The sequence below is a fragment of the Lissotriton helveticus genome, chromosome 8 (assembly GCF_964261635.1).
Source record: "Lissotriton helveticus chromosome 8, aLisHel1.1, whole genome shotgun sequence".
NCBI lineage: Eukaryota > Metazoa > Chordata > Amphibia > Caudata > Salamandridae > Lissotriton > Lissotriton helveticus.
Window position 1 is genome coordinate 1,017,565,633 of NC_136069.1, and position 72,089 is coordinate 1,017,637,721.

Genomic DNA, 72,089 nt, shown 5'->3' on the forward strand with positions numbered 1-72,089 from the left:
CCTAAAGATCTTGCTCCTCCTAAAAGGAAAGTAACTTTCGAGGAAGCCCTAAATGAGCCTTCAGGATCGACCTCACGGAAGCATCGGCCTCATGACAAGGACAATTCCCCTCCACTACTGCTGACTCCTCCTTCTCCCCTTTCTCCTTATCTGCCTCCTGCACCATAACCCACCTTTCCCTTACCATCTATGGACCCTGTGACACATTAACTGCAGGGATCCCTCCATCAGAGGTGGGAAAAGTCCAAGGTCTCTCTACAACACCTCTTATGAAACACAACCACATGAGGACCCCTGGGATGATTGCAACATAGCACCCCCCCCCCTCCCCCCCACACACACACCTCCAGATTTTATCTGGCTGCTTCAGTGTGCAGCCAACTTCCACAAGGTGGAAATGTTCAAACAATCTGGGGAGGAAGACTTCCTCATGGAGACCCTCTCCTCCACGCATAGGTCAATGCAATACTTTCTAATGTTGAAGGGCATGCTATGACCTGTGCATGCCATCTTTAAAGAGCCAGTTAAGGTGCCTGTTGTCACCCCCAGGGTGGATAAAAAATTATAAAAACTCCCCCTCTGAACCCCCCACACATCAGGGGTCAGCTTCCACCAGGCTCGCTGGTAGCTCACACGGCTCACAAGTGTAGTAATTCACAGGGTACAGGTGATGCTCCCCCAACAGACCAGGAGAACAAGGGGATTGAGGTAGCTGGAAAGTGGGTCTCCCCCAGTCTGCCACAGATTGATGGATCGCTAATTCAGTGAGACTGCTGTCTTGCTATGACTGCATCCACTGGTACGAAATTGAAGATCTGGATTAGCATCTTCCTGAGCAATACAGAAAACATGGCCAGGAGTTGGTGGCAGAAGAAAGAAATATTTGTAACACCAATATCAGGTATGCCCTAGATGCAGTAGACATGGCTACGTATGCAGTCAATGCTAGTGCCCTTCTCCGCAGACACGTGTGGCTGTGCGAGTCCGGCTTCAAAGCAGAGGTTCAACAACTTATCCACAACTTGACTTCGATAGAAAACACCTTTCTGAGGGAGGCAAGTTGGTGAAATGTTGATCTAAAACTACTGCCCCTGTGGCCTTTAAGTTCCACACCATGCAGCAACAAAATCACAACTTTAAACCTGGGTTACTGTAGGGGAGGGTATCGAGGCAACAATAGGAGAGGCAGAGGAAAAGCAGCAGCCCCTAAAGAGACTGCACTTGCAAAACAGTAACTCCTCACCCTTCACCCATACCATCCAGCAGCTGTTTGGGGTAGATTTCTGCACTGCTGGGCATAGATTACAATGGATCAGTGGGATCTAGATATTATAGCTGAGGGATAGTACCTATAACTCACACAAATGCCACCAAACTTTCCCCCTGCACACACAGGCTTTCCCTGGAACATCCGCACTTCCTGCAAGAAGAGGTGCATGCATTCCTCAGCAAAGGGGCTATAGAAGCTGTACTCTCTGTACTTCCTCATCCCCAAAAAGGATGGGCTCGTACGGCCCATTCTCTACCTCAGGCCACTCAACAAGTACATAATATCAGAAATGTTCCCATGGTGACACTTCAAGACATCATACCATTGCTACAGGAAGGGACTTCATGACCACTCTTGACCTAAAGGATGCCTATTTCCACATGCCTAGCCACCTTGCACATCGAAAGGTCCTCTGGCTTGCGGTAAGTAGTCAGCAATATTAGTTCAAAGTGCTGTCCTTCAGAGTAACCACAGCTCTTAGTATGTTTACAAAGCATTTTGAAATGGTAGCCATCACCTCAGAAAGAGCAGCATCCACGTCCTTCCTTAGCTGGTCGACTGGCTGATCAAGAGTGCCACACATCAACAATGCCTGGAACACACTCAAGCCCCATCTCCTGCACAGGCTAGGTTTCACCATCAATCCAAACAGATTGTATCGCCAATAGCCTATCCTAGGAGTCATACTAGATTCCCAAGTAGGGAAAGCATTCCCCAGTCCAGCAATAGTGCATGTGTTCCAGACAATGACACCTCTTTTTCAGCCAGGTCTCCAGGTAACAATCAGGGCTATCATGCTTCTTTTAGGCATGATTGCTCCTGCATAGCAATAGTTCCACATGCCATGTTACATATGCCTCCATTTCAGTTTGCCTGGTGGCACAATGGTTAGAGGCAGGCAGTCAGTGGGAGGATCTAGTGTTAGTTTAGGGCACTACTCCTCATTCTCTGCAGTGGTGGAATGCCAGCATCTGCTGCAAAGACTGCCTTTTTTGGACCCAATTCGCCGAAGGGTTCATCACCATGTACACCTCCCTGACTGGGTTGGGAGCACACTTGCAAGACATAACGATACTAAGTGTGTGAACACCTGAACAAAGGGCTTTTAGCAGTGAGCGATTCAGTGCAAAATCCATCTTTTCATACAACACATACCAGGGGTTGACAACAACTTTTCAGACCTGCTCAGCAGGATGCATCAACAAGTCCAAGAGTGGGAATTTCACCACTAAGTCCTCCTACTGTACTTCTGGCTTTGGGGCTTCCCCTCATGGACTGTCTGCACCCACTGAATATGCAAAATGGCCAAACTTTATCTCAAGGTTCCCACACCTTTTGCCTAAGGGCAATGAACTATGGAAGAAGTGGTTAGGGATAATTGCCTACGTTTTCCCACCTCTCCCACTTCTTCCATTGGGGTTTGGAGGCGCCAGCAAACATCACTGAGACTCATTCTAGTAGCTTCATCCTGGGCCAGGAATCCCTGGATCACCACCCTCCTCAGCCTCTCAATGGTGCCTAAAAAGAAGCTACCCAATAGACCTGATGATCTCACTCAAAATCGTGGCTCTCTCACACATCCCAATCCTGAACAGCTCAATCTTGTTATTTGGCTCCTGAAGTCCTAGAATTTGGATACCTAAACCTCCCCACAGAGTGAATGACCATTCTGAAGAGGCATGCATGCCTACTAGCCAAATGGAAATGATTTGTACACCACTGTTTTCCTAAAAACATTGACCCTCTGAATCCAAAGGTCCAAGACTGTGTCTGCTACCTCTTGCACTTGCAACAGTCACACCTAGCGTATACTTTGATTAGACTTAATTTAGCTGAGGTCTCAGCTTACCTGCAAAACAGGCAACACATGTCTCTTTTCAGAGTACTCGTAATTAGAGCCTGCATTGAAGGGGTAAAACAGGTCATACCATCACGGGTTCCATCCGCTCCTGTATGGAACCTAAATATTGTTCTCCCTAGGCTAATGGACTCTCCTTTCAAACTTTTATGCTCTTGTCCTCTCCAGTTCTTTTCCTGGAAAGTAGGCATGCTATTAGCTATTACTTCCCTTTGCCCGGTAAGCGAAATACAAGTACTTAGACTGGAACAGCCTTTCTTTCAAGTACACCATTATAGGGTGATTCTCAGAACAAACCCTGAATTCCAACCTAAGGTAGTGTCTAATTTTCACATCAACCAGACCATTGAGCTTTCAGTGTTCTTTCCATATCCAGAATTGGTAGCCGAACGAGCTCTCCATACATAGATGTCAAAAGAGTACTTACGTGTTACATTGACAGAACAAAGCACTTACATAAAACACAACTTTTTTGTCTCTTTCTCCATGCTGCATAAGGGGCGTTCACTATCCAAAACAGGTGTTGCATGCCGGATAGTCAGATGTATACAGACTTGTTATGCAAGGACCATATGCCCTTTGCCTGTTCCTCCCAAACCCCACTCATCCCACAAGAAAGGAGCGTCTATGGCCGGGTAATATAAGCGGCTACTTGGTCTATTCCCCACACTTTCACAAAACATAATTTTGAGGATGTTGTAGCACACCGACAAGCCAAAGTTTGTCAGGTTGTTATACAACGACTTTTCCAAGTCTCTGCAATACATTCAGGCCATTGTGTGGATGTTGTAGCACACAGAGAAGCCAAAGTTGGTCAGGATGTTTTATGAACACCATTCCAAGTCTTTGCAACATATTCAATCTAGCCACCGCTTTTTGGGAGGACTGATTTACAGTCTACACACAGCATGGTAATCTACAGCTACACATATCACAAACAGAACAATTTACTTACCATGTAAGCATCTCTTTGTGGGTGGTATGTAGTGCCGTAGATTCACAAGCGCCCATCCTCCTCTCTGGTTGCCTTTCAGTGTTGCTGATGTTTCTCTTTAACTTTCATCGATAAGCTTTCCTTCGCATGGTCATCTTTCTGTATCGTTGTGCTCGATCTACATCCCCTCTGTGAAAAGCCAGGTCAGTGTATAGTGCTCATCTATGTAAGTGTAGCACCCTGCACTAATCCAGGCAGCCTTCATGATGAGTTTAGGGGTTTAGATAATCATACAAACATCTCTAAGTGGTAGATGTGGAGAGCATCCTTCAGGCTTAATCTAGAAGGAGTGCAAAGCAGCTCGGTACACCAGTAGCTAATCTATTAGTGGAGGCTAAATCAAAAAGAACCACACAGTGTACTTTTAAAAATAGATATTTATTACAATCACTCACTAACACAATACAATATCTCCTACTCGGATATATCATCACAATGCACACAAAACTTTGGACCTAGAATAACAAGTAGCTCCAATACACATTGGTCCCCGGGGGAAGACCAGACCAAATATCAAAATAGAGGGTTTTGAACCACGCACGCTCTACATAAAAAGGAGAGGGACAGAGTGGAGATAACACGATGCAGGCATGCGTATAATCAAGCATTAAAAACAAGAAAAAGGGAAGTAAAAAGGAATGTTTGGGCCGACTTACACAAGGCAAGTATAGATAGGGATAGTATCGCCTTTTGGCGTGTGGTCAACTCTCCCTTTCTGAGACCTGAGACGACCCCAAAAATAGAAATTACTATTGACAAAGGACAATGGGTAGATCACTTCTCTAAAATGTATGCTAAGAAAAAGGAGGTTAGCAACTGAGTTACCTGTCCCGTATCTACTAGCCCCATAAATGAGGCCTTCCCATTTAACATAGACTTCACTCTAGATGAAGTTCAATTTGCTTTGAAAGCTAGTAAGGGCGGAAAGGCACCGGGACTAGATGGGGTACCCATAGACATATTTACACAAAATCTAGAGCTAAGGGGTCCCCTAATAAAACAAGTCCTTGCAGCAGCATGTAAAGCAGGACTCATAGGAACCTGGGCTGAGTCACTATGGTGCCAATCTTCAAGAAAGGTGATAGATAGAATCCAACATGCTATCGGCCAATTTCTTTATTAGACTCGGTTGGAAAAGTGTTAGGCCGCATCATTTTAAACCGTCTCCAGCAATGGGCTGAAGATAACAATGTATTATCGGACCTGCAATATGGATTTAGGGAAGGCCTAGGAAAAATGGAACAGGGCCTCAATTTAACAATCTTGATGGAAAAATATACCAAAGCGAAAAAGGGAAAATTGTACCTAGCATTTGTAGATCTCTCCATCGTGTTCGACTGTGTATGCCACAAAAAACTGTGGAAGACCCTCGAAGCGATGGGAGTCGAACTACCCTTAATCCAAATCGTAAAAGAATTATATTCTGATGCCAGAGCCAGGGCACGGTATGGACCAAACGGGGAATATACAGCTCCATTTGCAGTACAGAGGGGGGTTAGACAGGGCTGTGTCCTAGCACCCTTCTTGTTTACCCTGTATACGAAAGGCCTTGAACAGGTAATGCTTGAGGGGTGTCAGGACCTACCGCAAGTACAAAATCGACCTATACCCGCTCTACTCTACGCAGATGATGCAGTGATAATGGCCCAAACACCATTAGAGTTACAATGGGCCCTTAATAAATATAATGAGCACATGGAAAGCCTTGATTTAAAGATTAATGTTGCTAAAACCTACATAATGAGATGTGGAAAGGCTAGTAGGAAACAAAGGACTATTTCTATTGAGAATAAGAAACTCGAAAGTACACAAACATACCCATACTTAGGTATCCTCATGGATAATAAGGGTACCTGGCAACAGGCCACAAGGGCAAAAAAACTGTTATTTATGAGTACCACAACAGCCCTTGTAAACTTTGCACAGAAGTTAGGTAAGAGGCCACCAATGGAATTGATAAAGATCTATCAAGCTAAGTGTGTCAGTGCAGTAATATACGGGGCTGGGATCTGGGGATACTGCAATGTATCGGACATAGAGAGAGTGGAAAATGCTTTTATCCGCTATCTATAGGCGGTCCCCTGTTCGACGTCAACCTTTGTTTGCCACACCGAGCTGGGGCTACAATATTTTATAGGTAAAATAAGGGTCCAGCCAGTTCTATTGTGGCATCGAATTGAGACCTCAACAAAAGCGACTTTTAATCAAAAGGTCCTAAGCGATTCCCTTAAATTGGAGCAAGTCCTATCTATTACGTGGCTGAAGTTTATTAAAGACTTCATGTCGGACCTAGGACATCCAGAATTTTTCAACAATCCATCAAAAATGAGTAGTATCCCAGGAAAGATTTTGAAAAACAATGTATGTCACACCTGGAAGAAATTAGATATGCTAGTGAGGCCCCTAAGCCAACAGTTCGATTAAATCAGATGCTCCATTCTTCTACTGAAATGCAACTGTATCTGACTTACTATGGAACTGGGTATTATAGATTTGTACTTATAAGCTTTAGACTAGATTCTTTTGATCGACTAGTATCGTTTCCAACAACAAATGATTGGTCTAAAAGTTTAGCACTTTGCCCCTGCGACGGATCCTTTTCCCAATTGACAATTCATGTTATTTTATTTTGTAAATATTATCGGGATCAAAGAAAAAGGTGGATCCTTCCTATCTTAAAAATTTAGGTCCGCAATGTTGCCCTGCCTACCTTGCATTGCAACTATTGGATAATGAACGTTACACAAGAAACATTGCACTATTTTTAAAAGCGGTAATTAAATCTAGGAAACAACTTTGAATTTTAATACACTGTGTTATCTCTTTAACATGTTTTTAAGAATTGAGTCTCATATTGAGAAATGTTTTTTATCTTATAAATGTAATCGAGGAATTAATAATACTATGTCGTGTTCGGCACCTTTTTCTAATAATGAATTCAAATAGAGTGTTTTATAACGTCCAATGTATACTGTGTATTATGCTTTTATGGTTTTGTAATTCAAAATGAAAATCAAATAAACGAATTTTGAATTTAAATTTAAACCACAACCGAAGTCGAGACTGTACCAGGAAATGCAGAAAAGTCAGGGACCCAGGGATCCACCCCAGTTGGGAGTCTATATACTGCATGATGGTCGTTTGCAAAGAGGATACACGACTACGTACTTAATACTACTCAATGGGTATGTCGCAGTTACAGTCTTTCCACCAGAGGATGAAAGAGTCAGTTGGATCCCACCTGTGAGTCTGAGTCAAGGAGTACCTGAAAGCAGAGGGGACGGAGTCTATGCCACTTAGGGGTGACCAGGAGGCATGGTAGCAGAAGGCCCCTTGAGTTCAAGGGTGCAAGTAAAAAGTTGATGAGGAGCTTCCAGCACTGTTGGACCGAGTCGGTAGCTCTGCTCGAGCTACCGTGACATTGAAGATGACAGAGTCCATCTGTTCCAGCCAATCATGTCGGTGCAGATCAGTTATAGTGGGGACAGAATTGCTGATAGAACTGTTTGATGCATCCGACTCTTTTGGTACGAGTCGATCGGGACAATCTAGGCGGTTGCCTTGCGATGAAGCGATGTAACAATGCTGTGCACAGGGGTTTGGTTGTAGAGACCCCAACAAGGGATACTGGGCTCAACTTGATGAGAGGACAGCTAAGGCCTTGAGGGAGAACAGGACCACCACCTGTGTTGCTGAGCCTTGTGGAATCCGTGGGAGCCCAGGATCAGCAAACTGGTCAGTTGTGTTGTGGTGCCTGCGGATGCAGGGGAGTGACTCCTTCACTCCAAGGGAGATTCCTTCCATTGTCTTTGATGTCTACAAGCCTTGGGAGGACTTGTACGAAGCACGGGCACAGACGTTGCAACAAGCTTGCAGGACGAGGAGGCCAGGAGCAGCAAGGATGTTCCCAGGTGCTGTCTCAGTGCCTAGAGCGAAGTTCAGCAGGATCCAGAGTACCCAGATAGTCAAAGAAGAAGTGGAGTTGGATCTGAATGGAGTTCCACAATGAATCTAGAAACCAACTCACAGGTAAGCCTTTTAATACACTAAAGTGAGGGTTGGGATGATTCAGGGGTCCATTCCAGAGGAGGAAGTCGGACAGTGGGGAGGATACTCCCATGTCCTTTGTCCAGTTTTGGACCAGAGCGGTTAGCCAATTGCTTCTTGATCTGGTTTGAACTGGAGTAGGCAAGGAGGGCACCAAATGTTCCCTCCCAGCAGACTATGTGGCGCTGGCAAGCGCCCCCACCCCAGCCTAATACACTAAGTCCTGTCTGGTCATTGTTCAAACCTCCCTGCAACAGGAAGCCTATTGTCCTACCTTCCCCTGCTCAGGATTTGGGCCAGCAGCAGGAGGGCAGAATTGTATCTGTGGTCGGCAGCAGCCCTAGGTTGCTGTCAGGCTCATTAGGATCAGTCCCAGGAGAATGGAGGGCTCCCTGGAGAAGCCCTACCATGGATGGAATCATACCTCCGACACCAGATAAGGTGTTGGGGTATGGTTCCAATATGTTTGATACCAAACATGCCCAGGTTTGTTCCAGCCAGTGTAGAGATGGTCATCGCTTAATGACACATTGCCCCTCTATCTCATAATGGCTGATTCACTCACAAAGCCTGTAGAATGGACTCTGGGGTTGGTAGGGGTGTTCTGCTCATGCAGAGCCATCCTCACACTTGGAACCGAGCACCCTGCCTTCAGGACTGAAGGCCTGCTAGAGGGGTGAATTATAGATTTCAAGTCCAGTTGTATTAGACATAAGAAGATGTATCTTTTGTGAGAGGTGCATGCAAAAACTCACACAGGCGGCAATGGTAGGCCTGTAATCATAGTTTGATGGGTCCCCTGAGGGTGGTATAACACATACTGCAATCAATGGTGCACTCCTGGTGTACCATGCCCTAGGTATCTTAGTACTATATACTAGGGACTTACTAGAGTACACCAGCAGCCAATTAGGAATGTACCAAGGCACTTGCCATAGCCAATTTAGGGAGGGAGCACAGTGACTGGGGTCCTGATTTTCAGGATCTCAGTCAGAAAACAGTATGACACCAGCAAAATGTGTGGGTAACTATAATGGACCTGGTGCCCATGCGCATTACCAGCAAAAGGTGTAGTCACAGCACCTTGTGACTCAAAAATACTTCATGGAACGCTGCGGACTCGGCATTGCAGGGTTCACTGCACATGCGGAGTGCCTCAAAATAAGAAGACGAGAGTTTGACACACGGCGAGTACCGGCATAGAAGTGGTGCAAGAATATACGGCCCAGATTGTTGGCCTAATTTAAAAGAAAACATAAGAAATGAGACTGGACCGGGAATCCAGTCTGATGAAATGATTTTTGATGCCAGGATGGGGTGCTTTTGTACCATTTATGGACCCCAGATGTTAGTTGTAATTCCTTCCTCATACCCTCCGTCCTGATGAGACCCAAATAGAGGCGTTGAAATGCATAGACTACCGGGAAAGGAGGAAACCATTGAACATTAAAGTGATATTTACTTATTGATTTGCACCGAAAAAAGATTGTGTTGAGGTGGAGCGAATACCTCACTTGTGCATTAGGGTTACGTCACAGTGGACCGCAATATACTCTTGTGTACTGACACCTGTTGTACATTTGAGGTCTAGGAAAGGATTTTGATTGTTTGTAATTTTGTATGTACTGTATAATATTTAGTGTATATATAAATTGTTTGATGAATAAATGCAAAAAGATTATTGGTCTCAACCAGATATGAAATAAGAAATAAAATGTGGTTGTGACCTGTAATGAATTATGAATATGATTTATTTAAAAAAATACATTTAAATTTGATGGGATTAGGATCCTATGCATAAGAATGTACTCTGGTGTAATTATTTTGAATATATGTTCCTCCACCTCATATTGTCTTTTGAACCTCTTCATCAAATCTGCAGTCAGCTACATCAGGGGGATTGGTTATTTTCAATAGATCTGCAAAATGCCGATTTTAGCATCTTGATAGCCAAGAAACATTGAAAGATACTGAGATCCACCGTAGGAAGAGACCGTTACCAATACAAAGTTCTTCATGTCGGTTCCAAATCAGCACCCTGGATGTTCTCCAAATGCATGGTGGTTGTGGCAGCTCACCTCAAAAGAATCAAACTTTTCATCCATCTAGCTATTTAGACAACTGGCTCATCAAGGCATCTTTGTACCAATAATCAAGCCAACATTTTTATTTGACTGTCGTCACTCTCAAACAGCGAGAGCTGCAGGTGAATCACAAGAATCCATCATGAACCTTTACTATCTGGGTGTCATTCTAGACACAGCGCACACAAAGGTGTTTCCTTCGTCGGAGAGATGATTAGCTGTCTTTCAGAAATGTCACAATCTGTAGACAATAATCCATCAAAAGGTGATACAACTCTCTTCTCTTCTAAGATCCATGGTGTCAGGTGTTTTTTTCTGGTCCCGAATTCACGCCTCTATATGTGGCCACTGCAACAGTAGTTAGAAAGTCAATAGAATCAACTCTCAGGAAGATCGAAACACAGAGTGACATTAACCACTCATGCAAAGCAATCTCTCAGCTGCCGGTGTCACTCAGAAAACATTCTGAAAGGCATGGATTTCTATCAAGATGTCCAGACACAAACCATAGTCACAGATGCTTCCATTTCGGGTTAGGGTGCTCACATGGACGACCTTAAAATACAAGGAATCTGGGGGCATATTATCAAGAGAGGCGATAAAATTATTGCCCCTTTAGCGGCAGAAAACTGCCGCTAAAATGGCGATAATGGGCTTGATAATATGCTCCATGGTATTCCAATTGAAGCTCAGGTTAGATGTCCTTCACATCTAACATGGGCTTCAATTGGAATTCCATAGACCATATTATCAAGCCCATTTTCACTGTTTTAGCTGCAGTTTTTTGGCCAACCACCATGGCCGATCGGACATGATCCCGATCGGCTCTGTCTCAGGCCCATACAAATCTGTAAAATGGGGCATACCTGAGACTCCTTGGACATTTTTTGAGGGGGCACAGCACTGGGAGACGACGAGGACCACCTTAAATTCGCCTTGGTACACCTCCGAAGGCAGGATTTTGCGCTGAAAGAATAATGACAGTGCTCGGCTGGCAAACAAGGAAAATGGCACCATGCTTTGCAGCGGAATCCGGGAGCTGTGATGCGTGAGCCCCGGGGACGTCTGCTGCTGCACCGAGGAGCCAAGCTGGCTGAGGGATGCAGGTAAAGCGCTCCGATTGCGGCCCGGCTCCTTGCTGCGCCCATGAATACCGCTGGAGGCAGCAGGAGAAGAACCGGCAAGCGGAGACCCGGCAGTGGCTTTGAACCCTGGTATGCGGTCATATTGACTCCTTGGGCTTGGCCCACCCCCCCCAACAGCGCGACGTTGTAGAGATTGACTGAAGACGAGCTATGGGGGCATCAAATCACTATCCTTCATAAGGCAAATGCAGGCAAAAAGGTTAATGGGCGCATAAAGCAGGAGAGAATAAGTGCTTGAGAAGCAATTACAGGGAGGAAAGTCCAGGGGCCCCCACTGCGATGAATCTCTGGATGCCTGACCCTAACATGGCCGCCGAGCTGTGAACAGCAAGTCCCTAAAGGAAGTCTGGCAGCACCTCGGGGGATACTGGGTGGATCCCTCTGCTTGTACATCATTAAAAAGGAGGCCCTGGAGCCCTATTAAGCCGGGAAGCTGGGCAAAGGCACTGTGGTGACAGTGGGCTGACAATGTGACAACAGGGCTGAAGGTTGGAGAGGCTCCCTGCGTGGGAAAAGAGGCCGTCTGGGGCTCGCCTGCGAACACAGATGTTCTGCACTGTTTTGAAGTTTAGAAGGGGTGGTCAGGTACTGACCAGAGAGCGGATCCTCTTAGCCACCAAAAAAAAAACCCAACAACAAGGTTTCCAACTACTTTGCTACCACGAGCGCTGGAGTGGCAGGCGAGGAGGTGACATCTCCAAAGGGGACCATGGCGCTAATTAGAGAAGTTGTAACAACAAAATGGTGGGATGGGGTCCTAGGGAATTTAGTTTTAAGACCAACGAGGAGAGCTTCCCCAATACAAAATTGCCTAACACTATACTACCTCTGGTCTCGATATCAACACGTGTGAAAGGTGTGATGAATGTGCATGTTCTCTCAACAGAATTGTGAAATAGATATAACCAATAAGGGGGAATTATCCCTGAAGGACTAGAACCCTCACTCACCCATAGGGGACATGCTTCATCATATGGGTTCCTCCTCCCAGCTGGAAATCCTAGCCCTGCTGAGGGCTACCACCCCCTCACTGTGAGGGAGGAGCTCAGGGATGTTTTAGATGATGTTCTCTAGTGTACCCGGGATGCTAAAATCCCATATGTGAAGATAGGGTGTAGTGTGGGTGCAGCGCTAGAAAAAGGGGAGGGGGCTAATAGTGATCTAAAACTGCCTAGGGAGATACAAATATTTTTTTTATTTTATTTAAGTTGCTCTCACTGACAGGGTTAAAAAAGCAGTGCGATAAACAGTATGGATTAAAAACTGTTCGTAAAGTTAGGTCGACATGTTTCAGCGTAGTGATCTATAAATAGTATCAGTGGCTTTCTTCAGGACCAAAAGTATGTTAGTAAAAGCTGCAAATAAAAATCATATAAGTGAAAAATGATAAAATAATAAAAGTAATACAACACCAGTAATCCTGCGAGGGAGTATCAGGATTTACTGGGTGAATCTGTGAAAACAAAAAGAGAGAGAGAGAAACAAACAACACATACTATAAGTTTTGCCGTATTTAGCTAGCGACATTTTGTTATTAATCCTATTTGTGAAATAGCTAAGAAATGGATGTTACCTGTGATCAGACTTACCCTCAATTGTAGGATAAATCACCTCACCTCTACCCGGCTACAGCTCAGGGGAGGAGGAGGCCCCGCTCTGTGGGGAAAATACATTTTTTAAATCACACCTGTCCAACATACTAGGCGGAAGTTATCCTATTAAAAACAAAGCCACAGCGTGCTCCAGACTCAGTAGTGTGGCATTCCTACTGTGGCTGGTGATTATATGTACTCTTAACAAATGTATGTATTAAATAATTGTCTGGGGATCAATAAGGTATGGTGCTGTTGTCAATTTATCATTTAGTTTTTGTCAATTTATCATTTAGTTTGGCTCAATAGATGAGCTAGACTGTTGTTTAAGGGTATTCAGCAATAAGAGACTAAAGTTGTGTATAAGGAAACTAAACACTGGTGGTCAGGACAGTGTTTTGTAGGTAAAAACACAATTGCTTGCATTACTTATAGTTGTCTGAACCGCTAAGTGAATAGGAAACCTACTCGGGTAGACAAGACCTAAAGAGGATCCCAAAGAGCCTGAATATACTTACCTGTCCGTCGGTACCTCGTCGCGGTACTGAGCTGCCCCTGGAGGTACCGAATGGACAGGTAGGATCTCTATATATAGTGTACTTGATGTACAGCGATGATCTGCAGGTGCGCGCTTAGATGTCCCTGCCTCTGCCTGCAAGACCCTTAGTTAATTAAATTTGCGCATGTGTAGAAGAAGAGACACTTGTCTCTTACAGTTACTAAAGTGTTAGTCTAATTAGAGAAGACCTCTTGTCCTCCCTGCGGGAATTCAAAAAGGAACTCCAGGAGGACATCAAGGCTGACATGGATGCTTCGTTTGAGTCATTCCGTGTGGAAATGAGAGAAAAGATGGTATCCCTGCAGGCGGATCTGGACTCGGTGGGTACCAGGACGCTGGGTCTTGAGGCAAAATACCAGGAGCTGCTCGACCGTCTCACACCCTTAGAAGAAAGCTCGACGAATCTAAGTGAAGAACTGCGTGCCAACCTGCTTAAGTGTGAAGAAAGACTTAAAAAATCTCTCTTGACGCGATAACATTCGAGCAAGAGGCCTTGAGGAAGATTGTGAGGGCCCATATCTGGAGGCATGCATGGTGGCTTTTTCTCCTCAGTGGTGGGAGAGAAGGGCCCTGAGGTCTGGCTGGAGAGAGTCCACTGGGTTGTCCCGCGCCTGCCGGGAGAAAATCAACGGCCCTGTGATATGTTGGCGAAGTTCAGCACGTTCAAAACTAAGGAAATGGTTCTCCAAAAAGTGAGAACCGCCGACAAGGTCACCTTCCAAAATGTTTTGCATGCACTCTTCCTGAGAGAAAAAAAAACAGATATCGATTGACATATCTCTTTGGAATAACCTTCCAATGGGCCAATAAGTATCATCATTTCACTGCACTCAAAGAAGCTGCAGATCTTCTGGGAATCGAGCTCTCCTCCTCCTACGAGAAATAGAAGGCGAACGGCGGGGCAGGCGACAAGATGAGGGCCAGTGGCAAACTATGGGCCCACGGAGTAAGAAATACACAGAGTAAAGCTACTGCTGATGAACCCTTTGCTGTTGTACACATGTCTTTGGGGAAAAAAAAGGAACCTGAACTGGTGCGTTGGCACTTAGAGGCCGGATGGAGCAAAGGACTTGCGTTTATCTTGACTGAGATAAGCTTGTGTCAGGCATCCTTCCTTGGGGGCGTCTTGATAAAGCCATTTTATGATACAGGATGCTAAACTGGACATATTGTTCTTAACAGAGACATGGCTGTCCCCGAACTCGGAATAGGACATTGTTGATGCGCTTCCTTCGGGATTTCTTATGCAGTGTCAATATAGGTCCCACGGAAAAGGGGGTGGTCTAGCAATCGTGCATAGGGACAAGTTCATTTGCAGGATATTAGAGGGCGGAATCACTGATTGTGAAAGCGTTCACTTCACCTTGCAAATCACCCCGAATAAATCTCTATCAGGTCTCCTGATATATCGCCCCCCCCGGGCAGCCCAGGTCATTTCGCGGGCTCTCTGTTAGAAACTACCATCGCTCTAGCTGCAGCTGCACCTAATTTTATCCTATTGGGCAACGGATCTTAAGCTTGAGCTACAATCTTTCGAGCTGTACCTCAAAAACAAAGATGCCACTCATACCAAAGGGCATCTTCTTGACCCTTTATTTACGAATATTTTACACTTAGAATCAAGTCCCCCCCTCCCTTACCCTGGTCTGACCATTTTTTGGTCCCATTTGTTTGGCACATTAGCACTGGCCACCCACAGGTACAGGCTCCATGCATTCTAGAGAGAGAGTGGTCCAAGCTCCCTCTTGATAACTGGACCCATAGATTGGTGCAGACAGCTCCCGTCCTTGATCCGGACCCTTTAGAGGCGGATAAAAAATTCTCAAACTGGCTGAATAGCTCCCTTGATTCGGTCTTACCCAAGAAAAAAATCATAAAGAAGAGCAGGATTTTTAAATCACCATGGTATATGCCAGAACTCAGAGAGCTTAGGAAAATCTGTAAAAAATCAGAACGCACGTGGAGAAAAGACTGGGCCTCCCATAATAAAGCAGAGTATAGTGCGGCTATCAGGACTTATAAATCATCCCGGAAACTGGCCCAGGCCGCTTTTCTTGAGGAGAAAATTAGAATGTCCTCTAACTACTCCAGATAGACATTCAAAATTGTGAAAGATCTCCTTAAGGTACCTAATCCTCCGATGGTGCGTGAGGCGTCGGAAGTCAGATGTAACCAATTAGCGGTCTTTTTTTAAAGCAAAATTCAAAATATATTACAAACCTTACCACAAAATGATCAAGCATCTGACCATGTTCAACCCAATGCCCATATTTCTGGTCCCTTCCTAGACGCCTTTACTCCGGTATCAAGGGAGTATTTCCAAAAAGCTCTGACCTCTATGAAGAGCGGATCCCCCAGCGATCCTGCGCCCCTGTATATCTTGAAACGTGTGTCAGCCACTATTTGCCCCTTGGGCACGGACCTTGTGAATGCCTCTTTCGCTCAGGGAATTGTTCCTCCCAGCTGGAAGCAGGCCACTGTAAAAGCGTTATTAAAAAAAACAGAGCTCGACCCGCTGGAATTGGTCAATTTTCGTCCAATCTCATTGCTACCGGGTATCAGCAAGATTGCGGAGAAAATTGCAAACCAGCAGCTTTCCTCTTTTTTGGAAAGTAACAGGCTACTATGCAACTCTCAAACGGGCTTCCGCCCTGGTCAGGGTACAGAGGCCGCCCTGATAGCAGTGACTGAAGAGGCAGGGTGTATCTTGGATTCAGGAGGATCAGCGGTTGTGATCCTCCTGGATCTAAGTGCAGCCTTTGACACGGTGGACCATAAGACCTTAATCCAGCGCCTGACTAACCTGGGAGTATCGGGCATGGCCTTGCTGTGGCTCTCATCTTTTTTGAAGGACCGAACCATTCAGGTTTGGGAGGGTAATGCATGCTCCAAACTAACCCCCCTCCAGTGTGGGGTCCCTCAGGGCTCTTCGTTGAGCCCTACCTTGTTCAATGTGTATATGGCCCCACTTGAGGCCTTGGTTAGTCCTTTTGGGATTAAAGTAGTCACCTACGCAGACGACACCCAACTAGTCGTCTCGCTTTCCCAAGAAAAGCACTGCACCGAAAACCTTCATTCTTGCCTCTCTGAAATCCACTCATGGATGAATAGATCCCTACTCAAACTGAATGGAGCCAAGACAGAGCTCATGCTCCAAAGCCATCATATAACATCCTTACCTATTTCCACCTGGCCTTCCTGCCTGGGGGTCCCTCCCACCCCAAAAAACGAACTAAAAAGTTTGGGGGTATGGCTCGAGCAGGACCTCTCATTTAGGACACAAGCGAAAAAGACAGCTGGCATATGCGTAGGCCTTTGCGCTCTGTCCGTAAGATTCTTTCCCTCTTACCAGCGCAGTCGAGGAAACTGCTTATTCAAGGGCAAATTCTGTCTAGATTACACTATATCAATGCCCTCTATTTGGCCGCCCCGGAATCTACCATTAACACCCTCCAACGTGTTCAGAACTCGGCGGTCAGGCTGCTTACTGGCACTTTGCGTAGATCTTCAGCTAAACCTGCACTCAGAGCCCTTCACTGGCTGCCAATACGTGAAAGAATTAAATTCAAGTCCCTATGCATTGCCCATAAGTCCTTACAGGGGAAGGGACCCCCTATTTTAGGGAGTGTAGTCCGTCCATATAAGGCCACTAGGTCCCTTCGTTCAGATCACGGAAATTTGGCCATAGTTCAGAGAGTCAAGAAAGCTCGTACAGGGGGGCGCCGATTCTCAGTGAACGCGGCCACCCTATGGAATGCTCTTCCGGTCAGGATTCGAGCTGAACCTAGTTATCTGAGGTTTCGCAAGCTCCTTAAAACTTTTTTGTTTCCTCTGGACTCCTAAACTCTAGCGCCCTCTTCAGTTGTTCTTGTTCTATAGCGCTGGGACGCTCTCGGGCAGCCATGTGCTCTATAAATCTATTTCATTTCATTTCATTTCATGGAAAGCTGTATGGAGCGAAGGAATTGCAAGCTTCGTCCCCATGGAGGGCCCAGGTGTCTGGGCCCTACAAGACAACTCAGTCCCAGACCTTGTCATTTGGGCCACATGGGAGCACTATGCCAGCTGCGAGAGGCTGTAGGGACTATCCTATCTCCGCTGCGGTAAGAGGGTTACAAGTGGAGGGTGGTGGAAACGTAGGACTTGCATTTTTCTGATCACCTGCGGTACCACTGGAACTCTGATTGGATTGTTTTCTTCAGGGGTCTGCATCCACATGTTCACTGATAATTAGCTGTATACTGTTACAAAGCATATGCCTTGATTTTTGGTCATAGAGGGGCTAGGGGAACAGGAATGGTAACGTTCCTCGAGTGTATCTTGATCGGGAGATTCCCCTCTAGGAGGGGAATTCTCCACATTTGTTTTTACTGTTTGTTCTGGATAGTTAATTTAGTTCAATGTCATTGTGCCCTTTGTATATGTTTATGGGCCGGGTGGTAGGTGGGAATGGGCTTATGAGCTCCATTTAAGCAGGGACCCTCGCCCGGGGGGAGTAAAACCTACCCAGTTAATAATGTCAGTCAGGACTATAACCTGGAATGCCCGGGGCTTGAACTTCCCTAACAAACGCGCCACCGCTTATGGAAATACCTCTGGATCACTATGTCCAAGTGGCAGCTCTTCAAGAGATGCACCTCAAAAAATCAGAGGAACACCCGTTGGCCCATATTTAGATCTTCCCACTATTCAAAACAAAAGCAAGTGGTTCTGATGTTTCATACAGGGGTCCCGTTCCAAGCACAGGTCACCAAAATGGACAAAAACAGGACGTTCCTTATGGTTCGGGGAGATCTCAGGGGTTGACCATGCACATTTGCAGTTATCTATGCACCCAACACGGGCCAGCAGGACTTTGCTCTCTCCTTCCTTGTAACCTTGGAGAATTTTTATCAGGGGATATTCTGCTATGAAGGGACTTTATTCGTATTTGGGACCAGGGGATGGACTTGACACACTCACAGAGAGCTTTGATAGGGGTTTTTGGTACGGCACTTAAATCACAGTTCCAGCTCATGGGGTTGGTGGACATATGGAGGGAGGCCAACCCCTTGGTCCGTACCTATTCTTTCTTCTCCCACTCTCACAGAACCTACTCACCCATTCACCGCATTTTCATAAGTCAATCCCTGCTCCCCTCAATGCTAAAAACACACTTCCACCTGATTTGCCTGTCAGACCATGCCCCCCTAGAGATGTTGCTCACTTGGCCAAACCCGCGCCCAAAGCACGCACGCTGGTATTTCCCCAACTTCCTCCGGAAGGATAGAATTCTCTGAGATGACCTCTGCAAAACTATTAACTAATTTCTTGTACAGAACGAGCCAGAGGCTACTACCCATGCAATCACCTGGGACGCTCTCAAAGCAGTAATCTGGGGTAAATGCATCGAGTTGGCCACTACCTTGAGATCACAGCAATGTGAGGAACGCCTCAAGTTAGAACAGGCCTTAGTGTCTGCAGAACAGGCCCATAAGGCAAGCCCCTCAGTTCAGACAATGAGGAAAGTCACAGCCCTAAAGGAAAAACTACAGGCCATTTATACCACCAAAGCAGAAAAAACATCTTACGCCTAAAGACCAGGGGGTATGAGGGAGGGAACAAAGTGGGGTCCTTACTATCACGTCAACTACGGGCTAAACAGGGAATATATCAAACGTATTATAGATAAAGATGGCATATCCCATAAGACAGAGGAGGGGAAGGCACAGGCTTTTGAGCAATTTTACTGAACTCTTTACACCTCGGAGCTCCCAGAAGCGAACAACCAAGCGGAGTATTTAGATCCCTTGCTTCCCTTCCTTTTAGCCTGGTCTACGGGATGAGAAAGGGTTGCCCACTATCCCCCTTCCTTTTTGCCTTGAGCATAGAACCCCTGGCTCACAGGATCAGGGGGAATCCAGACAAAGGGGTTTCGTTTTGGCACAGACGATCATAAGATTTCGCTTTTTGCCGATGACGTGCTGCTCCCAGTTTCAGAACCTCTGATCTCCTTGCCGGCTATTCAAGAAGAGCTGGTGTTGTTCGAGTGGGTTGCAGGATTTAAAATTAATCTAACTAAGTACTTCTTACTGAATCTGACCCTACCCAAAAGAAGAGTGAAGGCAGGTGGAAGAGGTGTCGCCTTTTTGCTGCACCACTAAGGAGATCACCTATCTGGGAGTTAAGCTCACCCCTTGTATACGAGACCTCTATAAAGTTAACTACCCCCTTCTCCGCCAGCTAAAAACTGACTTAGGTAAATGGAGCGTGGCATACATCACCAGGCCGACCTGAACAATTGAGGTATGTGCATAGACGAGCCCCTAGGCTCTGGTACTCAGATACGGAGTAGGCGGCAGCCCGCTGGTTGTCAACCACACGGGATGGAAAATTATGCCATCGTTTTGATTTAAATCTAGCGTTGTGTAAGCATGAGAGTGAGAATAGGATAATCGGGGATCCAGGACAGCTCGCCCATACAGAATGCTTTCTATACAAAACGAGTGTCATGTTTTAAGCCAACATACTATGGTCATAATGCCTGTATAAATCTAAATAGATTAGCGGCATGCAGACAACAGTAGCACAACCTATGGAGTATGGGATAGGAACATCAACTCTAGGTGTGCTTTAGAATGAGAGCTAAATATCCCTTCTTAATGTTTATGTCTGCAGTGTACACGTTTTCCGGGCCAGACAAGAGAGAAGACCGGAACAATTGAGAATTCTTGGACAGTTCCAACCAGAATCTCTACCCGCATTTATGGGGTGAGTAATATAATTAGGACCTTACATATGTATGTGTGTGATCGCTAAAACACAGGAGTCCCCTAATTGAATTATTTTCCTGTCCAGGACGAGACTCTATAGACAAAGAATCTAAGGGGATGAGCTATATTGAGCACCCTTTATTAAATTCGGTGGTTCCTCCGTGCATAGACAATCCTCAGTCCGCAACATAAGGTAAATTAACCTGTTATTTGCCGAATGAATTTAGGCAAGTGGAACATTAGTATTAATATTAAAGAGTGGCACTGTCCATTTTTTGCACTTAGATCGTTTGTTCATGTATGGAATATTATGAAGATTCCTTGGTGATATGACCACCAGATAAGAGTGAATGCAATTGAAAAGCCTCCTCAAATCAAGATAAAAGGTAGATCAGTTCTTGTTCTTTTTCATGTACCACTCATAGGGCATGGGTTATATTCACAATCCAAACCCTGTATGTTTTGACTTACCGTATTGGAAGTAACTGAGAGGCTGATTTGATAAAAAAAAAAGGGGGAGCATAGTAAATATGAGAAAAGTGGATAATCGATATTGTGTATATAAACAATAGACAGGGCATGTAGAAAAACGTAATGACAATAGACCATGATGTTAAATCTTGTTATCTGTTTATAGATAAAGAAGTCAAATGTTTGTGTCCTGAAGAAGGTGTCAAGACCAATAACACCGAAACGCCGCGTCGACTTGTTTACAATACTTTGACTGTATACATTTTATAAGGTTGCCAAATTTTAAATTGTTTTTTATTTCTGTATATGCTGCTGCAAACATATTTTTTTAGATTGTAACCCAGTTGGGAGGTTTCCTAATAAATTGTGTACAAATTTTTAATCATCTCAGTACTAGCGCTTTTTACTTTATATGTTGTGTGAAGTTAATTTGTTTAAGCCCCGTATCATTGTCTTTTGTGTCCAGCGGACATTGTGCTGAGTACTAGATTAGCCCTACACCCCTGTTCAGCACTCCTACAGCAATCCTAGCCTGCGACTATCTTAACAGGGACTTGCTTTTTTGTATGTTTGGGCAGGATTAATGGCATCAAAATTAATGTTCTACCCTGCTTGCTTTACCTCTTTCAGGGGTTGCCTGTCCCGGTGGAGGACTGTCTCTTCAGGGAGCTCTGACACATGATTAATTGTGTAATTGATTATTAATTATGTTAATTGTGTAATTAATTTTTTTCATTGCATTACCTCTTAGGTGCAGGTTGTGGGGTTTGTAGGGGCACAGTGTGGGAACTAATTTAATTATAGGAAGTTATTCATTATTATTAATTACGTAATTGATAATTAATCATGTTAGTTGTGTAATTAATGTTTTTATTGCGTTAAGTTTTAGGTGTGGGTGGTTGGGCTTGTAGGGGTTTAGGGCGGAAAGCATTTCATTATATTTTTTAAGAATTACGTTTTATTTATTTATTTGATCATTAATTGTGTAAATTGTGTAATTAATTAATTTCTTCATTATTTTTTTCGGTATTGTTGTGTTTTTGTAGGGGTATAGGGTGTGAAGGAAATTGATTATAATAACTAATAATTCATGTTAATTATAAATAAATATTTAATTGATAATTCATTATGTAAATTGTGTAATTAAGAAAAATTATACATGAGGTGCGGGTTATTGTGTTTGTAAGGGTAAAGGGTGGGATGTTAATTGTTATCATTACTACATTTATATAAATTGTTCATAACTAAAATTTAAAATTATATATATATTAGGTGCATGCAGGTGAGTTTGACCGAATAAAGGTTAAGTAGGTAATTAGTTATCATTATTTTATTAGTGCTTAATACAATTTTTTTAATTGACAATTAGTTATGCTAAATTTGTAATTATTATAATTATAAGATATATTTTAGATATGTGTTGTTTTCTTTGTAGAGGTATAGCGTGAGAAATTGTTTAAGGAATAATAAACATACAAATTTAAATTTGTTGTTTAAAAATGGTGTTATTTATTATGCAATGTATTAATTGCGTTATGGTTTTTATTTGTAAAAAAAATTATATTTGTTGGTTGTTATACTTATGAAAATATAGTGTGATATTTTATTTATATTATTAGTATTTTAATTCAAAATATTGTTTTTTATATACAATTTAAATATTTGTTGTTATTTAATGTAGTTGTTAAAATGTTTTATTTGTTTGAAGTGAACTGCGCTCTCTATCTTCTGTTGCTCAGACTGGAGTGGAAAATGTAAATTTTACCCATCTCCTATCCCTCACTTTGTCTACTGCGGCACTGACTGGAGTGGGAACAGTACATTTTAACCCTTCTGAGTCTAACGCTTTCCCTACTGTTGCACTGACAGGAGTGGGAATAATACTTATTACCCCTCCACAATCCAACACTTTCCCTACTGTTGCACAGACTGGAGTGGGAATAGTATATGTATTATTTGTACAACTTTATAGCTGTGTTTATATTGTTTATATGTTATATTATTATGATGTTTCTGTGTGTTTAACATTGTATTATTCTATGTTATTAATATTTGTAATTTGTAATATATTTCTTGTAAAACTTAATTTGTTGCTTTGTTTACTTTTTATGTGTAATTAAATTGTATATTGTAATATAAATCATAGTTATCATTTTAATAATAATTTTAAATTATATATGTTTAAATAAATATAGACAAAATATGAGTGTTTCTTTTTTAAATAAGTTTACCATTGATATATCATTTTAAATTATTTAAATATAGTTAATTTACATTACATTACTGTTTAGTGATAAAATATGTAATGTTTACTATGTTTAACTATGTTTATATTATATTGTTTTGGATATTAGTTTATAATGATATTTTTTCAGATATTTTTGTTATTGACATTATAAGAATGGAATAACAATATTTTTGTGCTCAATATTTTTGACTCAATATTTATGTGATACTTGTGGTTTCAATATTTTGTCAGGGAACCCTTGCACGCAATCCACATTTCTCTCATATGTTTTTAGAATGCTGGGAAACATTATTCCCATTTGCTTTTTTAGTCTGCTACTTATTTGTTATTCCATGGATGCATGTGCGGCCGGCACAGGTAAGAGTGGTGGGGAGAGGTGGGGGCCATGAAGTTGACAGACTGCGGGATAGGTAAAATTAAATTAAATAAAAACACTTACCTTGGCCTATGCGGCGAGTGCAAGTTAAGTGGTTTTAATCATTATTAACCGCCCTTAAACCACAGAAGCCCCCATGGCCTGATGGGTTTACAGCACAATTTTATAAAACCTTCAGCGCTGAACTCAAACCCACTTTACACTTCTATTTAATCATATAGCATCTACTAAAATGGTTACCCCTTCAATGAGTGAGGCACTGATTACAGTTATCCTTAAACCAAGGAAAGACCCCATGCATTGTGCTTCTTTTCTGCATAGAGCCCTGCTCAACTTAGATGTGAAACTCAAAAACAAAATTCTAGCCACTATACTAGACGGAATTCTACTAAATGTAATTCACGCAGACCAATCAGGCTTCATTCAAGGGAGGCAAACACATGATAACTTAAGGAGGATGACCCACCTGGTCAAAAAAGCTACTGCTTTCCCCACTCTTATTTGCATTAAGTATAGAACGCCTGGCTGACAAAATCTGGGCCTCACCTGAGAACCCAGGCATCCCCTTTGGCCCCGAAGGCTAATAAAATGTCACTTTGTGCAGATGATGTGCTGCTCTCTCTCACCTCTCCTTCCACTTCCTTAGGGCTTCTGTAACAAGAATTGGCTCACTATGAAACGGTGTCAGGATTTCGTATTACTCTACATAAGTCGTTTCTCCTTAATCTGACCCTCCCCACACCAGAGATAGAGCAGCTAGTGACCATGACTCCCTTTCAGCGGAGTAAAAAAGATATCACCTAAATGGGAATTAAAATCACTACCAAGATCACTGACCTATACCGGAACAATTTCATCAGCTCAAACTAAATTTTAAACACAGGGCTCCTATGTACCTATCTTGGCTTGGAAACATAAATGTAGTCCTGCCACATGTCTTATACCTTTTCAAGGTCTTCCTATTGAAGTGTCCCAAGAATTTTTCTCAGAGCTATGCACCCTGGTAATACTCATCATTTGGCAAGACCGAACAGCCTGGCTCCGCTTTAAACAAGTGCAGCAACCTAAGGGGTCAGGAGGTCTAGCACTTCCTGACTTTCATCAGTATTATTCCGCTGTACAATATTATAAAGCTGCACAATAAAGAGTAACTTCTGAGTGGTCTCAGAGAAAATCTGACAATCATTGGCTCCATATGGACAGAGCACTGGAAGGTCACTATGTGTGTGACATCTTATGGAAGCCGAAACCTGATTGAACCCCTAATCCGTACCTGAGCATACCTACTCGAATGACCCAGAAGGTGTGGGACACGGTCACTCGAATTCCAGGATGGGCTACCTTGCCATCCCCCTACGCCCCCATTCACTTCAACCCTGCCTTCCCCCCAGCTTTAACACCGGGCCCCTTTGATCTCTAGAGAGAAGGCGGATGTCTCATTATCTCCAATGTATTCCACTAGTGGGACATTCTCACCTTCGATCATTGCCAATGTGATTTTGGTTTACCTAACTCTGAACCATATCATTATACTTAATTGAAACACTGGGCCCTGCACCCTGAACTATGCCTGGCAGCCACGCAGGATCTTTCTCCATTGAAATCATTTGTAAGACAAGCTGGCGGTGCCAAGGGCTCTATCTCCTTTCTCTACACCCACCTACTTGAAACCCTCCCCTCGACCATGCCACGTCATATACATTTCTGGGTTAATATCCTCGGGGATTCGATATTCAAGAAGCAATGGCAGAAACTGGGGAAAGACACACCCAGACATAACCACTCTTCAGGACTCAAAGAATCCCAGTATAAAGTTTTGTTTGACTGTTACCTCCACCCTACTAAATTGAAAGAAATCTATCCTAATACATCAGATCTTTGCTGAGAGGGTTCAACTCGCTTGGGGATTTCGGACATTATTGGTCAGACTTCCTCGTCATTCAGCCTTTCTAGGTGGAGATCTTAGTACAAATGAAAACTATACTGGATTAACTCCTTCTGTTCACACCTGGCTTTGCATTATTAGGACTAAGGGATGATATTTTAAAACGCCATACCTCGAGCAATCGCTCCATCATGTGGCTTTGTTTGGGGGCTGCTAAGACAGCTTTGGTGGTGGTCTGGAAGAAAACCACAGCACCCTCACTCACATAATGGCATGCTATGTTTTGGCAAGCATTGACAATAAAACAAATGTCAGACATCCTACAGGAGGCATACAAAAGCCAATGATACCAATGAGGGGCACTAATTACTTGTCTCACGATTGGCCAGCTCAAATTCTATGTTACCATGCAGGATCACGGACATTTCAGACAAAATTGGACTTTGGTTAGAATACTTTTGAAAAAATTAAAAATGTCAAATCAGGGAGAATTGAGAAAGACTTGAATTGGTCTCAGTACAGAGTTGTAGTGAACAATGATTTACTATATGGTATTGCAGAAACACATGTCTTATTTTCACCCCTGAGCACCAGAGTAAGAATTGGGATTCCTGGTTAGCTGAGATTTGCACCCTGGCCATGCAGGAACTACCACTGTAGTCATGGTAAGCTAGATACACACTAAAATATAACATGTGCTCACCCTCTGGTATCTTGGCATGGAGCAGTCAGGCTTATCTATAGCGGCAATGTATAAAGTATTTGTGCAACACACACACACACAGTACCACAATAAATACACCAAAAAATGACTCCACGCAGGTTTAGAAAAATAGAATATGATATTCTGAACACAACAAGACTGAAACTACTAAAATCTAATGTATAGAAGTTGAGATATTCAATTTTAAAGGAATGAATACAGTAACGCCCTTAAAGAAAGTAGTGCTAAAAAGGTTACTTTAGGTCGCTCTGGACTGAGGCAAAGTCAAAGTTCTGGCCAACCACGATGGAGTGTTGAGCAGCTACAGGACCCACGCAGGCCCCGGTGAACAAAGTGCCTTTCCTGGTCACAAACAATAAAAATCCGTAGATGTCGAGTCCAACAGGCGCAGGATGCGATGATCTTTTCCACGCAGTGAACGCGATACGTAATTTGTGAAAATGGGTGGCGAAGTCAAAAGGTGTTGTGTGATGCATCAGATTCGGCCATGCAGTTGAGGAGATGTGTCAATCTTACAAAGGTGCAGCGGCGGAGATATGCTGTCCGTTTCATTGATTTCTGGGGGCAAAGTGCTGATTCAGAGGCGATGCACCGATTTTACTCCCACACCGCGTCGATGCACCAATTCTGCTACAGGCAGATAGAAGATGCTTTGAAATCTGTGTTGCAGGTATCTGGACCACTTTACGTGAGCCAGGCAGAGGAGCAGAAGACACTTTGATATCCCTGAGTCTTAAGCAACAGGAGGTAAGCCACCAAGCCCTTGAAGATCACTTTGAGTGAATGCAAAGTCCATCTCTCCTTCAGCGGAGTCAGAGAGCAGCAAGAAGCAAGGAAATCAAACAGAAAATCAGGCATTCCAGATCAGCAGTCGAGTTGAGTCATATAAGTAGCACAGCAGTTCTTCTGGCAGAGCTTAGTTAAGTCCAGTAGTGTTTGATTTTATACCCAAGTATATGTGGGGTGACTTCAAAGCAATTCTCTGATATGCACAAGTATCCCTTTCAACCCAGTCTTGTCTGCCAAGCTATCGCTGAGTGGGAAATCAGTCCTTTTTGTGGGGACAAGACACTGCCTATTTAAGTGAAGTGTAAGCCGGTCCCTTCCATCTTGCCCAAGCAAGGCCATCCGAATGCAAATGTATGTAGATGGGTAATCGGACACACCTATCCTTCCTGTTTTTGGGCTGTCTAGAGGGAATGCACAAAGTGTAGCTATCACCCAGCCCAGACATGTTTTAGAGATAGGCTACAGAGCACACAACATTATGAGAACAGAGAAATGTCCACTTTCTAAAAGTCGCTGTGTGTGTGCGGACTTATCTTTGCTTCGAATCTGCTCCCGAGACCTGGCTGGACCCTAACGCTGTGCTCTGAAGCGGGATCCCTGTGGTTTGCTGACGGCGGGACTGCGAGCTCCAGGATCCTCTGCGGCCCGATACCAGCCACACCTGTGAGCTCTTCCCGCCCCCCCTCCGCCCGCTCATCGGCTATAAGACCACGCCCCCTGACGCACATCGCGGGACGGCGCCGGGCGAAGCCCGGGCCAAGGGCGGGCCCGTTGTAGCCCGTTTGAGCCCGGGAGAGACCGGACCCGGCCACCCCTCTGGGCTCGCCATTGTTGGAATAGCACACTTAGTACCTGAGTGTTCCATCTCGCCGGAGATCCAGATACGCCAGGATTAACGTGTCATGTCATCAAGAGAGACAAGGAGTAAAGCTACGGTTTCGTCCATCATGGCTACAGGTACTTTGGATAACTTTCTTATCAGAGCTAACACTGCAGTAAATAATGAACTGTCGGCCTTAGAAAGACAGTTAGCAGATGGTATTGAAAGCACTAGTCACCCCACAGGATTAATTCTAAATACCACATCCCCGGAGATACTGGATGTTTCTCATCTATCCCTTTTGGATAGTATTGATCAAACAATTGAGTCTGTTCTACAGCAGCTAAGGTCTTCCTTAATTTCCCAACGTGACTCTCACCAGTCTGCACCTGAAGTCACTCCACCTTCAACATCTGATCCAGTCCTGATTCAGAGTGAGGGGAGCGAACTAAACATATCTCATGTACGGGGTCTCCTAGAAGGTGCTATTCCCAAAAGGAAATGAACTAGACAATCCAAGGCGGTAAAAAGGGCGAAATTGGATCATGCCTCTAGCACTGTTGTTAACATCCTTGATATAATGGAACCCTCTTCTCTCATGACTGCTAACGAAACTGTGACTCCAATACAGTCTTTCCAATTGCCGGTGTTAGGGGAGGCTGGTCCATTTATTTTTGGTGAGGGGTCCTGTGGTGGGGGGGGACCAGTCTATATCACTTATTGCCAATGTTTTGCAGAAGCTTCTAGAACCCATTTTTGTGCGACTTGATTGTATTGACACTAGACTGCAAGCAATTGAAAATGTCACTGGGGGTATGAAGGAACAAGTAAAATCTTTGGGTAGTAGCCTTGGTGCAACAATAACGAATGTGGGGAGTTTTTCTCACTCTAATCTAGCTACCATCCCAGCCACAGGACTTTCTACATCACCTACGACAATAACTGTACCTATAGTTAGTCCACCTATCCCTGCCCCCCCACCCCTCCCAAGGCAAGTTCCGCCAGTGCCCTTAGTGCGGAACTCAAAGTTACCTGTGACAACAATCCCACCGAGGCAAGAAAAAACGCAAATCAAGATCTGTGACCGCTCCGCCCAGAACGTCCCCACCCTAAATCGGTCACATACAGTTAACCTTCCTCCAGAGGCGGCAGACCATACTGGCATCTTGGCCGGAGTACCGGAACTTTCTAGCTCTGTACCAGAACCCTATGATTCCTTAAGAAACAAGGTGATTAGCTGGTTAAATATCCATAGGCCTTTGCCGCCAAAGTTGAGAGGGGAAATACTAATGGTCAGGCGGGTTCCTTGGGTGGGACATACAAGAAAGGAGATTAAGGGAGATTGTATTCTGGTAACTTTTAGGGATTCTCAGATTGCTCCTCACATCAGCAACTGGCTGGGCAGTTTGGGAAATGCCACTATCCAACTGCTACCATTGTCCTTTTTTTATACGCCTAGAAACCATAATTTGCATTCTAGGGTGAATGATGGTTGGACAAGGGTGGGATTTGCAATTGATGGTACTAGGTATAGGCCCATACGGCAGGACACGCCAATGCAGACTAATTATTTGCATCCCAATAGGTATAGTTGCCTGGAAGAGGTGGATTGACTGCACCGAGATGTATGCAAGGGAGGAAGCGATTGGGCGGTGCTTTCTGCAGCTGTACTAGAGACAGCCCCGGATATCACTGATACTGAAAACTCTCCCGTTGTCCTTTTGTCTAATGGTCAGCCGAGTACTACTACTTTAGAATCCCCCATACATTATCCTAAAACCGCTCCTGACTCCCATGCATTAAAAATCCTTTCCTGGAATATAGCGGGTCTATGTAATAAATTGGCCGGCCCTGACTGGGGGTCATACATTGACTTGAATGACATCTGCTTATTTCAAGAAACATGGGCACGGGAGGAACAACATCGTTTTGGATTCGCCTCATTTTCCTTTGCGGCTAAATGGGTGGGAAAAGGTCGCCCGTCTGGGGGGCTAACAATTTGGATGGCAACCCATCTGGACTGCAGTGTCAAAACTATGGACACAGCCACAGATGATGTCCAGTGTGTAATTTTAGAGTGGCCGAATAGATTCAGATTGGCAGTGGTTAATATCTACTCAAGACCTGTGAGTGCCTCATCTGTGTCTGGAACCATTGAGGAACTATCCTCTTTTCTAACTAACATTCCTGAGAGTGTTATGTTTGTGGTGGGAGGTGATTTTAACTCCCAGTTCGAACCACTTGACGGTCTGTTAGATGCCATAAACTAGGAGGAGGATGATGCTTGGGAAATTCCTCAAGTACCAGGTCCCCCGGTAAGAGCATGGACTCCTCTAGCTCTACAAATCACTTCACTGACGTTGACACATTCAATAAGGGCGTGTAACGGGCGCACAAAGTCTGATAATCCACCTGCCTTTACTTTCCACCAGTCAGGGAGGAGGGCACGCCTTGACTTTATTTTTGTGGAGTGCAGGGCTTGGAAAAGAATCCTAGACTTTAGGGTCACACAGAGGGGGGAGAGTGACCATAACCCACTACTCCTAGATCTCAAAATCCCGGGTCCTGATAGGGGCATTCTACCGCCCCAACCTGATATTCCTAATACGTCCACCTTATCAAGTAACAGACATAGGGTAAGGTGGGATAAGTTGGCTAAAAATCCCGACGGGCTAGCCAAACTGTATACCCAGATAACCCCAGTACTGGAGGATGTTGCTGTACTCATAGAAGAGCATCCTGTTAATTCCTTCTATGAAAAACTGGGAAAATTACATACTGTATTAATAAGCAAATTCTAAATCTCATCGGACCTAGTAATGGTGGGCTTCATAGGAATCCATCCTGGTATAATATGGCATGTAGGCAGGCGAAAGGTGACCTCCTAGAGGCCTTAAAGCAGAACAACAATAGGGACCTTATAAAAGCCAGGAGACATGTATACAGGAACCTTATACGCCATGCCAAGGATGAATGGGAGAACGAGAAATGGGTAAATTTAACTTCAGCACTTGCGGTCAAAGATGCACGTAAGTTCTGGTTAATTGTGAGCACTGGCTCTCTTGAGCCAGATCAGGCAGTAACACCTAATATTGCTGCTGAGGTACAGGAACAACATTTTGCCGACCTCTACAAGGAAGATACTTATGGCATAAATGCCCACATGCCTGATATAGCAAGCACTCTAGCCTTTGTTCCGCTGGACCTCAGGTTCTCCCTAGCTGAGGTCCGTGCGACCATAGCTAAGCTCCCTGCGGGAAAAGCCTCAGGGTTGGATAAGGTCCCGGAGGACCTTTATAAACAGGAACCCGAGATATGGGCCCCCTATCTTCAAAAATGTTTTAATGCAGTTCTCGGGGGAATGGAACCTCCAAATACTTTGCTAGGAGCCGAGCTAGTCCCAATCTTCGAGAAGGGATCACCTCTCCTCCCAGCCAACTATAGGCCAATCAGCCTAATAGATGTATCCCAGAAACTTTTTTCTAGGCTGGTTTTGGACCGCCTTTTAGATTGAGTTGAGGACTCAGAAATCCTGAGTGATTATCAGGCAGGCTTCAGAAGGAATGTATCCACCACTGACCAGATTTTTAGATTAAACATGCTTTACTGGAAAACGGTCAAAGTCCAGGGCGATTCGCTTTACACTGTTTTCGTTGACCTCCGTGCGGCCTTTGATCTGGTCCCACGGGGGAAACTCTGGAGTGTATTGAGGGATTTAGGTATTCCAACCCCCCTCTTAAATATTTTAATTCGCCTCCATTCACAGAATTTCGCGAGGGTAAGGTGTGGGAGACATGGCAATTTGTCATCTAGCTTTTCCGTTGGCAGGGGGGTAAGGCAGGGTTGTGTTTTGGCACCAACCCTGTTTTGCCTCTTTGTCAACGGAGTAATCACCCACCTGAACACGGTCCCCAACAGAGACGCCCCAAGGCTCGCTGGTGAAGGGATCTCTGTGATTATGTTCGCAGATGATACCCTGTTGCTGGCAAAGACACCAATGGGCATGCAGGGAGCCTTGGATGCTTTTGTCTCATTTTGTCATGATCGGGGATTAGAAATAAATACATCCAAAACGAAATTCATGATTTTTAACCCACCGAAAACATCCCGCCCTAATCCTGCTATAGGAGGTGTTCGTTTAGAGAGAGTCCAAACGTTCGAATATCTGGGACTAACTCTAAATGAGGATATGACTTGGGTACAACATCAGATCAAAACCCAATTAAAACTCGCTCAAAAAGCAGGAGGGATTCTTAAACTTCTGAAGCAAACTGTCTCTAAACCTATCTCCTCCCCCCTTGAAATCTATAAGATGCAGGCACGGGGAGCGGTGATCTATGGTGGTGAGCTATGGGGCTACAGTTGCCACCCTGAAATCACCACTATAGAAAACAGGTTTCTTAGGCAGCTGGTATCTCTGCCAGCTAGCACGCCCCTATTTCCCCTTAGGATGGACTTGGAATTCAATAGGCTAGGATGCCGTTTATTATGGACTGACCCTGAAGAAGCGTGTAGAGGTTTATCCCGGCGGGAATTGGTTAGCCTGTATCATGATAAAAATATGTTTGCCTGTCTAACCAACGCCCAAACTGGGACATTGACGAGATCATTCCTGCGTCAAAAGGATTATTACAAACTGGAGTCCGCTTTTGATATTATCAGCCCTAATGGTCATAGGAAGCTGTACCTCCAATGGAGATATGACTCCCTACCGATAAGAGCCTTGACCTCACGCTGGCATCCTAATGCCCCCAGAAATTGTCCTGCGTGTAGCGCAGAAGTAGAGTCTGAGTTACACATGGTTTTCTTTTGCCCTTCCTATAAGATTTCCAGGAAGAAGTGGATTATCCCTACCTGCAAAAACCTGGGTATTAGGCATTGTTTTCACTCCTATCGAATATTAAAAACTGATTTGTCACCAATAATTGTTTTTGCAGTCACGAAATTCCTGGCTGCCATGTGGAATACCAGAAGAAAATATTTGGAAAAATTAGATGCAATACAGTTATGTAATTCGCCTAGGTGTTCTGGGGTCTGTGATGACCTGAGGCTTCTTCCGGGGGATTGCCCTATGATCTGTTGTTTGATAATGTTTTTATCTAGAATAATTTTAACATTACTGGAACTTGTGTTCCTTTTAACAATTGTAATGATATATGATGTATTTTATTGTGCATTCTTTTATGACACTTCTTATGTCGAAATAAAGATGAAATGATGATGATGAAAAGTATAATTTCTAAAATAGAAATGCCAAACCCAACTTTGCCAGTAAGGAGGATTTGTCATTAACATTCCAAATGTAGGAAACATGAAAAAACTTTTCCTCTCTGATCAGGAATTACAGCTTAAAAGTGTGTTAAGGAATTCCCAATGCTAAGATGTGAGAGGAGTAGGTATCACAATAGTGAAAAATTATATAGGCTGTTTGTCAATACCAGGAAATATCACAGTACATATCCTACCTTTCATTTACACAGCACCCTGCCCATAGGGCTACCTAGGGCGTACTTTAGGAGTGATGTATGTGTAATAAAAGTGGAGTTTCAAGCTTGGCAAGTAGTTTTAAATGCCAAGTCGAACTGGCAGTAAACTGCACACACAGGCCCTGCAGTGGCAGGCCTGAGGCAGGTTTGAAAGGCTACATCTGTGTGTGGTACAATCTGTTCTGCAGGCTGACTAGTAGCATTTAATTTACAGGCCCTGGGTAAATATATACCACTTTACAAGGGACTTTCAAGTAAGTCAAATATGCCAAACAGATGTAAACCAATTATACCATATTTAGAGGAGAGAACGCATGCACTTAGTACTGGTCATCAGTGGAAAAGTGCCCTGAGTCCAAAAGCCCACAAAGGAAGATCAGAAAAATAGGAGGAGGAAGGCAAAATATTTGGGCACTCTTCAGAGAGGGACATTTTGCAACAGTTACTTTATTGTATTGTATTGTATTGCATTTTAAACTTATATAGCGCAAACTGTCACCCTATGGGTATCCTGGCGCTGCGACTTAGCAGATGGCATCAACAGACATAGATAGTATTTGCAAATGGAAAGCTCATTTTACTCATTCCTTGGAAATAGCCTGGTTTTCAGGTTTTTTCTGAAAAGAAGAAGGGAGTTAGATTGTCTAATACTCTGGGGCAGATCATTCCAGAGGCATGATGCTGCAATACCAAATGCTCTGCCTCCCATCCTGGACTTCTTAAATCTGGAGGTCATTACCAGGTTTGCACTGGAAGAGCTAAGATTTCTCCCAGGCCTATACCAGGTAAATTTCTCCTGTAAGGGCACGGGGCCCGGACCATGTGCTGCTCTAAATACAATACAGAGAGACTTACAATGGAATCTCTCCTTGATGGGTAACCAATGAAGATCTTTTAGAACCAACGCCGTTGAGGATCTACACTGCCTATTTAGTACCAGTTTTGCTGCTATAAACAGGACACACTGTAACCCCTGTAGAACAGGGTCTGCCAATATTTGCAACAGGTTAAAAAACAAAATCAATTGCGGCAATAAAAAATTGATCCCTTTACCCAGACAGGTAGCGTGTTAAGACAATTGAGTTCAAAGGGTTTCTTAATAAATATTTTCCCACTCATTTATCCACTTTCCTAAGTGGGGCATGCGTACTACATACCACTTTTTTTCTTAGGCTTCAAGTACATTTAGAGGAAAGTATACTTCACAAACTGTATGTTACAATAACTCAGTACTCCTACTAATGGTAAACCGAATATTTAATAAAAGTTTCATCAGATGTTACAATCTTTGACCACACAATAAGTAGAACGTGCTTGCATCCTCTTACCACAGTTACAAATGGAATATAGTAGAGGAAGGGTTATAGAAAAAGTTTGTTTTCCAATCTGAAGATACACACTTTTCCTACAAAATGTCATAGATGTATAGAAAAACATGAAATATATTATTGAGTTATTTTTTTTATCAACCTTTCTCATTCTTATTTTGTATCCCTCATCTCCTGATGTAGTACCTGCCTATCTTCACATCCATCCTCCTCCCACTTCCCCTCCTTGTATCCATGCCCCGTCATCCTTCAATCTTCCTTCCCCTTTATTTTGTCCACCTTCTTCTATCCCCTATGGCCCTGATTTAGATTATTCCCAATACCACTGTGAGCACACAGTTTGTTCACTGCCTACTTTGCTTCTTCTCACTCCAACAGACTTGTCTTCTACAATATTTCATGTGTCTACTCGATGGCCCTGTCCGCTCACTCCTCCGTCCTGATGTTCTGTCCCATTTTCCAGCCTGGCACCCTACATCCCTCCATCTTTTGCACGCCTTTACCTTACTCCTCTCAGGCAAAACCAGGCTGTTTAATCTCTTCAAAGAAAACCTCTTCCCCTTCCACTCCTGACCCATCACTGCCTGAGTTGTCTGCAGCAGCTAAAGAGAATTTTCCCTGTGACATCGGATTGTAAGTATTACTTTTGTTTCATGCGTGATGCTACAACACAACACTTTCATGGACTTCTCCCAATTGTCTCAACTGATACCTTGCTTTCTATTATGAATATGTGATAATTTGTCTTAATTCCCCATTGTTGTGCACCCCAATATTCATACTACATCAAATAAATGTATTTCATGTTACTGCTGTTTCCTCCAACTGCAAATATAACAGCAATGATAATGCTAGGAATTCATTGGATAAACGTAAATAAGGGCAATCTTTGTGATTTGACCACTCCATCTATCAGAGCGGATATCTCTTACCCACAAAACAGTCCAATTTTGATTGGAGGTCAGGGTTTGCCCAGTAGAAAATATTTGAACTGGGTAGCTGGATTACGTTTTCATAATCATCTATTTTGAACAGGTCACTTTTCTAGAACTGGACCATCGTTTTTCCATATTGTGTTGCTGATCTGGGAAGTTTTGGTGTTCTACTTTAATTCCATGTTTTAGTGCACTGAGCACCTACTTCACAAATCAGATTTATTTTCCATTCACTCTTCTGGCATGCCTTAGTGTTTTGTTTCACATCATTGAGTTCCCTGTCCAGATAAAGAAAAGAGATAACCTCTTCAACAACAAGTGCCCAGTTAATGAACCAATGGATTGATATAATTGGATTGAAAATTGATTAGATAATACCAGCCTCTTTTACAGATCAATGCTGTGCTTGGCTAAACATTACATTAGATACTCCATAAACATATAGGCACTTTATGAATTAAGTACATTAAGTTGTCACCAAAATATTGGCACAGTCAGCATTTCAATGTGTAGGATATTTAATTTACATTGTTATTGCTCATTAGAGCTGATGAATTTGGAAATATTCACCCTCTGCCTACCTTGACTCCTTAAGTTTCAGATGAAAGTCATTCTAGACTTAGGGTTGCCGGTAATCTCGCCCCTCTACTTAGCATTTAAATGTGGCTGCTTCCCTCTGAATTCCTCAAACACAGAACTATTTTTTCTTTCTTTCTTGCCGTCTAATTTGCATTTCAAAGAAGAACATGCATTTGCCACCACCGCTAGGAATTTCCCCTTTTGGGCATTGCTATGTAGCCTCTGTAAGATAGATTCCGTCTTTCCATGCTGCACTGGGACAACTGAACGCTGCTGGTCTACTAAAAAAGTGTCCAAAAACTATACAAACAAGTGAAGAATAGAATGCTTAAATTAATCTCAGCCACTCGTAATTAAGCCACATCCCAATTGTTATTTTGCACACCATGCCACCTCAGTTTGGACAGGGCTATATTTATTTATTTTATATATAAAGTTTTATATAGCACAAACATGGCCCTTGTGGCTATCCGAGCACGTTACAATGATCAAGACGACATATATACAAGTAACAACATCATCGAGCAAGGACGAGGTGTGGGCATCTCTCGTAGAGAGCAAATCACAGGGTCCAGGTGGACTGCAACCAGTAGAACACATAAGAGTATAGTTTGTGAGAAGCAAGCATGCATGCAAGCAAAGGATATATCAAGTTCTGGAGTATAGATCATGCGTTCAACGGCATGTATTTTGTTCATCGGTATAGTTTTGACTTCCTTCTTGTATGAGGCAATTGAGGGATTTATTCTGATTTCAGGGAGAAGGGTGTTCCAGATTCTCAGAGCCTGAGACGTTCGTTATAAGTATTCTTTTAATGAAATTTTTGAGGTTTCTGCCACAGGCAACTAGTGCTTCTATATGCTCTGCAGCCACCAGACAGCTCTAGTTTTTGTGCAAGTTGCCTCGGAGTGTTGCAATGTAGGGCTTTATGTGTCATGCAGGCAATTTTCAAATGAATCCTCACTTCATATGGAAACCAGTTAAGTGATTTCAGGTCCGGAGTGATGCGGTTGTTCCTTTTTGATACTTTAATGAGTCAAGCAGCAGAGTTAAGAGAGGCCCTTAATGGCGCCAACTTAGCTTTGGGTAGGCCGCAAAGGGTTGCACTCCCATAGTCCAACCAGGGAATTATTAGAGCTTGAACAGCAGACTTGAGTTCATCCTGGGGAGGGAAGGATTTATTTTTCTTAAGATGCTTGTGTGGAAGTTTGCTTCTTTGGTGCCATAGCTGATGTGCTCCCGCATGTTCAGATTCATGTCCAACGTTACTCCCAGAGGTCTAGTTGACTCTATATTGTGTGGGACACAACTCCATGCTGTTAGTTGTTTCATCCATTCTGCAATGTCCGGAGAACATTTGGATGGGGTCATTAGAAGAAATTTAGTTTTGAGAGCGATTAGTTTGAGGTGGTTATCAGTAAGCCAGTTTTGTGCTTTTTGTAGGGTTGAGTTTAAAGACCTAATATCTTTCGGGAAGAGATTTTTAGGTACAGTTGGGTGTCATCTGTGTAAATGTAATAGTATGTAAACAGTCCATCCTGAACTGCCAAACCAGGTCCTTCTTGAACTGGAATACAAGCAACCTAAGATTGGTTTTATCCTGCTAAGGGTTCATCAGACAGGAATAGCTTGGTTCCAGTGACACAGTTGGCACAGGACCCACATCTGGGCATACCCGTCTCACTTAGGGTGCCACACAAAAAGTATACAAAAACATGATGTATAGAATAGTTGAATTAATCTCAGCCACTGCAAAACAATCTTGACCCTGCTCCAGTGGGAACAGTCCAGCATGTCCTGCCAATGCCAGGTCATCCCTGAACTGGAACACAAGCAAACCATATCCAATTTCGCCCTACTTAGGCCTCATTTGCCAGGTTCAGCTTGGTTCCAGTGATAGTGTTCATAATTTTGTTGTTTGATGCCTGCTGGTCTATTCAAAGCTCATTGATCACTCCATATTTCCTCATGAACTGTACGGCTAGTTAATTTCTAAGTATCAACCCATGCACCAAAAGCAGGTTCTCTGTTTAACCTCACAGATTTACTTACATATAATAATTCATGCATACTGCCTAGATGTATTTTAATATCTCCATGTTCTGACATCATCCTGAGTGGACAGACTGGGGTATTACAGCCTCAATTTATGCAATCATCACATACACAAATGCATTCAGACCTTTGACATCTCTAGCAAAGTGGGGTCCAGGAATTGGAAGTGGACCTGGACCCATACAAAAGCAATCCTGAACCCCGATTAACTAATTAAGAAGTAATTTCTCACAGGTTTTAACTTTAATGGCAACATCTTAAACACTCAAATCCATTGTAAAGAAAACAATTTGATTTTGAGATGCTTATATTTCTGCAACATAACAAAAACTGACAAAATTGTATCATTCACTGTAAGGGCCTTATTTAGATTTTGGTGTATGGAGAAGTCCATCAAAATGTGACACAATATTACCATCTTCCATATTACAAGTGCTAAATGATGATAATAAACTTGTAATATGGTGCATGGGACAACCACCGGTATTTTTCCATCAAGTTTTAAATAAGGCCATAAGTTTTCTTTAAAGCTCAGTACCTGATTTTGGGTTACCTGCTTTCATTTCGCTCTGCCATCCTCCTCCATCCAAGATTATTCATGATTCCATGAACTATAACAACTAGCAAAAAACATCAGGTAATATGTCATTGGCTTGTATCTTAATTTCTTGTGAATAGCCAAATGCCTTCCTTTTCTGGGTGTAGAGTATCTCATTCCTTATTTTTGTGTCATACAGCACACTTCTTTCCGAGAATGCTACACTTCACTCTTCTGACTGTAAAACTGGTGCCTACTTTCACTGTGTGATACCACATGCTTTTTAATGTATGTAACACAGAGCCTTTTTTCTGAGTGTATAGTGCAGTATCTTTTTATGAGCATGTCAAATGCCATTCTTCCTTCTACAAGTGCATTAGGCCATTGTTCAGAATAATCAAAGAGCACATTTATTTCTGAATGTTTTTAAGTAAAATAGCATCCTACGGTCAAAGCTTAAGTGACAGGTATTTCATTGTGAACGCCGTCTCATCAAGATCAATCAAATTACAAAGGATGGTGAGGGAAGAGGAAGCCTTAGCAGAGGACTCTTGGAAGGAAGCGAGGAGAACAGGCATGTCAGGATACATGCTCTTGACTCAAATATAAGCCCCATGTAACGTGATAGTGAGAGAAAAAACGAAATATTGTTCACATTCATGCCTCTTTGTCTCAGGTGACTGCAAGTTCTACACCTGCCTACTGAGTGTGTAAATAGTATCCAATTTTTTGGGGAGATAGTGATATATTCCACAAGCCCATCTACTCACACATTTTCTGACACCATTCAGGTCATTAGAAATGTAGCGGAAAAAGCAATCAAGACAGATAGATGATTGTGCGATTTATTACATTTTTTGGGGCTCACACTCTGAGGCTCTCTTGGTATAGCAAGTTCTTCATGGGGTTTGCTTCTCAGATGCAGTTAGTTTTTTTTTTTTAAGAACATACTTTGTTGGTTTTTGCCAACATCGTGCTCGTGATCCATAGTATGGTACAAGTAGAGATTTAGAATTGGCATAGTTAAACAGTATAATAGTCTGTAAACGGAACAATAAACAAGCTGCGAAGAAAGAATAAAAAGGACAATCCCAAAGAAAGTTGCCTGTGTCCCTTTGTCACGTCCCAGGCTGACAAACACTGTTGTCAACATATTGACGGTCGGTATGTTCTGTGTTTTAGCCATAAAGCATTCCCTCAGAGTCTAATAATGCAGACCTCGATGGAGGTGGGGCGACAATGTCTCGGTAATTGGCCCAGCGCTTCCATATGCGTGTGTGATTTTGGGGGCAACCCCTAGCCCGAAACTCTGGCTCCTCCAATCCCATACAGAAATCTATCCATCTCTTCCAAATACCCAGCAGGGGTAGGGATTCTGCTTTCTAAGTGCTGGCTATGTCCCATTTGGAAAGGGTAAGGCCAAGGAATAGCAATTAGCGCTTATTCCTATTCCCACCTACATCCTCTGAGATGTGTAATAATGCAAGCTGCGGTGTGCTATGAAGGTTCCAGCCCAGCACCTCAGCCAAGCATGTGAATACTCCCTTCAAGAACCTCTCTAGGGCAGGGCAGGTTCATACTGTGTGTAGGAGGGTGGCTTCCTCTCGACCGCAGTGTAAGCATTCTGGGAAGGCTATGACCCGCGCCTTCCAGAGCCTTACGGATGTGTAATATGTTCTGTTAAAATATTTGAGCTGAATCAGGCACAAGCGTGAGGAGATTGCTGCCCCCGGGGGGGGCGGACTCTAAGGTCTCCCTCCAATCATCGTCAATGGGACCTATATCTGACTACCAGGTCCTTCTGAGTGTCTCCAGTGTAGGGGCACTATGGGTAACTAACTTTTGATATATTTTGGAAATGTTATGTTCCCCTAAGTCACCCATAAGAGCTTTCCTTCTAGTTGGCTAAATTCGGGGCGGGCCATAAGATTTTTAAGATATGGTGGTAGTGCGTAACGGAATTGTAAGTATTTATAGAATTGGGTGCAGGGCATGGAGAATTCTTCTAATTCTAGTAAGGGTTTGAGGGTACAGTCCTGAACTTTATCACCCAGAGATGATATCCCAATTCGGTCCCATCCCTGGAAACTCTGTAGGTGCTTCAGTTGGGGGAGAAGTCTGTTGCAAAACAGCGGGCCTCCAGCGTGAGGTGGTTCTGCCAGCCTATGCAGTGAAGGGATTGGCACTATGTCATCAATACTACTTTAGTGGCTGAGGGAAGAGCCTGTATGTTCTGGTGATCATATAGTTACGTGTGTAACAAGGGGTCCCCCAGGAGCCATCCCTCAACGGCATACACAGGTTCGTCCCTGGGGCTGTACCACCAGTCATTTAATACTTGAAGGTGTGAGGCCGCATAATAAGACTTGGACATCGGCAGCAGCAATGCCCCTGCAGTATTTGGAAAGAAAACAGTTGCGAAGAGCCAGTCTAACCACTCTATCTCCATAGGAACCCACCCAGCATGGAGTTGAACTGTCAGAACTACGTCTGTGTGATGGGGTAAGGGGAATTTTGTAGTTGATATAAGAGACGTGGAAAGTATATCATTTTATAGATTGCTGAGCAACCATAGAGTGGCTGGCCCAACCATAAGGAGCTCAGATTTAACCTTGGTGGGGGCCATGTCTATGTTTTGCATTTGGGAGACCTCCTGTCCATCCGCTATGAAAACTCAAAGAGTTTTCATGCAGTCCTTGGTCAGGGAAAGGTCACTGGCCCATTTGTAGTCTCAGAGAGACCCCCTCAGAGGCCAAAGTGCAGACTTAATTACGTTCATAAAGGGACCAGACATTTGTCGAATACTCACATGATTTGGAGGATTCAAGGACCTGACCTATTGTGATCGGTAATAAAAAAGAGAACATCATCTGCATATAGGGCAATTTGATCTGAAATTTCAGCTGAGCATTCAAAGCCCCGAATCAGGTCATCCAGGCGAACCCAAGTCGCAAGTGGCTCGATTGCCAGAGCAAATAATAATGGAGATAACGGGGAACCTTGCCTGGTGCCCCGGAAAATGGGGAAGAGTCGAGCTGAACAAGTCAAATGCTCTGTCAATGTCGGCAAGGAGTAGAGGTGGTGGATGGTCTAGGCTGTCCACAGCAGCTATCACATTATGGACACAGTGTATGTTGTGCTGTGTGGCACGCCGAGGCATAAAACCCACCTGGTCCAGGTGGATCAGGTCAGGGAAATGAGCCTGAAGTCTAGTGACAAGCGCTTTGGCTAGGAGCTTTGCCTCCACGTTTAAAAGGGAGATTGGCCGATTGGAGGCATAGAGTTCCAGGGGGTATGTAGTTTGGGCTGCTTCTTGTACGGCGGACAAATAGAGTGGGCCTAGGTGAGACATATATGCTTTATAGAATTCATTAGGGAGGCCGTTGGGGCCAGGCGCTTTCCCGGTGCGTAGATCGGCCAGTGCAGTAGGCAGTTACTCAAGGGAAAGAGGGGCTTTTAATCACAAACGGGCTTCCTCCAAGAGCGCCTTTGGTGGAATGTCTTCAAAACATCGCTTGATCGTGGAAGTATCTAGAACCTAGTGTGGCTCATATAGGGACTGGTAATAGGCAGCAAACCACCGGCCTGCACCTCGGGGTCTGTCACCAGTAAGTTATCAGGGTCACAAATTCCCAGAATTGGGGTATGTGCTTGTGCCTGTTGGCATAACCGGTAGAGTATTCTCCCCTATTTATCACCCCATTGGTAAATTCTACTCTGTGTAGCAAGCCATGCACCACACGCCTCATCCTTCAGCCCACTATGGTACTGTTGCTGCATCAGGCGTAACTGTCGATGCAGAGTGACCCCGTCTCTATCGCAAGCCTGGCGCTCCAGTGCCTTAATATGTGTTTCTAAGTGGATTAGTGACGGTCTTCATCATTTGTGTTCAGCCGCACAGTGACTGATGTCTACCCCGCAATCATGGGTTTCATAGCTTCCCACAGTATACAAGCAGAGGACACCGTTGGCTCATTATGTGAGACATACTCCATGAGCGCATTGCGGATATGCGTGCAATATACCTGGTTTTGAATGTGCCATACTGAAAGCCGCCATCTGAACGCGGGGAGTGGTCCGATAGACCTGTGGGGAGGATCATTGCAATCAGTACTCAGTGCACGAAGGACCCGGGTATACAAATGTAATCTATTGTGGAGAAAGATGAGTGGGTATGGGAATAAAAGGTATAGGCAGTGTCTGTGGGATGATGTACTCTCCAGGTATCAACCCACCCAACCATATCAATCAGGATCTTGGACTTGAAGGGTCTAGCTGCAGTGCCAGAGGGTCACCATATGTCTATGTCCGGGCACATTACATCATTCCAGTCCCCACCAACCACTGCGAGCCCATCGGACAGAAAGTCCCAAATGTCCACTAAATGATCCAAAAAACTCTGACCTTGGGTCTAGGGGCATAGATGGTGCTGAGTACTATATTTTCCCTAGCTATGATCCAGTGAACAAATATGTATCTGCCGTGTAAGTCTGCTCACTTTTGCACTAGCGCGAATAAGGTCCTGCAGTGTGTCTGAATGGCCACTTCCCAGGAGTCTCATGTAAAGCCCATGTGGAACCTGTTTATATGCCCATAATGGGCTAGACAAGGAGAATTAGTGCCCAGCACATGTGTCTCTTGTAATAGAAGAATACCAGCACCAATATGCTTGGCCTATCGAAGCCCTGCATCACGCCTGCTCTTATCGAGCATATCCCGGGTATTCCAACTAACTAGATATAGCTGTCCAGAGGTGCACTTTTGGGTTCGCCATTGTTCTACGAGGGAGAGATAGTCAACTTAGGACTGCACTGAGGAGCTCAGTTCCAGGGCCCATCAGTCTCCTCAGCATATGAGGGATGTATGACATTACAACGCATACTTTTACCACGCATACCTTTACAACGCGGTTTTTACCACGCATACCTTTACAACGCATAGCGCTTAGAGGTGCTGGATAGTGGTAAGTATAATTTTCTATTCCAACTCCAGTCCCCGTGGACACTAGGGAAGGTGTTGGATAGAAAATTAAACTTATTTCCTATCCTAGAGCACCCCCCAGCGCAATGCGTTGTAATGGTTAGCGTTGTAATGCCAGCATTGTAATGGTATTGCGTGGTAAAAAATGCGTGGTAAAGGTTGTATACCGCATATGAGTGTACTAATGAAACTAAAGTAAACCTGAACATGAACAACATCCCCACAACCTCCCACCCCACCCCGATACCTCAAAACTCCTGAAGTATCTATTGCAGGAAGCCCCGTACCCCGCCACCAACAGGGAAGCGAAGCGCAGTCTGCCCAATAGATCTCAAAAGTCCCCATTGTGTCCCAAGAACTGTGAGGGTCCGAAGCACACTGCAGCGATTGGCCCATACTTGGCCTGAATGCAGCCTTGCATTGTCAGAAGGGTTCAAGGCTGTAGTTCCTGGGAGTTTGGTCTACATGGCTATAGCCATTAGTTCTTTTCACTTGGCATGTTCTCTGGGTGTTGTTGCTGTTTTGGTACGCCATGTCGATCTGGATCAGTGTCTGCGCTTGTCCGAGGTTTTTTGATGTAGGCGACTTGGCTCTCCCACTGTGGAGTCTGAGTTCCTTTGCGGTGGAGTATGCAGTTTTAAGGTCCTTTGTTCACCTCTTCATGTGAAAATTCATCTGGGGTTTCAAAGAAGATGGTGCAGGAATTGAAGACTACTTGCAAGCGGGCTGGATACAGATGCATGTAGGGGATCTTGAGGTCTTGAAGGGGAGCCCTATCTGCTGGGGCTGCTGGTGGACCATTTTTGTATAGTCAAGGAAAATCATGATACAATGGGAATCATAAAACAGATGAAACTGTAGCCACGCCTGTTTCAGGATGACATCTTGGTCTTGAAAATTCAGGATCCATGCGATCATGGGACATGGACTATCCCCTGTTGGAAGTTGCTGCTGCTGGGCCCGGTGTTTGTGCTCAACAATGAAGCACGAGGACAAGGGTTTGTCTGGAATCAAAGAATTGAGCCAGCAGGTGAGGAATTTCCTGGCATCATCTCCTTCTCAATTTCTGGGAAAACGTACAAAATGGAGGTTGTTCCTGCATGCCCTCTCCTCTGCATCTTCGACCCGCAGCGCCTAGCCCCTAGTGAGTTGTTAATGGGTAGAAACTTTATGTTCAAATGTAGAAACTGCATCTTCCGCTTCCGAAACCCTGGTCTCTGCTTCCGTTATGTGATCCACTGCATTGCAGAGGTCTTGGCACAGGAGTGTCACTTCTGTGCCTATAGCGCCGATTTGGGTCTCAAGTGCCTGCCACAACTGGGTGATGACGGCTAGTAGGGCAGCATTATCAGGCAGTCCTGCTGTGTGGTCCACCATGTGTACGGGCTGTGCTGCCTACCTGTAAAACAATCTAGAGTGCTTTGCTTGGACCCCAGGGCAAGAGTCTTATCTTTTGACATGATGTGCAGTGGGGCCCCCAGGGCCTGTATTTACTGGGACTTGCCATCTCGCCCAGACCCTTAGTACCTTGTATATAGTCCACAAGGCAAACTGACGCAGCCTCACTCCTTTGAAGGGTATGGGCAATGAATAGAAGTACCGCCGCTGTGTTCCACTACAGAGGTTAGTAGGAATATTTCTCATTGCACGCTCTCATAACTTTCCAATATTCTATACTATTTTGGCCTACATTTTGCATTCCCAAGTTTAAGAGCACCCCTGAGGGAGTCAGTAAAATATGCATGTGAAATGGATGCTGTGGTGGGATCTTCTTCCCAGTATGCTTTTGTCCTGTACAGCAAAGGGTCTTCATGTTAGCTAATTAAGTTTCTGGTGACCCAGGGTCATGCAAGAGCCGCAGGGCTTTCTGCACTAAAATGGAAGCAGATATTTGCCCATTGGTTGTTAAGAAGGGGTACAGAAGTACAGAAGGTTAAACTCCAATCTGACTGCATTTAGGAAATGCCTCAAGACCCATCTGTTTCTGACCTGGTAATTTCCCACCATTCCGGCCTGATTGTCTTTAAGTTAACCAGCTTGTGGTAAGAATGCAAGCGCGGAGATACCCCTTCGGGGGTCGAATTCCTGCGCTATACAAGAAACAAAATAATAATAATAATATCTAACTGCTGGGGCTGCACCTAGTTTTTGTATATGTTTTAAGACTGTAATCTGGAAGATTGATAAGATATAAATGCAGACAGCTCATGAGAGAAGACCATAAATAGTTGCAAGAAATACTTTAGAAGTAACTGGTCCAAAAGCCTTTTTGTGGCATATTAATTGCTTGTTTCTTATTCTAACCCAAATTATCTTACCCAGTGCAACTGTTATTGTATGATATGAGGTACAGCTCTTTATCTTTCTAAGCACTTTGTGAATGTGATCACTGGAATGAAATCAATCAAAGTTTTTTTTCATAGGATTGTGTCAAGGTGACAGAACCAGAACCACAAGTAAAAAGTATGTAGTGTGGATGAGCACAGCACTCCAGGGCTAGGGCTGTCCGATGGGGAGGACACTGGTGGGGCGAACGGTGTAGTGCTTCATCTTACTTATGTAGTTGTCTTCTTTTCATTTCTTTTTGATGCTTGTTTCTAGCTTTTTATTGTCATCATGTTAAATGTAGAGCTCACCTGTTTCTTGTTGTCTTCTTTTGTTTTCTGTGAGAAACATACTTCTTCCTTTTTGACGTCATAGTTGTTCTGTGTAGAACAGCCTTGTTTCATGTACGCAATTTTTCCTTTCCTGTGGATACCTCCGCTTTTGTACATTTTGGTAGCAGCCACTGTAGTTTCTGTAGATTGTGCCATCTCCAGGTCCACCTGTGTTCACCAGGTACCTTGGATCTGCTTGTTTCACATAGGTACGTCACCAACTTGTCGCCATCAAATGTAGTGAGGCGGTCCACGCATGAAGGTTGTAATTAAAGATGATTTATTCAAGTAGATAACAAGTAGTTAAGTTCTGATGAAGAGCCCCACCAGGAGCAGCCTGTCTGCTGCTCAGCTCATGCCCAACTGTCACTTCACCTCTCTGTGTCCCAACTTTCCGAGGCTCATCAGACTCCAACATTCTATTGTGTTCAGAGCACAGGCAATGGCTGAGCAGGCAGTGGAAAATACATTACAATACATATGCAGCATACTACAAATTGTTACTGTGAAATTTGATGTTTTGCATGGCAGTGCTGATTCTTTCATGTTCCTACATTATCAAGGAGAGGAAGCCTCCTATGTTTTTTTTAAATAATGTCTGAAACTAATTGTTGAAAAGTTGTTGATCCTGGGACTTTCACATTACTGTAATTCCTTTATCTGTCGATATTATAAACAGAAAAAACCCAACATTAAGAGCTACAATAAAAAACAGATCTTTCTACCCAGCCAGGTAGTGCGTTAAGACAATTAAGTGTTTATCTAAATAAGCAGGATGTGAGTATTATTTGATATGCCACAGTTTTTTCATGTGGGGTTTCATATATACATTGGGGAATGCATAATTTACAAACTATATGCTACATTAGCTCAGCACTCCTTCTAAGAATAAACTAACTATTTAATAAAGTATCATCAGTAGTCACAATCTATGGCACACAATAAATGGAACGTGCTTGCCTCCTCTTACCATAATGCTAAATGGAGTATAATAGGGCAAGGGTTATTCAAAAAAAAATAATTCCAAGCTGAAGATTCACTATTTTCCTAAGAGATGGTCATAGTTTCTAGAATATATATATATATATATATATATATATATATATATATATCCTCACAACTTGGCTCAGCTTGGTTGACCCCTGGCGCTCTATCACCGGTGCGTGTTCCTCGGCAGAGCCCCGCCGAATTCAAATTTCAAAAAATACCCTCGCAGGCAATGAGCACGCACTCGAGAGAATCTTTTCTTTACAATTCTTTATTGCACCATAGTTCTTGCAGTTAGATACCAACGCGTTTCACCGCCTACAGACGGCTTGATCAGTTCTCCTATTTTTCATCAACTTTTCTCATTCTTTTTATGCCCTCCATCTCCTGCTCCAGTACCTGCACATCTTCCTATCCATCCTCGTCCCACTTCCTCTCCTCGCACCCCATCATTCCTCAATGTTCCTTTCCCATTGTTTTGTCTACTTTCTACTGCCCCATGCCCCTTGCTCATATCATTACCCTTCTAATCCCAATTCTCTTGTAAACACGCTGTTAGTGTATGATTCCCTGTCTCCTGCCCACTCCTACTGACTTTTCCCCTAGAATAATTTTTGAGCCTACCCGCTGACCCCATCCACTCCCTCCTTCTCAGTTTATTCTTCTAAGGCCTGATTAACAAATGTATACTTAAAGTTTCATATTAGTACATGATTGTTTGCTATTCACAAAGGTATTTTACTAGTAGTATATTTATGACTGCGGAGTCTCTGCACATAAAAAGATAGGACTATAATAATGTACAGTACAATGTTTACAATTTACCTCTGTCTGCATAAGAGCACCTGATAAGATTGTGAGAGTGCTCTATGATAATGTGGTATCATAGCCTTTGCTAATGTGAGCCCTCTAACTATTCTAAAACTTGTTCCCTCCTCTACATGGTCAAGGGAATGTAACTTGGTTGTTTGGTATCGTTGTTTAGCACTATGCAAACTGAATAAACGGGTGGTTTATTGTGGTATTCTCTATTGTAGGATCTGGAACCTGCCATGACCTTAGGGTTCTGTAACCATATAATGCCCGGTTACTCACCGGTAATATCCATTACTCCGAGTCCTGGTCTCCCCGTCCCATTCCTTACATGTGAGCAGCTAGTCTGCTCTACAGAAACCCCTACCTAGCTGAGCTGTTTGCACTTCCCCCTAGGATGACGTCACCATCATGTGACTATAAAGGGGGAAGTGCATCCAAAAATCATCCTGAGAATACCAAAGAAAACCAGAACGAAAAAACAGACAATCACCCAAAGAAAAACCCAAACCAGGGAGGGAGGGAAGGGCTCAGGAATGGGACGGGGAGACCAGGACTCGGAGTAATGGATATTACCGGTGAGTAACCGGTCATTACCTCCTCGTCCTGTCTCCGCGTCCCATTCCTTACATGTGAGCCCATACCCAAGCACACGGTGATTGTAAGAAAAAAACAGACCAAACAGATTCCAGAAAGAAACAGGTCCATTTTAATCCACATAAAACAGTACATTTCACAAATCATGCACCGCAAAAGGACACGTGCCCCAAAATCAGCAGAGGCCGCCATCCCCAACTGAAGCCGGTAATGGGAAACAAAAGTATGGGGAGAAGCCCACGTGGCAGCATTGCATAAGTCCCTCAATGAGGCCCCCTTGAACATGGCCCAGGAGGACGACACACTCCGAGTGGACCAACCCTGAACAGAAGAAGGGAGAGGACAGCAGGCAGAGTCGTAAGCAGAAACCACAGCACCCCTGACCCACCGAGACAAAGTGGACAAGGAAGGATGAAGCCCCAGCCCCGAGAGGCCATAGGTGACAAACAGGGAATCAACCTTCCTGAAGCCAGCTGTACGCTCCAAGAAGATGCGGAGAGCCCGCAGCACATCCAAGGAATGGAGGAGCACCTCCTCAGGAGAGGCAGGAGCCGGAAAAAACACCGGGAGAACAATATCCTCCTGACAGTGAAAGGAAGACACCACCTTAGGGAGAAAGAACTGACTCGGACGGAGAATCACCTTATCATCGCAAAAGCGCAAGAAGGGCGGGGAAGCGATCAGCGCCCCAATCTCACCAACCCTCCGCCCAGAAGTAATGGCCACCAGGAAAATAACCTTAGCAGAAAGGAATTTCATGGCCACGGAGTCCAAAGGCTCGAAAGGAGGACCCGTCAAAGCCCGCAGAACCAAGGGAAGATCCCAAGGAGGCAAAGGAGAACGGGACACAGGACGCTGAAGCAAGAAACTCCTCAGAAGGCGAGCCACCAACGGGGAGACAGAGGCAACAGAGGAACCCCGAAAGGCAAGAATGGCAGCCCACTGAGCCCGCAGGGAAGAAACCGCAAGTCCCAGGACGAAACCATCCCGCAAGAAGTCCAACACCCTCACGGCCTCACAGGAGGCAGAAGAGAGACCCTTACCAAGACACCAAGTAGAGAAACTCTTCCTGTGACGGGCATACGATTTCAAAGTGGAAGGACGCCGAGAAAGCTGAAGACAACGGGCAACCTCCACCGAGCAACCTAGATCCAGCAAACTCAACCTCTCAAGTGCCAAACCCCCAGCCGGAGACAACGCAGGGAGGCAACCCCGAGGAGAGGAGTCCGCAGCGGGGAGGGAGACAGGGGAAACCGCCAATGCGGGCAAACAGAAAAGGTCAGTAGAAGGGGGAACCAAGACTGTTGAGACCATTCCGGAACCACCAGGAGAACCTCCGCCCGATCCAAACGAATCCTCCGGAGGACCCTCGGAATTAAGGCAAACGGAGGGAAGGCAAACAGCAGACCCCTCGACCAAGGAATCGAGAAAGCATCGGTAGCCCACGCCAACGGAGAGGGAACTATGCTGCAAAACCGAGGCAGAAGGGCGGACTCCTCCAAGGCAAAAAGATCCAGCCAAGGAAGGCCGAACCGGAGGACAATCCAATTGAACAGATCCGGGGACAAGCAGAGGGACACCGAGGAGGGGAACACCCTGCTCAAAGAATCCGCAGGCCCATTCTCCTTCCCCGGAAGATAGACCGCCGTCAGAGACAGGAGACTCGACTCGGCCCAAAGGCCGATCTTCCGGGAGAGGAGAAACAGAGCACGACACATGCCGCCCTGGTGATTCACATAAGAATGAACCACCTGATTGTCGGTCTGCACAGTGACCGCCCGACCCCGAAGGAGAGGAGCGAACCAAAGAAGAGCCAACCAAACCGCTCTCAACTCCTTCCAGTTCGAGGACTGGAGGGATTCGAAACTGGACCACCGACCCTGAGCCTTGGAGGCACCCAGAACGGCACCCCACCCCAAAGCACTGGCATCCGTGGACAACACGACCACAGACTGAGGAGGAAGGAGATCGAACCCCCGGGAAAGAGAGAGAGGGGACAATCACCACTGGAGATCCGCCCGAATCCCCGGAGTGACAGGGATCAGAGTCTCGTAGTCCAAGGAGGCAGGATCCCAGTGCGACAGGACATGATGCAACAGGGGGTACAGATGGAGTCTGGACCAAGGAAGGAGATGCAGAGTGGACGCCATCTCCCCCTGACTCCGTAACCAGAGACGGGCAGACACCCGGGATTGGGACAGAAGCCAGGAAAGGTGACGAAACAAAGTCAACTGGCGCTCCTGCGAGAGAAAAACCATGTCCATGTCCATGCGGAAGAGAGCCCCCAGGAACTTCAAACAGCAGGGAACTCACCATGACCATAGGCAGCCCCCGAACAGCACAGCCAGGAAACGCGGTCGTAGATCGCAGAAAAAAAAGAACAGGATGATTTTTGGATGCACTTCCCACTTTATAGTCACGTGATGGTGACGTCATCCTAGGGGGAAGTGCAAACAGCTCAGCTAGGTAGGGGTTTCTGTAGAGCAGACTAGCTGCTCACATGTAAGGAATGGGACGGGGAGACAGGACGAGGAGGTAATGCTGAGTTGATCTGAAACCAACGCATCATCACCTGAATGTAGGGGATAGAATTGTATTGGAGTCAGTTGGCGAGGACTGGATCTGAGCTGCAGCACTCTCTGTTATGGATGGGGTCTCCGTACCTTTCAGACTTAATAAAACAATTTCACCTTTCTCTAAATGACTGTGGCTTTCATTTAGAACTTAACATTGGCAATGAGTGACTCTATCTAGACCCACGGAGAGCTGAGATACACCTCATTATAAATTGTGAAGAAATTAAGAAGAAGATGTCAACACAACGATAACAAGGAGGCGCTCAACTTATTTTTGAGGAGGACAGATCGTAAGAACTCCGTATCAGATGGGGCTAAAGTAGTGTCCAAAGATCCTTTTATATGCTGCGATAGTTGCTTGCTCGAGCAGCTGCACGCGCTTCCCTGCCCAAAGCGCTCGAGCGGGGACTTGTGTTGCCTTGGCAGCCCTAGCGTCGTAGAAATCGACCTCAGCACTCGAGCGGTATCACACCCTTCCCTGGCTAATGTCGTGGAATCCTGACCACAGCACCACACAGTACTTGACCTCCGATGTGTACTGACACACTACATCAGTGTGAAGAAGCCATATTGGTTTGGGCTGCCAATGCTCTGTATCCGTGTGTCTTTGTGATATGCACACCTTTGATCGCTTATCTTGCACAAGAGTTTGGAACAAATTGAGCGCCACTCCCTGCGGAAGCCCAGACACACGGTTCAGTGTGAAGGAGACAATTTGGTTTGGGCTACCAGTGCACTGTATTCGTACGTCTCTGTGACACACAGCTATTTTCAGTATTTTGCACAACGTGAAGGAGCCAATTGAGCACTGCTCCTTAGAGAAGCCCATCCCATGTTTCTGTGGTATGCACACAACTTGCCTTCGTGATTCACACTACTCCCTTCAAGTGCATTGTGAACCCTGTGCAGCACTGTGATGCGCAAACGCTGGCCTTTGTGAAACATGAAACTGAGTTACTGACCTCTTGACCTTCGTGTCAATACTGCCTTCACTCACAGACCAGTTAATGCTTCTCATGGGTGCTGTCTATGGTCTCTCACAGCACTCATGCTGAAGAAGCAATGAAGGTGACTTTTATTTTGGCTGCTTGTGTGCATGTTCTGTTTTACCTACACACTTCAGTGGGCAAGGTTTGTTGTGATAAATCGGTTTTGTGGTATTACTGTTGATACTGTACATTTGCATAAGGTAGTATCTATTTCTGTGTCATTTTCTTTGTTTTTTAAAGCTATTTGTATAGGCATTTCAATTATAGTCTTATGCATCATATTTGCTTGCATAAATTCAATATGTGCATCCACTGACATTTTAGCGTCTACAGATGATTATATAGACATATCAGATGAGCAAGATGGCAGGTGTGAATCATACCAGCTTATAACAGTACTAGCTGAATTTCCTTAAGTATAATGTCTTAGTTCTCAGCGTCTGAGCATAGTCAGCTATTTATATGTCCTTCCCTTGCCACTCTGCCATTATAGCTGACTGTGATATCATATGTTGCGTGTTGCAGGCAGCCTACGTGTAAGACAATTTTCAAAAGGGAATCCGGGAGAAATCATAATGAAAAAAACGTAAAACCAATAAACGTCATGTGAACCATGTCCTGGGGGCAAGGGGGAATGTATAGTCTGGTCTACTATTACATGTGTACATGTGCCACTGCTTGTGGGCAGCAGCTGACTTTTTCGGTCTGGATGATGCCCATGCCCAGCATCTCTAGGTCCTAGGGGGACCTGTGGACGTCTATGGTGGCTGCCCTGCATCCATGGAAATCAGGAATTCTGTTGGGCACATAGTGCAGGTTGCCCTATGTCTCACCTCCAAGTCCCTTATTCTCCCCCGTCTCTAGCCTCTCCCTCCACTCCATCTGTATTGGGTCCCCCTGGGCTACCCACTCCATCTCCATGATCACCTGGTTCAGAATCTATGCCTTCCCCTGGGTGTTTCCAGTTTGCCCAAATCTCCTTTCATAGTTTGGCCGGCGCTCGCTTGCGTATTCCATTCGCATCTTCCTTCCTAAGGACCTGCCTCTGCCCAGATCATGACTTCCCTCTTCCAGGTCTCCAGCCTCGGCCCTCTTTCATATTTACATGCCATTGCTATTCTGCATCGGGTTAGTGTTAGGGCCAAGTCTGTGAGTCTGGAGCCAACTTTTTATGCTTTGGGCCTGGGCAAGCCTCCCAAGAGGCAGGTCTGTATTTTACAGAGCAGCATGTGCCCCAACGTGGTCTGAAGCCTCTGCAAAACCACAGCCCAGAAAGGCTGCAGTACAAGGGATCCCCAAGTCATATGGCAGAAATCTGCTGGTACGACAGCAAGGACATCCTCGAGGTTCCCCTCCATATATATCTGTAGTCTGTGTGGGGTGAGGTATGTCATATGTAAGTAATTAAACTGTACATTTTTAAATTGTGCAGTACATAAGACCATTTCGGGGTGGGCTATCACCCTCTCCCACTCACTTTGTGTGATGTCATGGCCCAGCATTGTCTCCCAGCATGTCCTTTGGGTCTCAATCGGTCTCCTCCCCATCTCATTCAGAGTTCGGTAGAACCATGTCACCAAATGCCATGCTTTGCACATAGAAAAGAGGAGTTGGAGTACCATGTGGAGTGAGGGTTTACCAATCCTTCATATGTCAGAAATTTGCCTCTGGGTAGGTTGTGGGTATCAAACAGGTCCTCCAGTGGGATGAGTACTCCCTCTCCCACGTCCTGATTCCTACACTCAGGTATTTAAAGGTCATGGGAGACCATAGGAAATCTGATGGGATGTTGGGTGGTTAAGGGGTCCCCTTCATGCAACCGAATATACACGTCTTCTTAGCTCAGTTAACCTTTAGGCCTGACAGGGTCCCAAAGTCCTCCAGTAGCCAAGGTGCCCCAGCAGTCCAGCCGATCCACACACAAGTATAGAAGGAGGTTATCAGCATAGAGTGATATAATATATTTATGGCCTTCTTTAGCAACACCAGTGCCCCTGCTCTCTGTTTGGAACAGTTCTGCCAAGGGCTCTATAGCTAGGGCAAAGAGGAAAGGAGACAGCCGGCATCCCTACCTTGCCCTCCTGAATACACTGCATGTGGGGGAAAATGTGGAGTCAGTCTTCACTCAGATCGGCGAGGTCCATATAAAGGAGAGTAAACTATTTAATCCATCTCTCCCCAGCCCCATCATACTCATGACCTTCAAAAATAATCTCACTGAAGGCCTTGTTGAGGCCTACCAACATGATGAGCCTGTACTTCAGGGTGGTAAAGTATATGAAACAGTATCCTGAGACTGAGGGATGTGCTATGATTTGGGATGAAACCATTCTGGTCTCTAGGCACTGAGGTCCGCATGTAGGGGAGGAGTCTACTTGCCATTAGTTTGCTTAGGACCTTAACGCCCTTATTTTACATGGACAGGGGGTGAAACGCTGACAGAGGTGCTACTACTATGTCAGTCTTAGGGAGGGGAATCACTGTTGCGCTTCATGTGGTGTCCAGCAGGTGGCCCAGCTGCAAAGAGTCAGTATAGAGTGTTCCCAGTTTGGGGGCCAAAGTGCCCACCAAGGCAGAGTAGAACTCTGCGGGGAGCCCGTCTGGGCCCGGTGTCCTACCCTTGGTCTTTCCCTTCAAAGCTGCACGCACTTTCCTGTGTCGTAATCGGGCCCCCTAAGGTTCTTGAGTGGGAGTGTTGGGAGGGTCAAACTATCCAAGAGCCTATCCAGCACACCCTCAGGCAGTATCATGGTGCCACAATAAAGTGCTTCATTATATTTACAGAACTCCTCATTGATGTGCCCTGGTGTGTAGATGTTTGTCCCAGTTAATATAGTGAGGTGGGTGATGAGGGTACCTTGTAATTCAGGGCAGATGAGCCAAGAGACATGTCTCCCAGATCCTCCCTATTCCGTGTGTGCCCTATTTGTAGTCCTTGACATAGTAGGTGTTACAGGATAGTATTATAACTTTCATTCGCATCTGTCAATCGTATATGGGTGTCTTGCTCTGTTCCCATGGCACCCACTAGGCTGTGTAGTGTGTTATCTAGGGTGGCTAGTTCTCTGTGAAGTTACCTACTAATGCCGACTGAATGGCTCATACAGGGACCAAAGACTACCACCTTGAACGCCTCCCATTCCATCAAGGTAGTTGACACCGAGTCCTGATTTCATTCAAAATATTTAATAATGAGTGAGTGATGGGATTCTTTATAGCAAGTGTTATCGAGTGAAGCTGGTTGAAGCCGCCATGATGGAATTACTGGTCTGTAATAAATGGGCCTAAACCCCAGCAGGAGGGGGCAGTGGTCTGAGAGTGTGCATCCAAGGTATTCAGTAGAGGTGGTATACTGGCTCAGCCTCTCTGAACATAGGAATATGTCCAGCCGGGTACGGAGTGCGTAAATGGGTGAGAAGTAGGATTGATCACCTAGGAGTCCGTGCTGGCCCCACCAGAGGTCTGTCAGTTGCCAGTGATGTGTCCGGTCTCTAAGGCCCGCCACCAATTTGTGTGCAGCTGCTCCTGGTGGTGGGGTGGGGTGGTCTAGGAACACGTCTATAACACTGTTAAAGTCCACTCCCAGTAACAGGTCTCCCCCCATTGTTTGGGTCAATAGTGCCTATAAGGAGTGAAAGAATGCCAGTTTATCCTTGTTAGGAACATAGATGCAGCCCAATGTGAACTATTTTCCTAGTAATCTACCCCTCACTAATGCGTATATACCCTCATTGTCAATGAGCGAATATAGGCACTCAAAAGGGGTTCCAGCCCTCACACATATCAATGTTCCTCTCGCATATGCAGAGAATGATGGAGCGTATAGTTGGCCTTGTCATCTGTGGTATAATTGCTCCACCTCCACCCCAGTAAGATGTGGCTCTTGGAGCATGGCAATTTATACTCCCCTACTTCGTTTTGCCTTTTAGTCATAGATCCCATTCCAGGTCATACATTTTTTTGAATTCAAGTGGCCATCGCAGTGCTGATGGTAAAGCCGCTGACCATCTTCAGCCTGATTGTCTTAAAGACCATTCCTCCCCACCAACCCGCCTCCCAGAGACAAACAAAAATAATAAAAATGCAATCCCCAAATACACAATTCCCGTTCCCCAGGGCAGAGCAGCAACAGCTGTCCATCCAAACATATTGCAACCTGCAAACAACAGCATTAGAAACGTTCCAGCAGACTAGATGGTGTCAGGTGATAGGGGCTGGCGAGAACAATGAAATGTGCTTTAATCACTTCTTCCCAAAAAACAATAATACAGAAGGGGCGTAGGGCCTCCGTCTCATCCCCTGGGAAACCATTATGTAGTGTCTGCTTCAGGAAAGGAAATGGTGGCTAGATTACGCCCATCTCCCTTACCCAGTACCAAAAAGTACATACAGCTTTATTAGCAACAAGGTCGGTATCCAGGATTTTCCCCAGTGTCACACATGTCGGTCCCCAAGTGTGAGGCCAGCTACTGCAGACTCAGCATTTCTTCACTCATCTTGTCCGTAGCTTAAACCAGGTCCTTGACAGACTATGTTGTGGCCAAGGGGAGACCCTCGCCCTCCACAAGTGTCATGAATTGAGCGCCAATAGCGCTGACAACGTGAACATTACATTACACTGTGTTATGAACTACAGTAACCAGAATGCTGTGAAGGGCAGGAAGCGTTTTCATCTATATAGGACACCACCAGAGGAGACGCTGTGTACGTGATTTTGGTTCCAGTGTGCTGGTGATTGAACCTGTGTTTGCCCGTGTTTGGTCGTCTTGCCAAGCGGAGTTCCCTAACGAGGAAAGCGGCGTGAGGCTTCCGCCGTGTGTTTGATTCAGTCTTTCGTGATCCCCCTTCGCTCTCCGTCCCGGCTGGGGCTGGAGTCAGCGTTTCAGAAGCTCTTCACTATCAGAGCGGGTGACGCGGCTGTTCCAGGCGGCTGCCTGGAAAGACTATGACTATGTTATTATTCCCTCGGCTGAGGGAATAATAGTCTTTTCCAGCAAAGACTTCCTGACCTGGCGTGCAGCAGCTGTTGCACGCGGTTCATACACCGGCTGGTGTGTGTACACCGAGGATCTCCGTGAGTAAAGTGTCCGCTGTGAGGCGCTTTCAAGTACTTTTCACATTGGATTTTGGGTTCTGTGAACACTATTCGTTTTTTTGTCTTCTTTTTGGAATACCGGATTTCTGTGAAAGCCTTACAAGACTTGGTTCTGAATACGCTTACTTTGTTTTGATATTATTGGATATACCTCTGCTGTTCAAGGGGATTTCTCTAAGGACCTTTAATTTTAGTTGATCCCAGGAAGGCTGGAAGGTACGCATGGAGGGCGTATAATTGGTTGAGTGCAAGAGAGGTGTGGAGCCGCCTTGTGGATTACTGAATTGTTGTTATCTGTGTTACAGATATGATTTTGTAGAAGGAAGTGATTCCGTTCGCTACCTACCAAGAGGGAGAAGAAGCCTTATAGTTAGCAACTGTGGTAGGTGGTGTTTCTAGCGAGAATTACAGAGAGTAGCCAGCATTGTGTGCATATTAACATCTGTGTGTTCTGCTTTTTCTCTCGTTTCAGCCTCCCTTCCCGTTCCAGTCCCTTCCTGACCCTTTCCCTTGCCTGATTTCCTTTAAGCTCTGTGGGTTTCTATTCAGAGCTTAGGGCAGTCTGGAGGTGGACCCCTTACAGCATCACCCTGATCCCGAGGATACGAATCGTGACAGAATCACGTACCCAAGTATTGTTATTCTCCTGGTCAGGGGGTGCTGTGGGGATGGCCACCCTGGATGATGTACTGCGTGCGCTTAGTTTGGTTCAGAGTGAACTAGAGGCTTCCAGAGCCGAAACAGCAGCTCTGAAAGAACGGTTTGAGAGGCAGGCACGTAACCCCTTTGATGCCACTACGGGTGGTTCGCCTATTCAGGTTACGGTGTCTCCCCCTATTCCGTTGGCCAGTCCTGAGAGGTATTCTGGGGATCCGGCTAAAATCCAGACTTTTCTGACTCAGGTTACCTTGCACTTCTCGTGTAGACCCGCTTCTTTCCCTTCACATCTATCACGGGTGGCGTTTGCTATATCTTACTTAACGGGGGATGCGGCCAATTGGGCTGTGCCTTTAGTGCGTACGGATGACGCCTTGTTGTCTGACTGGGATGAATTCCGTACTGAGTTTGAAAGAGTCTTTGACAGACGTGCTACCACATTGAGCGCAGATAGGGAGTTGCTAGGCTTGCGTCAAGGGAAATCAGACCTTGTAACCTATATGACTGCTTTTAATAGGTTGGTGGTGGAAACATCCTGGCCCGAGGAGAAACGGATGGCACTGTATTATCAGGGTTTGAGTGAGGAACTCAAAGACGTGCTGGCACAGATCGATCCCCAGCCTAAAACCTGTATCGGCTTGATAAACCTCACTCTAAGGTTAGATCACCGTATGTCTGATAGGGGTGGAGAACGGAGGAGGGGTGAGAGGTCTGTGGGAGGACTGCCTGTGGGGGGACGTTCTAGTGTGAAAGAGTCAGGACCAGAACCTATGGAAATTGGGGCTATTCGACCTCCTTTAACTAAGGCCGAGAGGGAGAGCAGAAGAACCCTGGGACTCTGCATGTACTGTGGAAAAAAGGGGCATTTTGTCAGGGAATGCTCCATGAGACCAAAGAAATCGAGTTTCTATTCACCAGCCAAACAGCTAGCCGTTACTACGACAGGGGCTAGTCGGGTTGGTTTACCCAGTGCAGAGGGTGTAATAGCGGAGCACAAGTCGTCTCCTGAGTGGAAAATTCCGTCTCTAGAGATATCCACGTGCAAGCAGTCGGAGAATCATATAGTGTTGTCAATGTTCTTGAATACAGACCAAGAAAGCCATCCGGTTGTATCCATGGTAGATTCAGGAGCCACAGGCAATTTTATAGATCAAGGCCTGGTCGATAGATTGGGGTTGGTGAAGGTCCCTTTGGGTATCCCGGAATTAGTGTTGGCGGTGGATGGCAAGCAGTTGAAGTCAGGACCTGTCACAGCACGCACAGAGAATGTGGAATTGGTTATGTCCGGGGAGTATAGTCGTCATAGTGAATGTATTGTGTTGAACATAATCGAGGCTCCCCAATATGAGGTCATTCTTGGGATGCCCTGGTTGTAGCAACACAATCCTACTATTGATTGGAGAGCAAGAACGGTGACCTTCGAGTCGGAGGAGTGCCTAGGTTGTTGTTTAGCATCTTCAGTGTCCCATGCAACCTCTTTGGCTCGGGGGTTTGCTCTTGCCACAGCAGTGGAAAAGGAGGTAGAACTGCCTTCAGATTATGCTGGTTTTCAGGATGTGTTTAGCGAGGCGAAAGCGGAGGCGTTGCCCCCGCATAGGGACTATGATTGCCAGATAGATCTGATAGAGGGGGCAGTGGTTCCCTCTTGTAGGGTATATGCCCTTTCCGTCTCAGAAACAGAGCACCTGAGGAAATATCTAGACCATTTCTGTTCTCTAGGCTTTATTCGCCCATCACGCTCCCCTGCTGCCTCGCCACTTTTTTTTATCGCAAAGGCGAATAAGGAATTAAGGGCATGTATTGACTACAGACAGTTGAATAAGGTGACGGTGCGCAACAGGTATCCTCTTCCACTCATCACGGTCCTTTTGGATCAAGTCCGGGAGGCTAATATCTATACGCGCCTGGACTTGAGAGGGGCGTATCATCTGTTTAGGATCAGGGCTGGTGATGAGTGGAAGACGGCCTTTAAGACCTGTTTCGGTCTTTATGAATACCTGGTAATGCCGTTCGGGCTGTGTAATGCCCCGGCGGCATTCCAGTTTTTCATTAACGACATCATGAAAGAATACTTGGACTGGTTTGTGATCATCTATATTGATGACTTGTTGATCTATTCGGTGTCTCCAGCTCAACATGTGAGCCATGTTCTCCTGATACTACAAAAGCTGCAGAAACCTTCCCTCAGCCTCCCAAACAGCCCAGTTGTTACTATCCCAAGTGGTGCGGCTTCATGGGGTTCCGCAAGTCATCATTTCAGACAGGGGGCCACAGTTCGTAGCCAGGTTCTGGCGTACCTGGTGCAAAGCATTGCATATTTCTGCGGCCTTGTCGACAAGTTTTCATCCGCAGACAGACGGTCAAACTGAGAGACTAAATCAGACTTTGAAAAAATATCTTCGCTGTTATGCGGATGAGGCGGCAGACTCTTGGGTTTCTTTGTTATGGCTTGCGGAACTGTCGTACAATAATGCGTGGCACTGTTCCACTGGGGAGACACCTTTCCGAGCAAATTCTGGGTTTCATGCAAACATTCTACCAGTGTCTGTTCCCAGTGATGTGGCTAATCATCCGACGGTGGCCGGTCAAGTGAAAGCGCTGTTGAAAATCCATAGGAAGGTGCAGGCTTTTCTGGAGAAGGCGAAGGTGTCCTATAAGAAATGGGAAGACAAACACCGGAGGGTAGGACCCGAATATACAGCGGGGGACAGAGTGTGGCTTTCCACGAAAAACCTACGTTTTCGCTTCCGGAGTGTTTTTCATCCCCGGTACATCGGGCCTTATGTGGTGGTGAGAAGGGTGAATCCTGTTGCATATAAGCTTAAGCTTCCAGCTTCCTTAAGGATTCATCCGGTTTTCCACTGCAGTTTATTGAAGCCTGCCTTTGCGGCTCACAGAAGGGCTGTCCCTCCTGTGGTGCGAGATGGGAACCTGGAATATGAGGTGCGCAGGATTGTGGATTCTCGGTTCCGGCAGAGGAAACTGTGGTTTCTTGTGTCCTGGAAAGGATATTCTGCTGAGGACGATTCCTGGGAACCGAGTTCTGGTGTCCATGCTCCCGCTGCTGTGCGCCGCTTCTTTGCCAGTCATCCGGGTAAGCCTGGGGCAAACAGGCGCTGGTAAGGAGGAATATACTGTCATGAATTGAGCGCCAATAGCGCTGACAACGTGAACATTACATTACACTGTGTTATGAACTACAGTAACCAGAATGCTGTGAAGGGCAGGAAGCGTTTTCATCTATATAGGACACCACCAGAGGGGGCGCTGTGTACGTGATTTTGGTTCCAGTGTGCTGGTGATTGAACCTGTGTTTGCCCGCGTTTGGTCGTCTTGCCAAGCGGAGTTCCCTAACGAGGAAAGCGGCGTGAGGCTTCCGCCGTGTGTTTGATTCAGTCTTTCGTGATCCCCCTTCGCTCTCCGTCCCGGCTGGGGCTGGAGTCAGCGTTTCAGAAGCTCTTCACTATCAGAGCGGGTGACGCGGCTGTTCCAGGCGGCTGCCTGGAAAGACTATTATTCCCTCGGCTGAGGGAATACAACTGCAGGGAGCAAAGACTTCCTGACCTGGCGTGCAGCAGCTGTTGCACGCGGTTCATACACCGGCTGGTGTGTGTACACCGAGGATCTCCGTGAGTAAAGTGTCCGCTGTGAGGCGCTTTCAAGTACTTTTCACATTGGATTTTGGGTTCTGTGAACACTATTCGTTTTTTTGTCTTCTTTTTGGAATACCGGATTTCTGTGAAAGCCTTACAAGACTTGGTTCTGAATACGCTTACTTTGTTTTGATATTATTGGATATACCTCTGCTGTTCAAGGGGATTTCTCTAAGGACCATTAATTTTAGTTGATCCCAGGAAGGCTGGAAGGTACGCATGGAGGGCGTATAATTGGTTGAGTGCAAGAGAGGTGTGGAGCCGCCTTGTGGATTACTGAATTGTTGTTATCTGTGTTACAGATATGATTTTGTAGAAGGAAGTGATTCCGTTCGCTACCTACCAAGAGGGAGAAGAAGCCTTATAGTTAGCAACTGTGGTAGGTGGTGTTTCTAGCGAGAATTACCGAGAGTAGCCAGCATTGTGTGCATATTAACATCTGTGTGTTCTGCTTTTTCTCTCGTTTCAGCCTCCCTTCCCGTTCCAGTCCCTTCCTGACCCTTTCCCTCGCCTGATTTCCTTTAAGCTCTGTGGGTTTCTATTCAGAGCTTAGGGCAGTCTGGAGGTGGACCCCTTACAGCATCACCCTGATCCCGAGGATACGAATCGTGACAACAAGTGAGCTTTTTTGTTCCTAGCCATGACCTGACTTCTCGACTGGGAGTCACTCTGGATTTCGTCCCTGGCTGCGAGGTAATGACCTCTGCTGCCTGTAGGACCTTGGCCCTTTCCTGTTCTCTCTGCACTTTAGTAGATTTCGCAAATGCACTCCTGCTCCGGGGGCCGGTGGGATTGCCTTCTGCATTTGGTCTTGTTCTCTCAGGATCACTGATGGCGGTCCACCTGGGATGACCCAATCTTGTAGGTTTCCAGCCAGTCCTATACTCTTGAGGGTCCTCACAAAAGTGCTTAGTTTCATTCATTATAATTGTCAGCTTGGTCGGGAACATAAGGGAGTACTGTCTACCCAGCACCCACTTCACTTCCATATACTATGCTCTCTTGGTTTGCACTGCAAGGGTATAGTCTGGAAACAAGTAAAACTGTCCATTTACAACTTGATAGGGGCCCTCTTTCCTGGACCTTTGCATTAGGATGTCACAGTCCCTAAAGTGGAGGAGTTTTGGCCACCACTGTGCAGGGTAGTCTCCCCAGAGCTGGCGGCCCATCCGGCATCCTGTGTGCATGGTCATGGGCAAAGAAGGTTTCAGTTGGTTTGGTTCGACCACAGACCTCAACCAGTTTGCTAAATAGGCCATCATATTGTCTCCTTCCGTACCCTTTGGGAGGCCTACCAATCGAACATTACTCTGTCTGCTACAGCCCTTCAGCATTTCCGCATGACATTCCAGTGTGTGCACTTTGTCTGCCAGTGTTGAGACCTGTCGGGCCAGGTCAAGCTGTGCTGGACGAATCTCCACTAGCCCTGATTCTACCTCCTTCACCCTGTCTGGTAATTTGCTATGATCTGCTTGTAGCAGTCCCAGACCCACAGAGACAGCAGTGACCTTTTGTTGCAGCATGGTTTTTGGTGTCTGCTATGGCTGTAAGGATATTGTCACATTGCATTTGTATAGGGGGGCATATGGCCCTCGCCTTCACCTCCTCCCTATGGCATTGTCAACGGAACCGAGGCACCAACATGTGTGCTTGTCTGACGAGATCTGGGCATCCCCATGTTCTCCCAGTTCATGAAGATTGTATGCGGCTCGGTCTGGTTAGGTGGGCAGGGGCAACCAGAGTCTCAGGGTATCCCCCACTTGAATGCAGGTGTCTCCATGTGATCGTTGCTGGACTGTTCCACCACTTGCCTGGTGTCAGACTTATAAACAGTGGTGTGTCTTGGTATGCGGTAGGAGCGGGCTTTCCCGGCCCCAACAGAGCTACAGAGACTTGGTTCAGGCCTAGGGGGCTGAAATCAGAATAGTGTGCTGTGTACAGGCCTCACTTATAGGTATGGTAGAATGGGCTGTTTCTATCGCTGTGAGTCACACAAGACCACAGGGCAGCTATACTGTTCAATGCCCATCTGTTCGTTGGGATTCATCCAAGGCCTACACCTAATGATGCAGTGCTTCGCTGGGTCTTCTACTAAGTCTATTGTGGGTAGCTCCAGGCTCTGGTGCCCTCTGGATGTTATCCTTGCTTGGTTGTGTAAATCTCTCTTTTGCCACTCCCTCAGCACCTCACAGCCCCCATGTCCCATGTGGTCAATGCCTCAGCGATGGGTCCCTGCATCTACTCATCCCCGCAGGATGCCGCTCTCCCAAGAAGGCAGCTGCCAGATGCATAAGGGATCAGGTGTGACAGGTAAGACCAGGCGTGTTCATCTGCAAGTCTCCTCACACTAGCCCATCAGCCAGCATCATTGGATCAGGTAGCTATTTTGCAGCAATCCCTTCAGCAGATCGCCGTAGTCCAGAAAGCAACCATGTGCCCAGTCTCCGCGGGCCTCTTGCTGCATCCCTGTTTCGAGCTGGCGATTCAGCAGCAGCACACTGCACATCCAGGAGTCACCAGCAATATTCACGCTTCTGTAATCTGGGGGGTAGTGTCTTGTGAATTAATAATGACGGAACCCTTTTGGCTCCTGCTGAACTCCGTAGAGCTATGGTGCAATGAATGGAGTGTTTTGCAGTGAAGTCTTCTCTAGAATGTTGGGTTCGCAGTTACTCACACATGAATAAAGAAGTGTTTTACAATGCTCCGTGTGTGGCATAGTCATTTGGGGGTACTCCAGCAGGGAAGATGCTACATGGGGCATTAAATCCTTCCTGGGTATGTTCTAGGTACCACTAGGCACATGACTGAGGGCTTCATGTAAGACTGCAGAGCTTGCAGGCTTGAGGTAACTGATGTTAATATTTGGGGATGGGCGAAACCAACTTCATGTTCCTGGCTCCCATAGCCTTACATTATTTTCTGGGAGCAGTAATATGGTCAAGTACTATATTTATCTGAATCTGCCTCTTAATAAATGTTAAATAGCAGGTTTTGTATTCTAATTGTGCTTGCTTCTTGTTAAAGGGAGTAAAATAAAGGAATGGGCTATGTCAAATAATCTTTTGGAAACCTAAGATTCATCCTTTTCACCAAAAATGTCAAATTTGTACACAAGCATGAAATTAGCTGATGATCTTATTTTACTGCTCATGTTTTTAATACTTTTTATAATGCATCTTTTGTAGTCCACTAACTATTTCTGTGGAACTAAGTCCACTCAACCTTCTTCTCCTAATTACCTTGACTGCCCCTACAAATTCCTTTACTCCTCCCATCAGCACTTCCAGTTCCTCTTCTCTTGCCCCACCAGCCATGCCCATTCTTAATCACACATTTTTGGCACCCCCTCCTGCACTCTATATCTTCTCCATCTATTATTTTACTGACCTACCCATCATCCTTTTCCTCACTTGCCACGTCCGCCAACATCTGCCCTGGAAACTCTTTATCCTTTCCAGTTCCTCACCCTGTCCATTGTTTTCTCTGAGTATCACGTTTGATCCCCCTACAATTTCTCAAATGTCCCTTCCTCCCACCACTCCTGCTGTGACATCATCAACCACTACACCACTACAGTCACTCCCTACTGGCCCCTATCGAGCCCTCTCCCTCCTTTGGAAAAGCCAAGTAAATGTTATTGTTAATGAGACTTCTAAAGCTCGCGTATACCCTGGGGTGTCTTGGCGCTGAACTAGAGTAGAACCTGAAGACGAGGAAGGAAACAAAGCGACTAGTTTGAAAATAGCCAAGTTTTCAATTGTTTTCTGAAGGAAGAGAGGGAGTTCAGCCCTATCAAAGTTACAGGGAGAGCATTCCAGTCAGCCCTTCTGCCCCAGATGCCTGAATCACGCCCCCTAGAGCCATTAATCCTCTCATCCACCTGCTCCAATTACCGATGAACATCCATATTCTCATATTTGTGGAAAATGGAAAAATTGTCTTCCGTTCCCATTGCTGTAGTTCACACTACTGTCACTTTATAATTAGTACAGAAAGATAAATGTAATTGAACATATTTCTGCTTTAATCTGCATCTTTGATGAATAGTGGGACCATCTACTTCATAAATTATTGTCATCCCACGACTGTTCCATGGGCTGCATAAAACATTAGTTAATTTAAGGAAAAATGCAGCTTGGCCACTTTAAGAGCAATCTTCGTGACTGTACTCGCTCCCTCTGCCAGAGCAGTCAGTGGCCTTGCTCAATGTGCCTTAATCCTCATTGGGGTCAGGCTGTGCCCAGTAACTATCGCTTGAGGGGGGCAGCCAGGGTATGTAGTAGATGCTTTTTTTTGGATGGGTAACTCACTGACAGAATTGAACGATCTTTTTTAAATGCTCTGCTGTAGATGTGAACCGTTTCAGTGTGCTTCTTGCTCTCCAGGGTCTCCACACTCCATCCAAAACAATAAAAGAAATACTCTTCCACTGTCTGAGGAAGGTCTATCTGCCTTCATCGCGTCATGCTAAACCACCAGACATCTTAAATGGATCTTACAGGTCCAAGAAAAGCATACTTGCACTACACAGAGTCTCAGTGTCGCGTGTGGGCTACAAATGCGCAATGCACACATGCACTCAACATGCATAACCAATGTCATCACACGAGCCTGGGTTCAATATTAGAACGTTTACGGAAGTGGTGCTGGTAGGTCACACTCCCCTCTGACTCAGAAAAAAGGTGTGTTTAGTTCTATTTCAAAAACTCAGTATGCTGCCATCATTGCTTCAATTAACAACCCAGCACTTTGACCCATCGACAAAAGAGGGCATGCTTGGGTCGCCCCTCCAGGTCAAATGACCATTATTGGGCTTGGGCATTACCAAGAACAGACCTAGGCCTAATGCGATTATTGTGTTAGCTGCACCAAAAAAAGGTATACTGGCTTCACATGCAGTTGGACCAGTCAGGGAAGGGCTACACACTTCTATACCATGCAGGGGACATTCGCGCATGAACATAAGCAAACAACCAGGTACAACTATTAATTTCAGGCATCTAAATCAAAAGCAATTAATACATTCAACAAAAAAGGTTCTTGATTTTCAGCTATCAAGTCTCAATACCTTACAGAATGCTTACTAACACAAACAAATTAACAGTTACTTCCATTCGTTTGACTAACGCTTTAAAGAGAAAAAACCAAAAACATTCTTATTATTGGATTATTCTACTAGCAGTACATTTCAGTTTAAAATAAACTGTTTTTTGTCCTTTCATCCATACCACTGTCTAAATTGATAAACCGTTATGAGTTACTAACAGATTTTAACTTTTATACAAGTAATGGAAACAAAATATACTCACAAATTATTTTGAGAATACTTGTGTTTGGGCGCAAGTAACACTGAGGGCATAAGCAAGCATGTAGGTTACAAATGCAATGGTGTAATTGCTATGAAAATACAATACACAAAGAGGCAAATATCAACAATGCATCTGAACTTTATATAGTAATAGTAGTTGGATGTTGCTCCAGATCTGCACATAGATTAAGTATGTGTTTTATTAAATAACCTGCACCTTGCTACCACATACGCCAGAAAATATGTGGAAGGAGAAACCTTAAACATACACATGAAGTAACTGGCAATTGGAAAACACCACTATTTTATTAATTATATGGGCAACCAAACTAAATATTCCTGATCCTATTCAATGTTCTTTTACATTTTACTTATACAAGAAAATGCAATGCAGATAATTGTAGAAATGCAACGGTATGATGAACTCAACTGCATGTGAGATAAACCACACTGCCAGTGCCCAGTTGACATGTGTTTCGTCTTTCACGCCTTTAGTTTAAGTTATAAATAATCGTAAACATTATTTTAGTAAAAACACAGCACCTACCCAATGCTCTAAATTCAGCCACACATCACAATCAAAAACATAAATTCGAAAAAGATAGGTGAACACCTCAAAATATTCAAACCCCTTATAAAATCCGCAATCCTTCTTTGCAATTACCTCCAAATAAGGTAAAGTTATAGACGCAAACAAAGTGCAAATAAATGCCAAACCAAACCCATAATGCAACCAATCCCCACCATGAATTCAAATGGAAATTGAATTAAAAAAACTACTAAAATGCCCTACTCACCAAAACCTAACATAGTCCACATCTTGACCATGCAAAATCCAAAGGTTAGTAAAAGCACTGCCCACCTTAACCCTAATACAACTGAAAACCACATACATTTCCCAAAACCCACCAACAAAATATACCTGACCAAAATCGTTATTTAACCCCAGCTTCCAAAATAACGCCTCCTGAAACGTAATATATACTAAATGTTGAATAACTCAAAACAAGCCAGGCACTAAATATTATCCACAAAATATGTTTACAAAGTTTTGTATCCCATAACATTATTTAGCATTAAAAAAAAAGGATAAACTTACCAATCATATTTTGAGCAACAATATTTTTGCAAAAACGATATATTGTCTATGGTGCAGCAGAACAATATTTAGAACTTTTATTCTGGGGTTACGCCCTGTAGACTTTTATGCAAAGCTCAGCTCCATGTAATTTTCAGACCCAAATAAAGATATCTTACGGAAGCTACCTACTGATAAGAGTCACTGACCCTGAACGTTTATAAATAGAATCGTACAGCAAATTAAACTTTTTGCAATGACAATCATAAAACATTTAGGGGCATATATAGGTAGGCTTTTGCGATTCGCAAACGCCGTAATTCGCAGAATTACTGGTGTTTGCGAACGCAAAAGTGTGTTATGCTATGTAGGTAAGAAATGTTCCATTCAAAATTGCTAATCGCAAAATTTGCGATTAGCAATTTTGCGAGAAATGGGTTCTGCGAATAAATTTGCGAATCCGCAATCTGCGTATCAGTATTTGCAAAAATCGCAAATACCGTCACGCAAAATGCGAATTCGCAATTTCCAATGTAGGAAAAAATCACAAATTGCGAATTTACAAAAATCGCTATTTTGCACTTCTCAATTACCACCAACTCTGACCAGGTGGTAACCAGGTGCAACCTATATAAAGTGGCCCATAATGCCTCAGTGGCTTCTCACAATGGCTGGGCTTTATGTTATAGCCAGGAGGCTGCGCATGTGACAGGTTGAAGAGAGAAGGAGACGCCAAGAGAGGATCTACAGGAAACGCATCACCCTCTTCCAATGCACTGAGGAGGACATCCATGTGCACTACAGGCTGCATCCAGAAAGTATCCTGGAGCTGATAGAGGAGCTGCCACCCATGCTTGAGCACCCCACATACAGGGCCCACACCATTCCCACACATATATAAGTGTTGTGCTCACTGCACCTCCTTGCGTCAGGGATTTTCCAGGGGGTAGTTGCCACAGTGGGAGGGGTGTCCCAGAGCGCACTTTCACGTTTCTTTCATGCTTTTCTCAATGCTATGATGCAGAGGATGCACACCCACATCAAATTTCCAAACACACTGCAGGAACTTGACCAAACCAAACAGGTTTTTTATCAAATTGCCCAATTTCCCCACGGGATTGGTTGTGTAGATGGCACACATGTCGCAATGTCCCCCCCATCACACAATGAGTATGTTTTCAGAAACAGAAAATCATACCATTCAATTAACATCCAGGTAGTCTGCAATGCAAAAAAATCTCATCACCGATATTGTATCTAAATTCCCAGGGAGCACTCATGATTCCTTCATTTTTAGACACTGCTTTACATCGTAGACTTACAAATGGAGGTTTTGGAGAGGGATATCTGCTAGGTAATTACATGGCACACACAAACAGTAGTATGAACTGTCCCAACTTTCAATATCTCACTAAAGTTGACCATTCTTCTTCCATGCAGGAGACAGTGCATATGCTGTTCGTGACTACATTCTCACACCCTACCTAAATCCAACCACAGCTGCTGAGCAGAGATACAACACTGCCCACAGAGCCACAAAAGCCACCAAAGAGAGATCCTTTGGAATCCTAAAAAGCCGTTTCCGCTGCCCCCACAAGAGTGGAGGCACTCTACAGTACAGTCCAGAGACATGTTGCAAGATAGTGGTGGCCTGTGCTATGCTACACAATATTGCCATCAAGAAGGGCACCCCAGTGGATATGACTGACTCCGACACACATCCGATGAGGAGGAACCAGCCCCCCAACGCAGACGTGCAGGAGGAGCTGGGGCAGCTGCTGGGCGCATGCGACGTGATGACATCACACAGAACTACTTTTAGGTAAGAGAATAAACCACAATGCCCAATGTTGTTATTAAAAAAAAAATGTAGTTCCTTAAATGCAGGATATGCAATGTCACACAATGTGACTCTAAGTCTGAAATTTGCACGTGCTCATGTCCACACAGTGCCCAAATGTCATTAACGTAAGTCCTCATGGGATGTGTTGCTTCACAACATACCATTGTGCATTCTGCTCCTTCACCTACGGCGTGAACGCATTGATGCACCACCGTCAGCCTGTTCTGTATTTTCGGTGTTGTTGTCCACACCTCTGCCCTGATGGCCACTCCTACGCCTTTCTGCTGGTATCGGTGGAGTAGGTGTGCTTCTGCTTGATTGGCCATCAGTGTCAATGCTACCTGGCTTAACAATCCCCCCAGTTCCAGCAGCACGCAGCTGATCAATTGAATGGGTTACCTGCACTAGGCTCCTGGCAACATCCTGACAGCAGTGTGCCATTGAATTTTGCATGCTCACTGTTCTTCTACAAAGCATGGATATGGCTGTAGATTGGCGGCTCACAGCCCTTGCAAATTGGTCCAGCCATGTTGTTAAGCCTCGTTGGTCCCTGCGCTGGGCCTGCCTAGAAATCCTTGCTTCATTTAAATGTGCCTCTGTTGCTGTTGCTATTTGTCTGATGCCAACTCTCATCATTGACATGTGCCGATTGTGTTGTGCCAGCTGATGCTGAATTGATGATATGCCTTTGCTTTGCAGGCACTGCACATGTAACATTTGGCCCTCCAGCCCAGCAAAAACAGACTCAGAACCTGTTGTGGCACTGCAGGTGTTGTTTCCTGCCCTCTGTCTGGCTCCACTGCCAGTCGTGTTGGATGTGGGTGTTTGGGATCTGCCCTGAGCTGTGCTAGGTTGATGTATCAGCCTATGTTTCGTCTTCAGCATCCGTGGATCCAGATTGCATTTGTATTAATGCAGGTACTATTTTGCGCTGTTTGGTTTGCACAGAAGGTGTGTCACGTGTGGCACCCTGGCTCTCCTGCCCTGCCTGGTCCTCTGCTGAAGCTTACTCTCCCACTGCTGCAACAGTGTCCGGTGTTGTTAGTCCATCTGCCCCAAAAAAATCACACATGAGTTGTGTGTAATTTTCTTTTTTTTTCAATAAAGATTTATGACAACACTATTTACATGCCTGCTTGTCAATTTTGTGTACTTTGCATATTGCTATTGGAGCTGTTCCCTATATACCCTTTGTATGTGTATCTGCCCCTATTTACATAAAATAGGACTATATTTCCCAATATGCATCACTGGGTATTACTAAAAACAAGGACCGGATTCCTATTCATGCAAGTGGATTTTGGAGTTTGGGTGGGATGGGAATGAATTGGGTGATTTTGGCATGCATCTTACCTTCTGTGGTGTCTCTGGTTTCAGAGCTGTCCAGGTCAGCCACGCCCGTCACTGCCTCAGGCATTAGGGTTGTCTCCACCAACTCCTCCAGGGGCGTCGGCTCAGATGTAGTGGAGCTCCCACCTCTAGTTGCTTTGGCGTCTGCCAATCTCATGGCCACCCTCTCCTTGGACCTTTGCCTCATATCGTTCCACCGCTTCCTGAGGTCATCGGTGGTATGATGGGTAACGTCAATTGCATTTACCTTTTCCTGTATGTCTGCCCATATTTTCCTCTTTCTGGCTTCAGGCACATGAAGTGAGGCTTTTCCAAACAGAAGGTCATGTTGCCTCACCACCTCCTCTGTTAATACCTTCAACTCCCTCTCCGAAAATTTGCTTCCTTTTTCTGCATTGTTCTTCTGCCTGCTTCTCTCCACCTTGCTTTTCTGCACCCTGTGATCCCATTTTGCTCAGTTTAAAGTCAGAGCAAATTCCACAATCCCTCCACTCTGTCTCTCAGATAGCAACTGACTCTGGGACAGGTGCAGGCAATTAGGTGCAGCATGGAGACTCACACTTCCTGGTTGTGATGTCATCATTCTGCACCTGAATTGCTCTTTCCCGTTTTTGTGATTCCTTATTAACGAATTCGCTAATAAGGAATCGCTATTTGAGTAATCGCACAAAAAAATCTGCAAATTTTTGAGAATCGCAAAAAAATAGCAATTTTTTTCCTACATCCGATTTTGCGATTCGGAAAGTGCGATTCGCCAAAAATAACATTTTCCGAATCGCAAATTTGAAATTAACTACATATGCCCCTTAGGGACGAATTCACTAAGGCATTTATGAATATGTAAAGCAGTACCACAGGAGTACTGCTTCACATACTCCTAAATGCCATTGTGAATTGTCCACATGATTATTGGGCCCACAACATTCATTGAGGTCTCATGAAGTTAATGCATAGCCTCTATCTCATCC